Below are 71,917 nucleotides of genomic sequence, written 5' to 3' on the forward strand. Positions count from 1 at the left end.
AGTTTCAGAGGGCTAGTCCATTATCATCAAGGAAGGAACATGGCAGCTTCCAGGCAGGCATAGTGCAGGAGGAGCTGAGAGTTCTGCATCTTGATCTGATTGCAGCCAGGAGAAAACTGACTCTTGCACCCCGTGTGTAGCTTCAAACCCATCCCCACAATGACATACTTCCTCCAATAAGGCCACGCCTCTTAACAGTACCAATCACTATGGGCCAAGCATATTCAAATCACCACTCCAGGGCAGGAGTGTCAGTAGTGGTGGTCATTGGTGAAATGGCTTCAGAAGTCTTGGCCTTTAACAACCCAAAAATTATTAAAATTGTCCTTCTCCCTTAAGGATAAGATATGTGAAATTGCCTTGTGAGGTTTCCAAGCCCAAGAAGTTAAAACCAAACCAACCAACCAACCAACCAACCAACCAACCAACCAAACAAACCAAAAAAAACCCAAACTAATAACAACCAAAAAACCATTTTTTAATATAAGAAAAGGGGGGTTCATTTCCTATATTCATTTAGGAAGTATTATATTGAACAAAGTTAGAATTGCTTCCTACAAGGCCTCTGAGCCTTTTACTATACAATGAGGTTTGAAACCCCATTTAGGAATTATGGACCACAGAAGTCTCCAAACTCAGTTGAACAAAATTAATCTTTTAATGAAAACCCAAGAAGGTACTGCCAGACACTAGTCTCCCAAGGTATTATTTCAAAAATCCTTAATATTTAAGGAGTTTATCTTCTAATAGGGTACCACCAAAAGAGACAGCATTGTTTAATATTGCAAGGTTTCTGCTGTATGATGGTCTGAACCTCTACTCTCACTCCATTCATTATCAAAATCCTAATGTTCAAAGCTATGCTACGCATAATGGAACCTCAGGAGGTGATTACTGGCTAGCATGGAAACCCTAGGAATGAGATTAGTATCTTCATGAAAAACAGACAGACAGACAGATAGCTAGCCTGCTTCTGCCACCATGTGAAGATACCCAAGACTGTGAGCCATGTACAAGCCACCCTCACTAGACACCATGCCTTCTGGTACCTCCATCTGGAACTTCTCCACCTCACGAATTAAAAGAAACACAACTGTGTTGTGGGGATATTAAAAAAATTGGCACCAAACCATGCTATATCCAGCTATTCTCTGCCCCTGCGGTCTTGCCACCTCTGCCTCTAGGCTAGCCCCAGTGGTGCAGTCTTCCCAGCTCTGGTTTGCCTGCCTCAGACTCACCTGTACCTTCTCAGCCATCTACCCCTTTTAGCTAGTTGTCACAAATCCTCTTAACCCAGTAAATCAAAACTCTAGAAGCTTATAATTAATCAGTCAGATTTATATATCAATACATTCTAAATTCACAAGATGCCCACCCAATAATTTTAGATAATGATACAAGCTGCCCACCTAGATTAGACAAGTTACCCCAATTATTCTATCCTTTTATGATATTCATAGCTACCTGTGGTGATTTCAAACCACACAGAGTTTGGATGGATTGTCTTCCTCTTCCTCCACCTTCCTTCCTTCTCTCTCCTTCCCGTCCCTGTCTCTGTCTCTGAAACTCTTAGCTCTGCCTCCCTTTTCCCTGTCCAATCACAGGCTTCTTGTATTAATATTGAAATTAATTGGGGGAAAATTCTGCTACACAACTCTATTGTTTTTAGGACATTTTTGTTATGCAGCTAAACAGACTAAGACATACAAATATAGAACTCTCAAAATCGGTGGATGGAGGTGAGAAGAGGGCAAAGTTCTCCCAGATTTCCAGAATTTCTCCTTGACGTCTCTAGTCTTAATAGCAGATGGGATTGAAAGAGGCTGTAGATGACAGATTGGTTGCCAGCTCCTTACTTGAAATGATGGACAGGACTAAAGAAAGTGAGAAGTGAGGGATTTGGAACCACGATAACAAAATCCAAAGGCAGAACATGGCAGAGAGGCCTGGGGACTTGGAGATAGTGGGAGCAGGGGGACCCTAGGAAGATCCCCTTCTTACTTAAAAAGGCTTCTTGTAGTCTTTTCTTCCTTGCTTTTTGCAAGGAAGAAAAGGGGAGATATTGAAGAAACATGATCATTTCATTGAAAATGGATCCTTTCGGTAGGGTTTCTAGTTCAAGGACTTGTCTGCCAACCATGACTCCAAATCAGGGTGTGAGAAAGGGACAGCCACCTCCTTAGCATATTCAAAGGATGAGGTGTTTTTCTCATGGCCAATGTACTATCACCATAAAAAATACCACAAACAACTGCCTTTGACGTAAAACAGGGAGGTCGGGAGATTGCAGAAAAACCGGCAGCTTGGCTGGGGATTGAAAGAGCGAAGCTGATGCACAGGAAGTTGCTCTTTCCTAGGTCACTGATGGCCCATCGAACCACGCCTTGTTTCCATATCTTGTTTGCAGATGCTCCCCCTCCTCTGCTTCCTTTCTGCTGGATGAGCATGCTCCTCTATGGCATCTTAATGCTTCCATGTACTCGGACACGTCAGAGGCCAAAATAGTGAAGCAAGTAACCGTGGACCAACACTCTGAAAACAGGAACCAACCAACCTTCCCTTTCTTTGATTCGTTTCTCTCAAGTATTGTCACAGCAGTGGAGAGCTGGCTAGCACTTCTCCCATGGACATATTTCCAAGTGGTGAGTAATGAGGTTATAGTTCCATGAAAGAGTTGTACCCATGGAACAAAATGTTGGAGGTTTAGGGACTAGCTCCTGGGAACCAGAGTGGAAAAACATGAGGCACAGAACTGATCTTTGGACCTAAGGTGATGGGGTCTGCATCTGCTATCACATCAGGTCCTAGGAGGTAATGACTTAGTACCTGTAGTGCCCAAGGCCATGTACCTGCTCTGTCAATGAGCTACATCCCCGTCTTCGTTTAATGACTTAGAAACAAACAAGCAAACATGAAATAAGGATTACAAACTGTTAGAAAGCAAAGTGGACCCCAGATTTTGGAGTTGTGGGATTCTTTCTTACTCTTCAGCTTGTTCCTTCGTGTGCCTTCTCCCATTAAACTCTGAATTACAAAGTGATGGCCAGTCCATTAGGGCTGATGTGGGGGTGGGTGAGAATCATAGCTCATGTAGGGGAGTGTGAGGTTAGAAGTTGCCACCGCATCCCTTCACACAGTCCTTTGGAAAAAGAAGTGTGGCTGTGGTAATACGTTTTCACATTTCTATAATTATTTACCGTATACAAAGCAGCCTGAAGATATTAACCAACTTATTTTTGTTGTCAAACAGCCCACAAAGGAGGAATTAACGTTTCTGTTTTCAAGATTAGGAGAGCTGGCTCAGTGTACAAGCTCCCCCAAGGAATTGTCAAGGACAATTGACAGAATCAGGTTTAAATCCTGTCTTTGACTTCACAGGACTAGAGGGAGGCCCTCAAATAACAAGAAAACAATAAGGCAGAAGCAGTTGTTCAGGTGCGGGTGAGGCCAGGTAGGTGGACAGGTACAAATGAGGCTGGCGAGGTATAGGACAATAGGGAGTAGAGGAGACTGTGGCATAGGACTGGTGAGCCAATGCCTTGGTTGTGGGAATCTTTGCTGCTTGCTGAAATGCTAAACTAACCTTTTTTTGGGATAGAAGTTGAAAATATAATTAGACAGCTATTTATTAAGTGCCTAGTGTGTAACAGACACAGGGAATGAAACAGTGAATAAGATGTTGAAATATCTCTATATTTGATGTGAACTTATCCAACTCTTAAGTGTTGAGAACTAATATAAAATTTGGAAACATTGTTCAGACCAAACAAAACACATCTGTGGGTTACATTTGGCATACAGGCTGCCGCTTTGTGACTTCTGTCCAAAGGCTTCGATGGTGCAAGTGGACCAGGGAGAAAGAGTTAGCACATCAATGCATATTTGCTTAAAAAAACCTCACCAGAAGAGATCTTCTTTTTTCTTTTTGTGCATACTATATTATACACATGACATTCATAGAGCTTTCTCATTGCATTATAGATACTTAAAGAGATATTACTTATGTTCATTGGGTATGTATGTGATAGAGAGATATTACTTATGTTCATTGGGGTATGTATGTGATAGAGAGATATTACTTATGTTCATTGGGGTATGTATGTGATAGAGAGATATTACTTATGTTCATTGGGGTATGCATGTGATAGAGAGATATTACTTATGTTCATTGGGTATGTATGTGATAGAGAGATATTACTTATGTACATTGGGTATGTATGTGATAGATATATTTTTACTGATGGGTATAATTAGAAAAAGCTGACGACTACTGGGATAGTTCAACCTTGAAGTTCTTTCATTTTTGATACTGTGATACATTCTGATACAAGATGGGCATGCTCACTGATTAGAGAGCGGAAGGAGGAGAAACAGGGGCGATTGAGCCTGGGCCGATTGAGAAAACTGTGCAATAGTTTGTTTCAAATTCTGCTAATCACAATTAGTCCCACACAGATACCTAACTACAAAGGAGGCTGGGGAGATAAGCACAGTTTAGCTGTGTGACCGGGAGAAAGAGGAAATGGCTTTTGTCAGTAAGAGGCAGTCTTTGCCCCTTAGAGGAGTGAGAAGAGACAGGATTATGTGTGTTGAGAAAGAGTAACACTCCAGTGGGGTTGTCCTCTTTCTTAAGTACTTTAGAAGGACAAGGTGGCCCAGTAAGGAAGGATGCTTGCTGTCAACTGTGACGGCTCGAGTTTGATCTCTAGGACATCTATAATGGAAGGATAGAACTGATTCCTGCAGTCAGGTTATCCTCTGGTCTCCAACGTGTATGCTGTGGCTTTTATGCATGCACCTACCCATACCCATCTTCCTCACCCCCACCCCTAACACTCTCACAGAATAATCAAATGTTAACAAAGTAGAGCTCAGGAAATCTTCAGCTGCTGGAAAATAGTAGGATCTGGGCCTAAAGAGCTTTCCTGGGCCACAGGGTAGAGCTCTGGACTGAGACTCAAATGCTAGGTTCTGGTCTGGATTGTGTCTAGACCTAGTTATGTTTTTGAATATAGTTTCCTTGACCTTTATGCTCAACTCCCTATTTATAAATGCCAACCCAATGCTAACCTTGTATAGCTGACACGGTTGTTTTAAGAGCCAGGTATAACTACATCATGAACATTTTTGAGAAAAGAAAAAGATTAAAATGAGGAATGAGCTCAAACTGCAGTTAAAGAAAATTAGGTTAGGTTTTAAAGAAAAGTGAGGAAGGGAAAAATTTCACCACAGTACAACAAGAGAAAAAAATTGTTTTTTTGTAGAATGTATAAACAGCTAAGAAATCATCAAGAAAGGATTTTGAGAATAGCAAAAAGAAGCCTCAGGCACAAGGACCCTGTGCCTGAGACACAAATTTTGGTTCTACTTCTGTATGTAAATTGTTGTTTGAGTGCTGAGGGTGTAGTTCAGTGATGGAGCACTTGCCTAGCATGCGCAAGCCTTGGGTTCTATCCTCAGTATTGCAGCAAACAAATAACCAATCACATAAATACCTAGGTACTTAAACTGCTGTTTGATGGAGTGACTATTAGAATTTCAATACAAATATGCACATGTAAAGCTGCATACAACGAGAGTCTGGTTGTTAAAAGGATTAGAGCCTTTAAAACAGAAGTCAAGAAATACCTTATATCAGGGGATAGAAAACATGTCTCGAAAATCAGCAAGACTCCAACTCATCACAGGTCCAAGGGCAATAAAAATATGAACTGCAAAACACTCACTCTCTAGAAGCAAGGCCACATAGGGCTGCCAATAGGAGTATTTCTCTGGTCAGACACCCAGGCCTTCAGAGGCTGAGGCCATGATGTGAAGGGTCTGTCTACTGCTTGAGCCAGTGGAAGACCTTGGTACTTGGGCATGGCTTTGCAGTCATGAAAAATGTAAGAGCTATGGGACTCTGGAAGCTTCCACCCAGATTCCGAAGGGTCACAGTAACTGCTGGGATTCCTTGACAAGGCCATGCGTGAAGCTGTGAGGGGTAAGGCTTAAGATGCAATGGAGACCTAAGGAAGTTTGGGATCCCAGGAACATATAACATCAGCTAAGAAAACCAGCCCCAAAGACAGCCTTGTGAATTGTGACAAATGAAGCCACAGGGGCTGGGCTGTCATGTCTTTCAGAATGCACACCCCACTACTGCAAGATTGATGTTGGACAAAGAGCAGAAAGATCTATGGTTTGCCTTGTTGGGCCCTGGTCACACCTTGGTCTGGTATCTCATCTCTGAGTCTCCCCACTCTCTGGGAACACAAATGTTTGTTCTGTGCCATCCATCATATGTTGGAAGTAGATGCCATTTTTCCTACCTCCCTTTCTCTCTCCCTCTCTTCCTTCCTGTGGGTCAAATCCAGGTCCTCACATGCTAGGCAAGTTATTGAGTCATCTCTGTTCTACACACACACACACAGACACACACACACACACACACACACACACACACACACACACACACACACCACACTATCAGATTTTAGATTTTGACTTTTGAATAATGTTGGAACAGCTAAGACTCTGGGAACTTCTAGAGATGGGCTAAATGCAATTTGCACTATAAGATACCCATGAGCCTTTGGGAGTCAGAGTCAGAATACCATGCTTGAATATGAAATGTCCCCATGGGCTCATGTGTTAAAGGCTTGCCCAGCTGCTGGTGCTATTTCGGGAGGTGCTAGACACTTTGCAGGGCGAGTCCTAGCTGACGTAGTTCCCTGGAGGCATGTCCTTAGCTAGATCTCACTATGGTCCTTCTTGTCTCCTCTTCTGATTCTCAGCCACTATGAGCTGAGTATCTCATGAAACCTAACATTTTTTCATGGATATCCTGTAGTCACCTCCCCACAAGCATCAATGTCCAGTAGGCATCTCAGACAAGTGTTATAGTTTTCTTTGACTACAAGCTTTCTACTGCAGTCTTCCACATCTCAGGAATGAAGGCAGCTGCTCTAGGCATCTTTTCTTCTCCTGTTGGGTGTGTTCATGTTGGTGCATGCATATGTGGGTCAGTGTGCGTGTGGTTGTATGTGCACATGTGTGTGTGTGTGTGTGTGTGTGTGTGTGTGTGTGTGTGTGTGTGAGAGAGAGAGAGAGAGAGAGAGAGAGAGAGAGAGAGAGAGAGAGAGAGACACTCTAGGGCCAAACACAGATTTGCACACTCTCAAGACAAGTGTTTTTCTAACCAAGGAATTGCTTCAGCTCTGTAAGTCTTCTTTCTTTTCTACTTCTAGTTAGCATCCCACTGGCCCTTTCAAAATACTCCTCATCTCTCCTGCCCTTAGCCACACCTTAGCAAGTTATCACTCCTCTCATTTACCCAGGGCCAGGACTCCTAAGGGCTCTCTGGGCCCACTCTTGCTTCTTGCCATCTGTCTTAAGGTTATCATTCCTGTGATGAAACACCATGAACAAAGGAACTTCGTAGAGAAAGGGTTTATTTGGCTTATGCTTCCAAATCACTGTCCATCATTGAAGGAGGTCGGGACAGGAACTTGGAGTCAGGAGCTGATGCAGAGACCATAGAGGGGTGCTACTTACTGGCTTGCTCTTCACAGCTTGAGCCTGCTTTCTTATAGAACCCAGGACCACCAGCCCAGGGGTGGCCCCACCCACCATGAACTGAGCCCCCCCACATCAATCACTAAGAAAAAAAATGTCTTATAGGCTTGCATACAGCCCAATATTATGGAGTCATTTTCTCAATTGAGGCTCCTTCCTCTCCGATGACCCTAGCTTGGGTCAGGTTGGCATTAATCTGGCCAGCACAGTATTTGTTATTCACTAAGTGTTCAGAGTGAACTTCTTTCTTTCCTTCCTTTTACCTTCCTTATCACATTTCCTTCCTTACATTAACCTATGGGGATTCTGATTTGTAGCCACTCAGTTCATCTCCTGCTGGTCCTGTCCGCTCTTTGCCACAGGACTGTGGTTATTAGCACTGCAGCTATTTGTGCTATGTGCTCACAAGGTGAGCTTCTCTTAAGGCTATTGCTCTTGCCCTTCTGCTTGGGGGCATCACCTTCCCTGTTTTCTTCTGGTTCCTTCTTTGTCTGCATTGATCATCCACTCTCACTCCAACTTGACTTAAAACACTTCTTATTGTCTGACATAACTTTATGCCTTTACTTGGGGACTTTTATCATTCTCTGCTAAGATCTGAACTTATAAGTACATGGACTTTTCCCATTTCACTGTATTTGTTGGGGGCTATGTTCTTAATCAATAAATATTAACTCAGTGAATCAAGGTGGTGAAATTGAGCATAGGACCTCTTTGGAGACTCATCTCCCATGGTTAATAATCTCAGCAAAGGGAGAAAAGCTCCCTTTCTGGGGATTTGGGTCCGATGGCTGCGGTGATCCTAGACTATCTTATTTAGTGTTGTAGCACCAGAGTAGGACATAGACCTCTGACATCAGATGTTAGCTGTCCTTGCCTTACAACCCCAGTCAGTTTCTAGCATGGTGTGTGTGTGTGTGTGTGTCTGTGTTCCCCATTTCATCTTTATAGAGGGTGCTTAAATACCCAGGGTGTGGATCTGGCTTCTTCCCAAAGATACTTGCTCTTGCAGTTGGGGAATGAATAAGCAGATTCCCCATCTCCTGGTGACCAGATGCCAGCCTGTACACATCAATGCTGCTAGCCCTGATACACTCAGGAGGACTCATTCTCCTTTCAAAGGGGCCTCTTCCTCTACTCTGCACACAGAAGAAGCACAACAGATGCTACCTCCACTGTTTTCTATGAGATGCCTTCCTGCTTCCTCTGGACATGAGCTTTGGGTTGGATCTGCAAGGAAATGGAGACGAATGTGCCTTAAGATTCCTATCCTTTTTCCTTATTGGCCAGGGCATATTAGGTTTTGTAGGATGACTGACTGGCAGAGATAGTTCAGAGAGTGGCATTAAAATGAAAGCATCATTTTTTTTCTTACCCAGTAGCAACAATTCCGCAATCTGATTCTCACAATGATCTTGAGATAAGTACCGATTTTACAAATGAAGAAATTGACACAGGTTTCCAAATATATGTGCTTGCCTCATAAAGGCTCTTGTGAATATAGTCAGGCACAGGGGAAAATAAACAAATAATTTTTCCAAATATTTGTCCTATCTCTACCTTAGTTCATTCGAGAAAAACCTCTGCTAAACTGACTGTAAGGTAACAGGTTTAATATGGACATCCGGTTTAGAGGTATTGTTTGAACACTACTCCTGTGGAGGCATGCCAAAAGGTCATCTCAACCCAGTTGGGGGACCCAAAGAAGGACCAAACTCAGGACACTGTCAAATCCAGCTTGGTGAACCAATGAGTTTTATTGGGGTTACTTAAAGGAACAGAAATGACTCAAAGACACTCCAAGCCCACTCCAGCATGGGTGACAGCTCACAAAAGCTGAATGCACAGTCTGTAGGCAGCTCAAATTGGAGTGTGTAGCTTTCAGGCAATTGTGTGGTCTAAGCCTCCTGCATGTAGCTTGGCTGGTCTAAACTTCTAGGCAGCTTGTCTTGTCTAAAGCAGCCCTGTAACAGTCCTTACTGTTTATGTATGCCCCAGAAGAGAGGGGCAGAGAGTATCTGGTCAGTTTCAGGGACTTCCTGAAGCCTTGCGTTTAGGGAGCTTCAGGGCAGGCTGGGATGTTTCATGTCTCTTTAGAACACACCATGTTTTAATAAACTTCTGCACGAGGTAGAAGGATCTATCTTAGAGAATGTTGCCAGGCAACAGAAGTTAGTTGAATTGGAAGCTACTGGGTTAAACATATAGTTAGAAGAAACTTTGACAAAATGCTGACATTTCTTACAAATTCAAGAATGAGATACACCATGCCACCATTCCTATTTAATTGACTAAGAGACATGTTTCTTGCTTCCCTGAATATTTTTTTTTTGCGGGGGGGGGGGGGGGCTTGTCTAACGTTCCACAAATGGTCTGGAAATTGCAGAGTCAGCAAATCACTGCCATACAATGAAATCCCCTGCCTTGCCCTATACATTCTTTAGCACATACCACTTTCTGCATCTTGAATCCATCCATCCATCCAAAGTGGCTTGTATTCCAGGCACTGCATATGCTAGTTTTTCATCTTATTCATTTGCAACACAGCACTCTTCTATAGATTTTTATAAAGCAGGAAAGGTGAGTGGGCTGGGTTTTAAATCTAACTTTCCTAATTAAGATTCCCCTGTTGCTGTTCTATTCTCGGGTTTTCTTCTAGTTGACCATTCTCTTTCTAAGAAAATACCAATTCCCAACTCAAATCTTGTTTCTTTCAGTGGATTCTCCTTCATCCTTACCTGCCCTTGGCAGAGAGATCCCTCCCTCTTAAACTCTAGTCTAACATCTCCACCAAAATTTGGCACATACTTGATCTGATTACTGGTTAGTGGCAGGGTGGGAAGGGGAGAGACTTTATGGCTGAGGAAACTGGTAGACAATGTGGATCAGTTACTTGCCTACCATTACAAAGCAAGTCAGTGATGAAGCCAAAAATTTAACCTAATTTTTCTAGTCTCTGGACCATATTCTTTCTCCCATTCTGTGCTGTCTCCACCCAGATCAATTACTATTTCATAGCTGAAGGAGCCAAGGCCAATGAAGGGAAAACCACACAGAATTCTAGCAGCAGCGAGAGGGCCACCTGTAAAGGCTCACACTGGGGACATTTCCTTCTTAGCAGGCTCTGCCCCCTGGTTTGGTAAGAACCCAGACATTGCTGCCAATCTGCTCCTGCTACCTGCGTGCCATGGAAATTGCAGCTTGCAGCTCCAGCAACAGCAGGAGGTGCTTGCCTCCTCCTTGGGGAACAGCCAAGGCAGGTCAGCCTGTTAGCCTGCAGACCCAGCATCTAAAATAAACCAAGCAACAACCCCAGTGGAAACCAGGCAGCTAGCCCAAAAGAAACAGCACAGCCTCCCACCAGCCAAGGGCCATGGAGAACACACACTTGCAGGCTGTTGTTTCATCCTTGTCTTTTAGTGAGAATGAACCACAGTCACCCTGGTTCTAGAATTTTGGGCTGGCAGATACTGAGGGAGCTAAGATCCCAGAGAAACTTTGTTGTAAGCATTTAGTGTGCTATGCTAGGGACATAAATGATCATAGTTGTGTCTTTCCACAATGCCAGTATTTATTGAATAATAAATACACAAGCTACAGTATATATATATAGTATAATTGGTCACAATTTTCCTTGGTAACTGGCAGTTGGAAATAATAGATTCTTTTATTCTAATCTTAATTACTACTTTAACTCTCAGATCACATTACACCACATGCAGTGTTTTGCCCTGAGAGATTCCATTTTACAAGTAGTCTCTCACTCCATTTTGAGTGTATATGCAGGAGGGTGGCTCTGTACTTTGCTGAGCACATTAGCAATACTGTCAGAACTATGCAGAAGCCATAGACTGATAAATAACTTATTCCCATTAATTGGGACAGTAGGAACATGCAAATGTATTAAAATCATATCATAAATATGCTGAAAATTTACCGAGTTTTAGAACTTTATTTTTAATTCTCTGAGACCTTCATATAATATATTTTGATTGTATTAATCTCCCCCCAAACTCATCCAAGACCCACCATCTACCCTCTCAAATTTGTGGATTCTCTTTTTCAAACCTATCAAGTACAATTTGTATTATCCATATATTCTTGGATGTGTGGACTTCCAGTGGAATGTGTTCCACCTACCAGGGCCTACACTCTTAGAGAACTCCGACTCTCCCCATCCCAGCTATGGGTGGGACTTCATGACTACCTCCCTCTCCATCCTCGGGTTTGGTCTGGCTTCATCTTACATGGCTTTCATGCATAGTCATAACTATTGTGGGCTCATATATGCAACTATCCTGTTGTTTTTAGAGAAAATTGTTTCCTTGTAGTCTGGTTCTTAAAATCTTTCCACCCTGTAGTGGCTTGAATATGAATGGCTTCCATAGGCTCATATATTTGAATGCTTAGTCATCAGGGAGTGGAACTCTTTGAAGGGATTAGAAGTAATAAGAAGTATGGCCTTGTTGGAGAAAGTCACTTGGTGTGGTCTTTGAAGTTTCAAAAGCTCATAACAATCCCAGAGTCTCTCTCCCTGCCTATGGATCAAGTTGTTGTTCTCAGCTACTATTTCAGTGTCTGCCTGTGTGCTGCTATGCTTTCCACCATGATTATAAAGGACTAAGCCTCTGAAACTGTAAACAACCCCTCCCCCCAGTTAAATACCTTCTCTTATAAGAGCTATAGTGGTCACGTGTTTCTTCATGGCAATAGAGCAGTGACTAAGACATAGCCCACCTTCAACAATGATCTCTGCTCCTTGGGAAGTGCAGGTGTGATACAGATGGTCCAATAGGCTTGAGCACTCTGACATCTTTTGTTCTCACTTTGACCAGTAGTGTGTGGGGTTGAATGAGATGCTCCTCCCATCAGAAGTCTTGAGCACTCGAATACTTACATGGTTTCCATTTGGCAGCTGTTTGGGAAGGATTAAGGGGTGTGGCCTTGTTGAAGGAGGTATATCACTGGGGGTGGGGTGGGGTAGGCTTAAGGTTTCCAAAGACTCTTGTCATTCCCAGGACACTCTTCGTTCCCTGTTTATGTACCAGGATCTAATCTCTCTGCCCCTGCTCCAGAACCATGCCTGCTTGCCTACTGTCACACTCCCTAGGATAATGATGATAGACCTCCTGTCCCTCTGCAACTGTAAGCCCCAATTAAGCACTTCTTTCTATAAGTTCCTTTGGTCATGGCATTTTATTACAGCAATAAGAAAGCAACTAATATAATGAATCTCTATGTTAATTGCCATCTACTGCATAAAGAAGCTTCTTTAATGAGGGCTGCGAGATGCATTGATCTATGAGTATAATAAAAAGTCACTAGGAGCTGGTTTAATACTATGCCTATATATCAGAGTCATAATATTAGGTGCTTCCCTAGGGCCCATAGCTTGTCTAGCCTCCGGTTCTTGTCCTCAATAACAATACTCTGAGAACCGATGACACATACCAGACCAAGTAAAGGATAAAATCTCCTTACCTGAACCCCACAAGGAGGAGGACACCTAACAGTGGTGACAGCAGCTCCACTGGCCTGTCACCTACCAACGGTGTGCATCAGGGGACTGACAGGCAGGGAACTCAAGACTGAAGCAGAGATTCAGCTCTACTTGGTCCCACTTTAATTAGCATCTTCTTCTTGAATTGATATCCTTCTGTCTACCCATCTGTGGTGGTTTGAATGAAAACAGCCCCCATAGGGTCATAGAGAATGGCACTATTAGGAGGTGTGGCCTTGTTGGAGTAGGTGTGGCCTTACTGGACAAATGTGACATAGGGGATGAGCTTTAAGGTCTCAGATGCACCAGTCAGGCTTAGCGTATCTCTCTCTTCCTACTGTCTGCCTATATAGATATTGAATTCTTGGCTCCTTCTCAAGGACCATGTTTGCCTGTATGTTGGCATGCTTCATGCTATGATGACAATGGACTAAATCTCTGAACAACAAGCCAGTCCCAATTAAATGTGTTCTTTTATAAGAGTTGCTATGGTCATGGTGTCTCTTCATAGCAATAAGACCCTAATTAAGACTGAAGTTGATATCAGAGACTAGGGTATTGCTCTGATAAGACTGACTATGCCTTTGTTTGGAGGAATGTGGATTTTGGATTAGGAAAGTAGCTGACTACTTTAAGTGGGTCTTAATGGGTCAAACTACTAGAACATGAAGACAGTGGTGCTTTGAGCTGTGGTGATTTAAACTGAGCGTGACTTGCTCAAGATGTTTTAGAGGAGGTCATTAATATGTGGCCTAGAGATCATTTTTGTGATATTTTGGTAAAGAATATGACTGCTTTCTACCCTTGTTAAAAAAAATCCTCCTGAGGCTAAACTGAAGAGCTACGGATTAACAGCTTTGGCAAAGGAGATTTTCAGGAAGCCTGGTATTGACTGTGTTGCTTAGTTATTAGTGGTCACACCTATGCAGATCTATAATGAAAAGCAGCAAGCTAAGTAAGGAAAAATACAAAATGTACAATGTGAGGAGAAAAGAGACACCAAGAAGCATAAACAGATTAGAGAAAAGCCTGATGCTAAGTGGAATAAAGGGAGTGGTGGCCTCAGAGAAAAACCCCACCCAGCTAAACTTCCAGCTCATGTGAAGCAATTAGGGAAAATCGAAAAGGAAGCATAAGTAGGGCCAAGTGTGGTGTACACCTTTAATCCCAGCACTCAGAGGCAGAGGCTGGCAGGTATCTTTCCTTTATAAAAGTTGCCATGGTCATGGAGTCTCTTCACAGCAATAAAACCCTAAGAAGTCATCATTCCATCTGGACCTGCTCTCCATCTGCTTGCTTGTTTACTTTTTAGAACTCTGTTCTGACTTCTTCTCTACAGCCTCCATGGCCCCTCATTTCATGTTTGCAGGTTAACTTGACTCTGACTCCCAAAGAGCCCTGACCCTACAGCAGCATCTCTAGCAGATTTCATAATTTTATTCCCACAGACACTATGTATCCATATCAATGTCTGACTCTCAGGCTTTGCACTCTGTTGTAGCCCTTTTAATCCATTAAAAATACTTTGTTACCAACATATATGCACATCTATGCATCTTTATTCTATTTATCTGCCTTTTTGTCCATCTGTCATATATATATATATATATATATATATATATATATATATATATATATATATATATACACACACACATACATACATACATACATACATACATAATCTATCTTTATGTCTGGCTATCTGTCTGTCTGTCTTTGCTTTGTTATGTGGCATAAGAGTTAATCAGGGCTACTTGGCAAGTCACTGCCAACAAGACTAATTCACCTCATGGCTGCATTGTTACTCAGTGATTCTGACATTTTGGAAAGACACAACTGCGTGTATCTATGTTTCTGATATACCACAAGTGTGACAATGGCTATGTCCAATTCCTAGTACACTTGATTCCATTCCCCACTCATCATTCTGATTACACAATTGTGTAATAAGTTGAAAAGTTAAAATGAGAAGTTCTCCATAGCATTCTGAATTGACATGACTAAAGGTGTTGAATGGGGCTTTTGCTGTCTCATCAAAATTTTTCCATTAAATTAAAGTTTAGGAGGGTTCTGCTCTGTAAGAGAGATGAATATTCCTGAAGGAGTCAGTTCTGAAGAATACAGATGTTGAAAAGTCTATCTCTGAGGCCTTTGTCATGAAGGCAGCCTATGGAAGTTCCAGATGGCTGGGGTAACCAGCAGCTTCCAGGAGATGATTTCTCATAATTCTCTTTGCCAGAAACTAGACACACCAGCTGAGAGGGGAAGGATTCTTCTCTTAGGAAGATGTAAAAATGAGTCTCTTCTACAAAAGCAATAATGGATTGGTGTCCCTGCAGGGGTGATTTCCTTTCATTTCCTGTACCCTAGATGAAGTTAGGGGGCTGGGGGTGGTCAGATGTGAGTTGAGGATCTCCCTAGTTGTTTGAAAGGCTAAAAAGAAAAGCAAAGAAAGACAACTCTTTCAGTCAGATGAACTAGATGGAAGGTGTACTGGCTGGTTTTGTGTGTCAACTTGATACAAGCTGGAGTTATAACAGAGAAAGTAGCCTCCTTTGAGGAAATGCCTCTATGAGACCCAGCTGTAAGGTATTTTTTCGGTTAGTGATCAGGGGAGGGGGCAGCCCTTTGTGGGTAGTGCCATCCTTGGGCTGGTAGTCCTGGGTTCTATAAGAAAGCAAGCTGAGCAAGCCAGAGGAAGCAAGCCAGAAAGCAGCACCCTCGATGGCCTCTGCATCAGCTCCTGCCTCCAAGTTCCTATCATGTGTGAGTTTCAGTCCTGACTTCCTTTGGTGATGAACAGCAATGTGGAAGTGTAAGCTGAATACCACCCCTCCCCCCAACTTGCTTCTTGATGTTTTGTGCAGGAATAGAAACCCTGACTGAGATAGAAGGTGAGGCAGCCCTGATGCTCACAGGGAGACATCCTGTGGAAGCTCAATGCACAAGTGTGCAGATTTACTTTTCTGTCCAAGATTTTGGGGAAAGAGGCAGTTGGTAGAACGTCACTAAGAAGAATGTTAAATTCAATTCATCTTGATTTTTTTGAATTTCATTTTATATTTATTTTTTAAATCAATTATTTTTGATTAGCACAGTGACATTCTCATAAATATTCATTACATTTTGTTCTTTTTCTCTCTCCCATACCACCTTTCCCTCCCCCCCCCCTCTTTGCTGGCCCCTTTCTCCATCTCCTAAATTTACTCTTATGCTTTCACAGAATAAATATTCCATTCTCCCCTCTCATTCCCCTCTCCTCTTTGCTTTTGATCTCTCCTGCCCCTTCCAAGATCCCTTTGTCCCCTTTCTTCTTTCATGTCATACCCCTTACACCCACACATTTGAATCTATCTTTCCCATAAGAGAGAAAACATGGATTAAAATTGGAATGAAAGAGGTTGCTTATCTCAGCCAGCTGTTGGGGAAATGAGGACAATTTAACAAACTACTGCCAACAAAACCTTGCGAATTTACAGTCATTCAATAATACAGACATTGTGGAAAGACACAGATGTGTCTTGTCTGTCTATTTCACCAAGTCTGGCTTATTTTGCCTAACATAATGATCTCCAGTTCCATCCATTTTCCTGTAAATGTCAAATTCCCATCCATTTTCAGCCAAATAAAATTCTACTATGTATACACGCACCATATTTTCCTTCCATATGTATTTGTGGATGGACATCTGTGGTCCTGAGTCCTCTGCTTCCTCCCTCTCAGGGTGTCCAGACATGGCACTAGAAGGATGAAGCAGAGTCTGGAATGGATGGAGTCCTGCAGGATCCTGGTCCAGCTAGGAGTGAGTGCCAGGGGCAGGGAGAAAGCCACTGAAGATTTCAGTGTTACAGCTCTTGAAGATGAAAGCCTTCCCCAACGGTCTTTAATGAAACAGCTTTTGGAGACAATCTTAGTTTGTGTGCATACCTTTATTCACAGTGGGCTTATACATATACTGTTTATTTCATGTGAAACTGGGATGTATATGGACCTTGAAGAGTGAGAAGGAGTTTTCAGGGTGAATGAAGATCATTGGCTGGAGTTTAAAGTTCTGTGTATGAAGAGGCATTCCAGGAATCTCAAATACTTGCTGGGTGAGTTCTTATCAGGGGAGAAGAGGAAGGGGAAAAGAGGAGGTTGAATTCGTAACATAGGACTGCCAGAGGACTAGTTGACCTTCTTCAAGTAGAGGATATGGAGGTTCAGCCTTGCCAGACAAGGTCAGAGGTGGGGGAGTCCTGGCTAGGTAAAGGGAGTCCTCCATTTTGCATTGAGCTCAGAGATGCTATCAGTCATGGTAGTGTCCATGTGTTGGCTGTTGTAGGGCAACAGTCAGCACAGGTGTATAAGTGTTTTCTCTGTTGTGTGCTACCTCAGAGTCCTTTAGGTATAGGAGTGGTATGGCTAGACCATGTGCTCTGTTTTTAGTTTTCTGGGGAACCTCTATACTTAGTTCATGGATTCTACTCTACACCTCCTAGGTACATGGCGCCAAGAGAAGGGGAAAAGGATAATGGCTCTAGTTGAATGCTTATCCTGACTTAGGCATAATAGGTATCACTTTAGGTTCAGGGAAGTAAAATCATTAAGACTGATATTTTCAATAGATCTGCTGTTAGAGGCAAACACCGACTGAGAGACAGATGGCAAGTAGCTGACATGTATTTTTTTTAATTAGGTATTTTCCTCGTTTACATTTTCAATGCTATCCCAAAGGTCCCCCATACCCACCCCCCACCCCCAATCCCCTACCCACCCACTCCCCCTTTTTGGCCCTGGCGTTCCCCTGTACTGGGGCATATAAAGTTTGCAAGTCCAATGGGCCTCTCTTTGCAGTGATGGCCGACTAGGCCATCTTTTGATACATATGCAGCTAAAGACAAGAGCTCCCGGGTACTGGTTAGTTCATAATGTTGTTCCTCCTATAGGGTTGCAGATCCCTTTAGCTCCTTGGGTAATTTCTCTAGCTCCTCCATTGGGGGCCGTGTGACCCATCCAATAGCTGACTGTGATCATTCACTTCTGTGTTTGCTAGGCCCCGGCATAGTCTCACAAGAGACAGCTATATCTGGGTCCTTTCAGCAAAATCTTGCTAGTGTATGCAATGGTGACTGACATGTATTTTGTGGAATGGATTTATCCTTGAGTGCCATCTGCTTGTGGGGAGGGATGGATGTCAATTGCTATGTCTGGTTCTAAATTGTACTGTGCTGTCTGCTGCTGGAGTAAGCTGTATGTGGATGCTTCGAGAAGGCTACCGGAGACACCATGTTGTTCTAGAGTGCATGTCCCAGTGGGGATAAGATGTGGAAGACAAGGCTCCAAAGGAGGCATAAATATTCAGGGTCTGGTGATAGACTCTCTGGTGAACTCAGAAATGTTTCTTTCTCATTTTCTGATGGTTCTAAGCCTTAACAGTATCAAAATGAAGACTAAGAGTTTCTTTGGAGTTCCCTTTTTGATACTTAAAAAATGTTTTTTGTAGTCTTTCTCATTTTGAACTAATTCCTTTCTTATAGGGCGAAAAATGAGATCAGATAAACAATTTATACCAATGAAGTTGATTTATAACACTCTAAAAGGCTTCTATTGGAAAGGAAAGGAAGGTGGAGATTTTTTTAGTTGTTGGGTTAGGCCAGAAACCAGCAAACACACACACACACACACACAAGCACAAAGCAACCATTTTTGCTTTATGAGTCATATAATCTGTGTTCTTTCTTTGTAGTGCTTGAGTTTGAACCCAGATCCCAAGGCATGCTGGGCAAGGGCTCTCACCTGGAGTGACAACTCCCATGCAGTCTTAGTGGCAGGAGCTTAGTCTTGCACTACATTTTAAGAGTGGCTGCAAATGTTTCTAGTATGTGAATGGCTATGTGCCCCCCCCTAGCCTTTGTTCATGAGTGCAAAATTGAATTTCGTGTTTATTTATGATGAAATATTATTTTTCTTTGCCTAATCATTATTTTCCAAACCATTGAAAATTATGGAAAAGAGTCTTAGCTCATGGATTATAAGGGAAAAACTCAGGATTGAGGTTTTTTTTTTTTTTTTTTTCTTTTTTTTTTTCACATATTAACTCTTGTTTTCCCATCATCTCTTTCCTCAAAATGGAAGATGACTTGCTCCGTGTCTGGGAACATTGTTCTGCTTGGAGTTCCTTGCGTAGTCCCACAGTCCATCCCTTCAGTCACACCCGATTGTGCTGGGGTTGACAAGCGAGCAAGAGTACCCACTGCAGAGTAACTTGCGTTGCTCTGGCCTTGCCTGAAGAATTTGATGACAGAGTTAGGATTTAGATCCCAGTCTGCTTTCCTGAGCAAGGGTCTCTTAGTCTTGGAGGTTTGGTTTCCTGGCCTTGTTGATTTGTGCTGTCTTATCCCAGGTGACTTTGGTTGTCAGTTATGTAGGGGGTTGGAGTGGTGGGGGGTAGAGGTAGGAATGGAGTGGCATGCTTGGAGTGATTGTTCTGAGGTCATTTTAGTGTTATGAATTCCCAGCTGAGAGACCAGCCAAAAATTAAAAAAGAAAATAGCAGAGAACCCAAGACCTTAGTGCTCAGTGTATTCTGGTACCACATTCCAGTGGGATTCTGGGATGCTTGTCAACAGCCGTGGCTGCTCTTGGACTTTCCCATGGCCTATTCCGGGACAACCACACATCTGCAGATGCTCCCTCAGGACCGGGTCATGGCAAAGGCCCATTTCAACAGCAGCTACTGTTGCTCCCAAGGCCAGAGGTCAGTGCTCCTGTGGCCTCTGGCAGCAACCCCTTCCAGATACCACCCACTCCCTAGCAGGTGAATGGCAGTCCCTGAGAGTTCTTCCTCGGAGATGGGAGAAGTCCCCCCCACCCCCCACGCTCCTATCCCCCGGAGGTATGGAAGCAACAGATACAGCTTTGTGGAAGCACACTGGAACCCATGCAGGGGGTGGGAAGTTACTCCCATGATCCAAAGGGGCATTTTTTGTTGCATGCTATAGGGTAGGGCTGAAGAAATGAGCCTGGAGAGGAGAAGGCAGACAAGCAAGGAAGTCATGACTTTCATCTGATGTACAAGGGTGAAGGAGAAAGGATATTTCAGAGGAAAAATGAAACTATTCCCAAACTTACTGGCTTTTAACAGAAATCATTTTTTTTCACACTCTGGTACCTTGAGGGGTAATGTTATTCACTTTTGACTTCAATAAATACCTAAGAAAACCACGTAAAAGGAGGGCAGTTTTACTTTCATTTCAGATTTTAGAGGTGGTAGATAGTCCATGGGGTTCCTTCACTGTGGGCCCGCCCATGCATACTGAGATAAAGCAGCATCGATGAGGAGACATGGTGGAGCCAGGTGGCTCACTCTAGATAAACAGAGGGCAGACAGGCAGGCAATTAGGAAGACCGACAGATGCATAGACAGACAGAAAGTGCTTGAAGACAAGATCTATTCTTGGAAAGCATGCCCCTAGTGATTTATTTTGATCACCTGGGCTGAAACCCCTAATACAGCCCATTCAGCTACGAGTTCATCAGTGGATTAATTTACTGATGAGGCAAATGTCCCTATGATATAACAGTAACACAACAATTGGGGATTGTTTCAACATATGAGCCTCTGGGGGATGTTTCTTATCCAAACTATAATCCTTAGGCTCTTCTGGGTGCTGTTCCTCACTGGGACTCACTTGTTCCATTGTGTTTCTATAGATCTTGGGGATGCAGTCATCTGAAGGCTCAACTTGGCTTAACATTCAAGACAGTTCCTTATCCCGCATGCCTGGGCCTTGCAATGGCTATCAGTTTCCTCTCCCCCCTGTGGCTGTTCCAAATGGCTAACTCGGGTTTCCCTACAATGTAGAGGGCTCAGGAGAGTTGATCTTGTTAGGAGTCTGGATTTCTTTAGAGGAAGTGAGGAAGACATGGCTTATCCTTTTCAAGACTAAATCTAGACTGTTCTAGAGTATTTTCTGTATTAACCTGCTGATCAAACAATCCCATGGCAGCCCAGATTCTAGGCCACAGAGGTTTAGACTCATCCTTTAAGAAGGGAAGGCTGGTGCTTGCAAGAAGGGGCAGGATGAATGGTGACCACCATGGAGAGAAGCCAAGGCTGAGATAGAAAAGGACCAGGAAGACAGACAGCACTTGGTAGTCAGAGGACGAGGAAGACACCTCTCTGGTCATGTTCAGGTGGCATGGGAGACACAAAAGTGGGAGATATGTTATACCCTCATGATATATCCTGTGATATGGATGTTAAAATTTATTTTTTCAAGTGTTTTAATTATCATACATTAATTATATATAATGGTGGGGTTCCTTATGACATTTTCAAATATGTCTATAATGTACTTTTGATCATAGTCACCTCCATTACACTCTCCTGTTCTCCTCCAACTCCCCCCATCCCTTCCTCTTCTCAACTAGCCCCCTTTCTGCTTTTACACTTTGGGTTGTGTGTTGGCTCTGGTGACCAAATGAGTTTAATTAGAGTTGCCTCTAAGAGCATGAGTAAGGATGTATTTAGTAAGGTTGAGCAACTTAACAGTGGCCACACCATTGAAGACGTTTCTCCATTTCTCAGAAACCACTTACTACCTCAAGATCCTCAGGGAGACATGGGGCTTGTGAACATGAGTTGGAGACTTTTTAGGACACGCGCGCGCGCGCGCGCACACACACACACACACACACACAATGTGTTAGTCTTTCTAAAGGTTTATAACCATTAGATACCTGTCTTCTGCCTCCTCTCATTCCATCCCAGTTAGCTGTCTTAATGTTCAGGGTTCATCTATGATCTTTGGGCTCCCAAACCTTCTTTGACTCTTCTTTCCCCTTGCACTTGGCCTGATGGTCCTGTCTAAGGGCTCTTTTACTGAGTTGTGTGCTCATGTCTTTTTTTTTTCTTTTTTATTAAGTGGTCATATTTGGATCCCTGTTCTCCTAGGAGCCTTCTGTCTCCCTACCTCAATGGCTTACCATATGGATCCTTCTGCCTAGAATGTCTCTGAACTCCATCTGTCAAAATCCTTTAAAACATATCTCCGGGAACCAGAAAGATGGCTCAGTGAGTAAGTGCTCTACAAACACAAGCTTGGATCTGAGTTTGGATTCTCAGAATCCATGTAGAAGCCAGGTATATGACTGTTACACATGTGGTTGGTAATGGAGACAGGAAGATCCTCGAAGCTCATTGGCCGGTTAGTAGAGTTGAATTGATGAGCTCAGGGCTCAGTGAGAGATCCCTTCTCAAAACATGTGGGAGCAATAAGTAAAGACATTTGGTCACATCCACACAAATGCTCCTCTTCTCCTGGAGACCCAGTGCTTTGAGGATCAGCGTCTCTCTATTTGTGTCACCATTATTCCCCTTACCATTGCTTCAAGGCCTTCAGGGACAAAAGCCACAAGAAGACCTTGCTGCTTCTGCCCCACGGCTCCATGCCCTGCACACAGCAATCATTCAGTCGATGGCCTATTGAATTAAACAGTGGTTTCTCTGGGCCACCAGCCTCTGATTGTCTCTTTCCTTTCCCATGGCAAATTGCAGCATTCAGCTCCCAGCAACTCCTGGTCCAGGGCCCTGAGGTTCCTGGCAGGCCATTCCCTCAGGACCATGAGACTGCTGTTCCCAGATGGCCAGGCCTGTGCAGGCTGGAGCTGGGTCCCAAGGAGATGGAGAACTTCTGACTCCATGGACTCCCCTGGCTCCTCTTTCCAGCTGCCCCATACTTGTTTTCCTTGGCACAAGAAAGCCATCAGTCATCACATGGACCATTTATAGCTATATATCCATCTCTTATTCTTCTAATGAAAATTACAGTGATTTTGACCCAGAAAAGGAGAAAAGAAAGGAAAATAAAGGCTCTCCTATGCAAAGTAGGTATTTCATGAGGCCACTAGGGCTTCCTACAGTAGTCAACCTACCCTGGGGAGTTGATGCCAGTCTTCCTGCCCAGCAACCCTCTCCCCATATCTCTGCCTGTGCCCCAGCTCCTCAGACTTTATTAATGGGCTCCATGGGCAACCGATATTCTGAAACTCTTGCTACTAAGTCAGGAAAGGGGTGTGGCTGCTTTGCTGCTTGGCTCCAGCCGTATTCATAGTACAGGGTCATTCATCTGACACTAAAGTATCCAGTGGCCACTGTTAAACTCTGAGAATTGAGGAGCTCTGTAGTCAGGCTATACCTACAGGCCAAGCAAAGACTAGAGAATCAATGGTCCCCTAGTCCCCTGCCTCTACCAGCTAGGGTTTTTAAGCAGCTTGTAAACAGCAGCTCGTATGTTCCTCACAATCACCCTTTGAAGGAATGATGCTATTATCTCCAGTTTAGAAATGAGGAAACTGAGGCAGAGCAGGTTAGGAGGCTTCCCTGGTCACTCCAGTGTTGGCAACATGCTGGGCTTTGGGTCTTGGAGACCTGGCTTCTGTGTCTGCTGATCAATTGGCATTTCCTTTGTCCCTCATCCAGTGGAGATGTTGAAATACTAACAGAACCACCTAGCCCTTCTTATATGTCTGAGAGCACTGGAAAGGACAGAGTGTCTGAGAGCCGTGGACAAATGACTGGACGAGTCCGAACCAGTTCTCGGGACAGGTAATTCAATTTGGTTCAAATTCTGACTTTCCCACAGATTTTCGTTTCTCAGCCTAGCTTTGTGTGCCTATTTGGAAAGGCAGATTAACAAAGGGATTTACTGGGGTTTCCAAGAGCAACCTCTTTCCCTTGGCTCCAATCTCTGGCCTGGGAATTCACTAAGGAGCCAATTCACTTTCTTCTCTCCATTCATTCATCAAGTTCCGATGCTACTTCTTGTGTGTGCAGGGACACCTTATGGGCAGCAGGAGGGCGTGCGGAGCAAAAGCTTAACTAAATGGATCAGATCTCCTCTGTGCTTTGAAGCCACCCTCAGTGTTCCTGTGTCCACGGCCACTGAAATCAGTAGCCAACACTGGACATGGGAGCACATGCCTGTGATCTTAGCCCTTTCAGAGGTAGAGGCAAAGAGGATCAGAAAGCTCACTCCCAGTTACATATCCACTCTAAAGCAAGCCTGAGCCACATCTGGTTCTGTTTTAAAAAAAGAAAACAAAGCAAGGAAGGTCAGCACGATGGCTCAGCAGGTGAAGGTGGTTGCCACCAAGCCTGATGACCGGAGCTGTGGTTTCTGGGCTCTTTGGGAGGATTTTCCCTCCTCTGTCTGGAAGACTGTGTGAGGTATACTTTAGCGGTCTCACCTCTACAGAAATAGGATTTCATGTGAAAGTTCACTGGAATCAGATATCCTTACAGGGAAGCAGGTCTCAGCCCTGTTCAGGCTGGATAGAATGGCAATGTAGATTTGTGCTCCGGGCTGCATGGTACCTGGCAGAGCTGAGTAAAGATGCAGATGCTCTTTCATTCCTAGGGTCCCTCCTATATGAATACTCATAGATATCCTAGTTTTATTCTGTAGTCAATAACTGGGCTTTGGAGGCCATTTCCCAGTGTTCCCAAATCCAGGTGACAGCAGCAGCTTATCTCTTCTGGGGGTCTCTTCTAGCTGCTGGTGGCCCTTTGCTCCCACTCCAGCCTCTGCTTTGGCTGCACATGGTCATCATTTCCTTGATTATTATACTGTGTTATGTGGATAATCTTTGCCAACCCTAACCCTACAGAGCCAGAGCGAAACAGATGCTTATACAGATACAAGCAACTCAAGGTATGGAGGGTTTATTTTGGCAAATAGCTTGAAGGTAATGTGCACCATGGTCAGGAAGCCATGAGAATAGGAGTTTACTGCCACTGGTTCACATTGTGTTCACAGTTAGGAAGCGCAAAGACTTGAATGTTGACGCCTAACTTATTGTCTCATTTTTAGCCTGGGGTCTCAGCTCATAGGATAGTGCAGTCCACATTCAGGGCAGGTCTTCTCTCCTGTTACATCTTTTTGGACACAGCTTGTAAGACAAGCCCAGAGGTGTGTCTTCTAGGTGATTCTAAACTCTGTCAAGTTGACAAAATTAATGACAGGCAACAAATATTCAAATCTCACTAGCCATTTTCTTTTGCTCTTGCGCGCGTTCGACTGGCCAGGAAGAACGACGCTGCAACAGGATCCTTCTGCACACGTTTATTGGGAGAGCTTGATTGTAGAGGCGAAAAGACCCCGAGCCCAGAACTGGTGCTGCTTTTATAGGCCTAGGAGAGGCGTGTCTCACACCCGGATTGGTTATGCACTAAGCCTCATTTGCATGTTCCTCATCTGATTGGCTACTCTCTCTCAGTACCTTACAGAACCTCATTATCATACCTCATTTGCATGTCTCACATCTGATTGGTTATACTCTCAGTACCTTACAGAACCTCATTATCATGCCCGGGCCAGGCAGTGTCTTTGCAAAAAACTTTACTGCATATGTACACATTGGTTGTTTGTCCAAACTTATGCATGGTGGCCAGCAGTAGTCAGTGCCACTCTGCAACGGCACATGTGGCTTCCCACATTTTGCTGTGTTTACCTTTTACTTTTGGCTGTCCCTCCTTGTTCTCTCTAGGAGATGAGTATCCCTCTAAGGATGAGTTGGGGTATTGAAGTGAAGGCTGTGAAGAGAGTTTGGCACTTTAAGGATGGGGAGGAAGGCTTTGGGAAGATGCTAGAGATGAGTTAGGTGAGGTAGATATATCTCGGGATTTCTACTGCTCTGTAGGAAGACAGACTGAAGCTTGAAGCTTAGGGTCAAGAACGCATTCTGCTTCACTGCAGTAGTCCAGAAGCATTGCAGGAGTTTGTATTCTAAAGCCTTAGCTCCAATCCCAGCTCCCAGATTCCTGGAGCCACAGCAGTTATTCTGGAGAAAACACTGTGTTGCCTTCCAGGTGGCCAGGCCTGATCTCCTGAGGTGCCATTTCTGGACTCATTGTGCTGAGTTGACTCTGGGCCACTGAGTGATAGCCACTGAGAGCCTCTCAGAGTTCCCTGCGGAGGGATACCTAAGCATGTTTCATGTGAGTCGGAAAGCTGAGTGTGGCCATCAAAAACATGTGTCTGAAAAGCTGGGGCAATACACAGTATGAAAAAGCATTGGATCAGCCCTTTGGCTTTGAGATAAGGCTTGAGGTAGGTGGTAGGACTGAACCACTTCATCCCATGAAGAGCCCTTCTCTTTCACTGCAGGACTGAAGAGATGGAGGTGGGGAGGCAGAATCCTCAGGAAGAGCTGGGTACCTGAAGGGAGTTGGCCTATAAACTGAGGAAACTAATAGGAAAGATTTGGGAAATTGTGTCGTGAGTTTTTAGGAAGATCTTTTCCACATTCCCAGTCTCGTGACTAGATTTCCAGAGAGCAAAAAACACTTTGTAAGGGATTGGTAGAGTTGAGAGTTGTTCCCAGGTCCTCTAACCTCCAGATGGCATATAGTACTGTATTACAGTGTAAGAAATTATCTCTCAAATGAATGAATTAGAACTAATACAAACATTATTTCATAGTTTCTGAGGTCAGGAACATAGATGTATTTTGGTTGGGACCTCTGGCTCTGGCCAAGTCTCTCAAGACTCTGTAATCAAGGTGTTAGATCATGTGACATGCTCATTTGAAGTTTTGAGTGGGAAAGCCTACTTCTGATTTCACTGAACAAGCTTTTATTTATCTATTGTTTTGGTCAGAATTCTGTTCATTACAATCTACTGGACCAAGATCTCATACTTCTCACTGACTGTAGGCCAGATACCCTCTACCCCCCACCATGTGTTTGCTTCTCACATGGAAACCTACACAGCCAACTGACTTCTGTTAGTGTGAATAGGGAGAACAGTGGCAGAGGTGTGCAAGACAGGCAAAAAAGTGTCGCCATCACATTTGCTGTATCTCCCTCAATGAGGCGACCACTGTGCAGTTCCTACTCCTGAATATCAGACACAAAGTCCTCTTCGAAGATGCCCATCACCCTGATATAGCTGTCTCTTGTGAGACTACGCCGGGGCCTAGCAAACACATAAGTGGATGCTCACAGTCAGCTATTGGATGAATTACAGGGCTCCTCCCAATGGAGGAGCTGCAACCCTATAGGTGGAATAACATTATGAACTAACCAGTACCCCGGAGCTCTTGACTCTAGCTGCATATGTATCAAAAGATGGCCCAGTCAGCCATCACTGGAAAGAGAGGCCCATTGGACTTGCAAACTTTATATGCCCCAGTACAGGGGAACACCAGGGCCAAAAAGTGGGAGTGGGTGGGGAGGGTTTGGGGGACTTTTGGGATAACATTGGAAATGTAAATAAGGAAAATACCTAATAAAAAAAAGAAGGAAAATAAAAGAAGATGCCCACCATCCCAAGTTTTTTCTGATCTTATTTGTTCCTTCTAAAACAATGTAGTAGAAAAGGCAGGGACAGACACCTCTTTGGAGAAGACACTGTTACTCTCAAAAAAGGGAGAACACAGTTAGTGGAGTAAAGAACACCTTGATAACAGTTAATATTTATTCACTCCAAATAACTCCCTTCCCCCCTTTCTTTTCTGATAGTCTTGCTTTATAGCCCAGACTAGGCTCCTGGTTGCTGGGGTTATAGGCATGCATCACCACACCCAGCCAAATTTTCTTTCTTTATTGTTAGTGATATGTTTGATTATAAGAGAGACCATGAAAGGCATTTGACAGCCCCAGACAAGTTATTGACTCTCCCATACCCTCGATCTTCTCACCAGGATAACAGTATTAATTTCATGGAATTAATTAAAAGAGACGTCATATCTTTTAAAGCTACCTCTTTGATCTAGGAGGCCAATGAGCATGAACCTATTAGAAAACCAGCGAGGACCTCTTTTCTCCTGGTTGACCTTTCAGCTTTAAAGTTTGTGAGTGCAGTGGCCAAAGTGATTGGACAGGAAGACAATGAGAGGGAGAACTCTGTGGAAAAAGCAGCCAAGATTCATATTATCTTTTTCTTTTTAATTTAAGTACACTGTAACTGTCTTTAGACACACCAGAAGAGGTTGTCAGATCTCATTACGGATGGTTGTGAGCCACCATGTGGTTGCTGGGATTTGAACTCAGGACCTTCAGTAGAGCAGTCAGTGCTCTTACCCGCTGAGCCATCTTGCCAGCCCTCATATTATTTTCTAATTGTGTGATGGCCAGGATGGTCAATATAAAATATCACTGTGGCACAGAAATTAATCTTACTCTTTAGACCAGAGGTCTCAGGTTAAAAAAGGACAGCACCTCTTGCTTCCTTGAGGGCCTCCTTGGCTTGCCAGGCTCACTTCTTGCCGTATTGTCTCTGTACACACATCTCTGATTTTGTTTCAGCACAGCCTCATTTTAGTGTAACTTCTCTCAAGAGCCCATCTCTAAATACAACCACATTTTTAGGTACTAGGCTTGAGGGATTCTTAGGTGGACACAATTTAGCCTAGTGCTGATGGTATTCTAAAAACACATTGAGATCATTGAAAACCCAAGAGAAAGATCGGAACACTTTACTGCAGTGATGAGCCATTGCAAACATAGGAAGGCACTATCCCCAGACAACACCCACTGAGGCAGAGAGTAAGGGTGGTTATCTTGTGACAGGGCTTTGTTTGAGGATCTGTTCATACTGAGAGTTCTTAGGAAATTATTCCATGCTCTGTCCTCAAACCTGCTAAGCATCCGGCTAATAGGTGTGCTACAAGGGGCTCTCCATTTCTCTCTGGCTTCTCATTCTTTTTTCAGCCATGATATATATGACAGGTATTTTCAAATACCCCCTGTCTGGTTTATTTTGCTCCAACCCAGAGACATGTTAACAGGGAATATTAGTACTCCAAAGACCTTTTCCATTTATATCACTGAACGCCTCATTTGAGTACTTCCTTTGGAACAAAGAGACTCTTTGCTAAGGAGCTATTGATGCTCTCATTCTTCTACCAGATAGAAACGTCTCACAGTCCCAAAGCATTTAATATAATTATAGAAGTGATGTGTAATAAGATATACAAAAAATAAAAAGTCTTCTATGTTCCTTTTCTTGAGAGATGATCGGTGTCAATAGTGTGAAAACCAAAAAATTATGTCTATATTTGATCAACTTACCTCTCATACATACATATGTCTTAATGAAACTGCTCACTCCACATGACAGATGCTAATAAAAATTAAAGATACGTGTATTTATTGCATGTATTGTTTTGTATCTCTTTTGCCTCACCCAATAATATGACTTGACAATCTCACAGACATATGTATGTCGAAAGTGTGATGGCACATATGTGAAATCTCAGCACTCAGGAGGCTGAGGTAAGAGGTTGGTTATTTGAGGTCAGCCTGGCCTATGTGGTGAGTTCCAGGCTGGCCTATGTGGTGAGATACAAAGCAAAAGGCTGTCTCAAAACAAATGAATAACCACCCACATAGGTAATCATAACTGCTGTAAAATAATGGCATAGGAGGCATAGAAGTGACTGGACTAATCTCCTAGATGTCCTATAAAGGAGAGGTCCAAATTGGACTTACAGATGACTCATTTTTATAACAAGTAGTTCTGTGCTTTGAATTTAAACACTTCTGGTTGTAGAGGTCCATGAACCTTTCTAGAAGATATGATGTAGTCTAGAGGATTCAGTGATATAACAAAACACCAAGATGTCCAAGAGGCTTTGATGTCAAGGGGCTGGCAGATCAGGAGTCTGCTGGCCTGATCTCTCAAGATAGCATCTTGTACATTCCCCGAGCCTAGGAGGAGGTTTCTAGTTCTCTCCAGCCCTTTAAAAAGGCGAAATTCTTATGGCCCAAATCAGCCTTAATGCCATTACACTGGGGACTAAGTTCCAATAGGAAATTTGAGAGAATACATGTCCAAGCCATAACGGATCCTTCAAGTGAAATTTCTGGGTCCAAAGTTCTTAATAGTTCTTTTGGTTTGATTTCAATCCATCCAAGTTTCAGAACCTGTGGATTGACAGTTTGGTTTGTTCAGTCCCATTCACGTTCCAAGTGTCAAGTCTTAAAAAAAAATTTGTTACATGTGTGCATGTGTGCTTGTGTGTGCCATCATGTGTGCTCGGAAGACAACCTTTCACCATGGAAGTCTCAGGGACTGAACTCAGTTGTCAGGCTTGGCAACAAGCACCGTCATGAGCTCATCTACCACTGTCTACTTTCTGATTAGCGTTCTGAGTGTGAATTAGGTATAACACAAATGACATTTTCACCCTACTGCTTCTTGGACACTATTGGCTGGCTGCTTGCTTTTTTTCCGCTTCCATTAGTGGAATGTCTATTTTCCTCAGACCTCTACCCCAGCCCTTCAGTTTTACTCTATGAAACCCATCCACTTTGCTCCAACACCCTTCAGCTGATCAACATTAGAGTTGCAAGGTGACTTAGTTTATAATTGAGAAGGGATAAAGACACCCTTAAATATTCAGTTATGGTGGCGAACATTTGCCCCACTGACAGGATACCTAACAATGGACCCCTAGCAACATGAAGCTTCCATTGAGAATGTCCACTTTCCAGTGTTACAGCTGTGTGAAAGAGCATTCTAGCACACTACTAGAATAAGGGAGATCTGGCCCATCCAGTGGGGCTAAAGGGAGGGTGGTTGTCTGGCAAAGGGTGCTTCTCTACCTCCACTGTCTACCGAGTTTGTCAGAGATCCAGTGTGCTCTGTCCATGTTCTCCTCCACCCTACAACACACTGGGCCCTAAAGACTGGAGTAAAAAGGCTGTGAAGTTCTTTTTCCCCCAGGGGAGTTTAACACAGTGTCCCTTGTCAAGAGCATTCCCCCATTTATTCAGTGTATTTCAAGTAAAACACCACACTAGCTCTTCTGAGGTTAATTCCAGACTCTAACCTCATACTTGAAACATCTGAGAGGGGTGTGGGAAGCAGGGAGGATATTTTCCCAACCTGAGAGGACCTGTGCTCTCTAGGACCATGAGACAGAAACCTGTAGTTTTAAATTAATGTGTTAGAAATAGACCTTTGTTGTTGAACTGTGGTGGGCATTTAAATAGGTGATGGTGAAATAATGGTCTCTTTAGCATCCAATGAAAACTGTAGAAGTCAAATGAGTTTGCTACTACTCCCAATTTGTTCAGTAGGGTAGAATGTGGTCCATGCTACATAGGGAGGTAGAGGAAAGGATGGGCCCTGGGTTTTCCTCTGAGGACTCTGATGTTTTGAGTATCTGCCTATGAGCCACTCATTAAAAATGGGACTCAATTAATTACAAGCTGAAAATAGAGACATTTCTGATTTTCCAAGTCTTTGCCCACACCTGTCCCCCTCTTATGGGTGCCTCTACCCACCTGCCCTTGCAACATAGGCTGGGCACCACGCCAGGTTTTAGACGAAATTCAGACCAGCCCACCACTCTTCCCAAGCCAGAGGCCTCCTCCTCCTCTCTTTCGAGACACAAAGGCCTTCTGTGACTCAAGCAGGCCATGGTGCCCATCGCTTGGTGGTTGAATTGCCCAACTTGCTGGATAGTGAATGATGTGGTTTCCCTTCAGTCCCTGAGGCAAGCTTCTAGCTAGACTTACACACTATTTTATCCCATTATAGACCTGTGTGGAGATTTTAGGGTTCATCTGGTTCCTTTTGATGCTCTGGGTAGGTGTGAGTTGCTTTGTGCATGGTTCTGACTCGGTAGAACAGGTGACAAAGCTTGGAGAAGTTGAGCAACTTGTTCACAAGTGGTTGGGAACAGTAGCCTAGTGCTGAAGCTTAGTACTTGAATCAGCTGGTCCAGGTCTCTCTCCCTGGGGAGAAATAGCATCTTCTGCTGCTCTGTATGGCCACTGTCTAGGCATTACAATCATGGAATTTCTTATCCATTAGCACAGGCAGGCATGGTGGTGTTGGGAGAAGTAGATCAGGACAGGACTGGAAGTGAATGACTGGTCTCACACCAAGCTCCAGTGACATACAGGCCACACCTAATTCTTTCCAAACAACTTTAGGAGCCAAAGAATCCAAGTGTAGACATTACATTCCAAAAGAGAAAAGGGAAAGGGGCATAGTGAGGAAACACTGGACCAGGATAAACCATTCATAGCTGTGTTTTAGGATGGGCTGCTTCCATTCACAGTCTGGCTCTCCTCTACTTGTATTGAGCTGGGCTCAAACAGCAAAGCCATCCTGATACGTAGCCTGAGACCCTTTACACAATGGCTCAGTCTATTTCCAGGAGAACTGGAGATCCAACCTATGTCTCCTAAGGAGGGCCTTTCCCTTGGACATGCCAACCAATATGCAAAGGAACTGTTCTTTCTGATCAATACTGCATTCAGAATCAGGGCTTCTCCGGGTACTTACCTTCCCGTGACTTCTGACCAAAGGCATGTCCTCTAAGCAAACGGATGAGTGTTCCGAGCCTGCAGACTTTTAGTTAGGTTTGGGGTATAAAAGTTAGACATTTTAGCTCACAAGGCATTCCACCAGTCTCCCAAGCAGACTCAGACCACCTGCTTTCGGAGGACCACATTCATGGTAGGCAGAGTTGGAACATACCGCAAGATGAACCAGAGAGAGGGTCACATAAAAGCTTACTTCCAACCCAAGTTCAGAAACCCAAATATTTTCTAAACAAAATAAAATCAAAGAACATTTGTTTTTCACAATTTTATTTGTTTTCAAAATGTTATTGAGATGTTGGGGAGAAACAGCCAACATATACATTCCGAATTTCGTCACGACTGGCATTTACCCACTCTGATAGGATCTTTGGCTTTTGGTCTAACTTCAGATCTCTTTGGCAGTCCCCCTCTGATGTCCTCATGCTCCTGCCCCGTGTTGTTTGAAGACCACCAGGGCAGAGCTCATTGCCGCATCACAAGTGGGATCGGTAATTGCGACTTGCTGTGGGGAGGGACAGATTTACAACAAGGACACCCATTAGTACCCAGCCGTCAGAATCCTTGTCCCTAAGAATTCAAACGCTTGCCAGGCAGTGTTGGCGCATGCCCTTAATCCCAGCACTTGGGAGGCAGAGGCAGGCGGATTTCTGAGTTCGAGGCCAACCTGGTCTACAGAGCGAGTTCCAGGACACTCAGGGGTACAGAGAGACCTCGACTCGAAAAAACCAAAACAAAAAACAAAACCAAAACAAAAAAACCAAAAAACAAAAAAATGAGCCGCTAGAACTCTGGCATCTCAGGCTGGGATGCTGTTTACTACTGAGGTCTGGCTCCATGAAGGTGTCTGGAAGAGCAAGTCCTAGTGTTTGACTGTTCCCCTGCTTGCTCACCCGGCACTTACCATCATCGCCCCGTTTCCTACTTTTCAGGACGCTCTTCCGGTATTTTCTCTTGCTTCCACCTCTCTTGACGCCCTTGTGAGGAGCTCGGTTCTTGCCTCTCCTCATGCCATGAGTCTTTAGCTTGCGGCTGGTCGACATGGTACTTTCTGCCGAAATGAGGGGCTTTGCAAGGCCGGCAGGGCCGGGAGTCCATGTATTTAAGGCCTTAGCCATTGTGAGCACAAAGGGGTGTGGCTTAGCAGCCGGGTGCAGCTCTCTTGTGACATCACTAACCTTTGCTACACCTTGCTGGTACCTAAGTATTAAGGAAGCAGCCTCTTCAATGCAGGTTTGGTCCCCTTTTTAGGTTAAAGAAGGCTTTTCAGACAGGTACTAAACATCTAACTTCCTCCACTCCTGTGGCTTGGCCTGGAAAGTGCTTTAGCCGTGGTCATTAAAGTATGTTTCTTGCCTGTAGGGAACTTGAAAGTCACTGAGTGTGGATATTCATATGTGTGCGAGTGTAAGTCTCAACAGTACCCTCAGGAAGCAAATGTATTTCCATAAGCACTTGAGTCTAGGAGAGATGATTCAAAAATAGGAAGTTTCCTTCCCAGTCTTGACACTTCTGATACCAGAGACAGGGTTAAGTTTTGGTTTTGTCTCATGTGTTTTGGGGATCTTTATTGATATTCCTGGTTTCCGCTGCTACAAACCAGTAGAGCTAGAACCCCAGCAGATGTGACAGATATCTCCAAAGGTTGCCACCTGTCATTTTGGGAGCCTGGAATGCAAAATCTGTTTAAAGTTTAGGTCACAAAAATTTACTGCTTACATAGGATATGTCTATCATGTTTGGGCACTAGGGAAATGGTCTAAAGATATAGTCTAAAGACAGAAATCCTGTGTGTGCAGCCAAAGTAGGTGGAGCTTTGGGACTCTTATGGAAGGGTTGGGGGAAAGATTGTGGACCCTGAAGGAAATAGGAAGACCAACAGTCAACTAACCCTAGGGATCTCAGAGACTGAACCACCAACCAGAACGCAAACATGTAAGACTTAGTTTCACCCCACCCCCACGCAGATGTAGCAGATGTGCAGCTTGGTCTTCATGAGGACCCCAAACAAGTGGAGTAGGGGATATTCCAAAAGCTGTTGCCTATCTGCGGGATATGAGCTGCCTTGTCAGAGGACAAGGGGAGGGAACAAGGACTTTTAGAGGGGGTGTTCAGGTGGAGGGGTAGTGAGCAGGATGTAGTTAATAAAAAAAAAATAAAGTGAAAAAAAAGTTTCGTGTGTGCATGGACCCTTTAGCCTAGTGAATGAAATCCATTAGACCAGTGGTCAGGCATCTGTACAGGGAGTCCTGTTGATGCTGCTGAGTGGGTGATTAAGAGACACCTCTATACCAAAGCAGTGGTTCAGGAGCAAGTATTTTATAGGGGCTTAGCTGTGGAAGCACAAGGGATGTGTTGGTTCAGGTAGAGAGCAAGACAAGGACATAATCTTGGAGATGGATGTAGGAGATGAGAACGGACAGTGTCAGGGAGTGGCCTGTTTCTGTGTAATGCAGCTGTACGATGCTTGAGTTGCTAGGATCAGGTTGGGCTTTTGAATATGGGTTTGAAGTGCCTTTGTGACTTCTAGATAGAGAAACGGAGCAATGATTATGGTGTATATGAGTCAGCAAGTCTTGTCATTCCACATTTTGGATTTTATAACTCATATTGAGTTCATTAAAATAAATTTCAACAGACACTGAAAGTTCTTTCTCTCTCTCCCCACCATTATCCTTATTGAAGAACTGAACAAACATGGGGGAGGCTCTTAGCCAAAGCTGGTGGAGAAGAAAAGAGGACGTGGCTCAACTCCCCATCTCATATTTCTCGTACTTATAGGTAATGATGTTTTGGGTGCCAGATTCCCTCCATGGCATAGTAGCTTTTCCCTGGTAACTTCAGGTCATCATGACACCCTCTTTTTCATTCTTAAAACTTCCTGGTATAATTGAAGATGGTTTGGCAACTGCTTTTCTCCCACCCAGCATCACACAAAGCATCCCTTCCATACCAGCCAAAAGGACTCCTTAAGAATTGGTTCACTGATTCCTGGGTGACTCTCATTCCCATAGAGGGTAAAGCTATCTTAAAGCAGTGTTCCACCTTGCCCTGTTGTATCTCAAACTCCTCTGTTCATTTCAGTCACTTTTTTCCCTTTACAAACAGGCCCACAAGAACACAAATCCCCAAGAAACACAGGACTTGGCTTGCCTCTTAGAGCTTGCTGGTAAATGATTCTGCCACAGAATGGGGTTTCAATGAGCCTTTGTTTCCACATTTGTTAAAAGAATAGAATTTAATTTTCTTAAGTCATCCTATTTCTCCCATTTTTTTTGTCCTACAATTCTAAGGAAGATTTCCCCCACTTTCCACACACTCATTGCCCTTTGACATTTATTCAAAGTCTACTATCCTGTAACACTGCCCTTCAGATTGAGCCAACGAGTTACGTGAAAGCCCATTTTGTGTCTGGATTGCTGTGTGGTGCCGGCATGGTGTTAAGTTGGTCTCAACAGAAGACATCTCATCTTGGTTCTGGGACTGGTTGGATTTCTCAGGACCCTGTCTCTTGTTTGCAAGTAAGCAGGCTGCGTTAGGTGATTAGGTGGCCTCCAAGAAGAGTTGGCAGTCGTTGTGGTCCTCTTGTAATTATGAACATTTTCCTACAGTGTTCTCTCCCAACTGTGGAATCTTTCCTCTACACCTTGGCTTATCCAATGGGACTCAGGTTTTGTTTCTTTTTAAGTTTCTGATGAACAAAAGGATGTAGTTTCTAGTAGTAGTTGGTAGCGGAAGGGGTGGGGAGATGGCTTTTGTTGAAAAGGAATGTGGATCCTTTTCTTGGAATAATTGTTGGATAGACCTTCTCTCTTGAACTGGTCAGATGAGGAGACAATGTAATGTCATATCTCCTATCAGGACAGCCATGGTCCCACTTGGGACTAGATACTTCAAAGTATTATGGACAGTTCACTCACCAGAATGAGAAGGATATGGTGAGGACAGATCTACATTCTGATTCTTGCTCACCTCTGTATTTCAGCAGAACTGGACCTTTGGTCTAAGAGACTGTTATTTCTTGGATGATCTGAGATAGGATGCTATTTCTTGTTTCCAACTCTCACCCCCATAGAACCTGTTCTGCTTAAAGTGAGTTGAGATGGCAGGGGAAAGGCAAATGGATTTCAGAGATGGTGAAGAGCAAAGAGGAAGGTCCTAGTTTCAATTCTACTTCCACCATCCCTCTGAGAAACCTGAGGGGCAGAGAGCCATTTATGGAGAAGCACAGTCACAGGCTAGGCAAGGGTTGTGCTGGGGGTCTGAGGGTTGACTCTTATCTCATACCTCCTGGGTTGGACAGAGCAGGGTTGAGCATCGATCCCCGTGGAGTTGTTCTTTGCCCCAGTGAGGCAGCTTAGTAGGAGACCAGTGAACTCAGCCTTGACCCTTTAGCAGGTTCCAAGACGACCCCCACCCCACTGAGAACCATCTGTTAGCTTAGTTTGCTCATGGTCTTTTTACTCTGGCTTCTGATGCTTAATTTTGATGTGGAAACAAATGCAGAGTGGACTCTTGCCTGAGTTGCTTCAAGTAAAGCAACAGAGGAGAAGCCTGGTCGATCTATTTCTTCCACACCTCAGCTTGCCCCATGGGACTCAGCTTTTGTGCCTTTTATTTCTGGGAGATGGAAGGAAATGGATAGCTTCTGAGAGTTATTGGAGAGGGGTGGGGGTGGGGCAAGAAAGAAGGAGGGCGAGGGAAAGAGATTAATTTCCCTCTGAACTGTAGTTCAGGGCTTTAAGGCCCATTCTTTCACTGGCCCTGTTCTTAGAAAGGACAAGTTCAGTTTTACTGTTGTGACAGTCATATCTCCAGTTGGATTCTCTCTGACCTGTAAACTCCACGGATTTTCCTGAGGCCTCCAAAAGGCATCTTCACAGGGATGGGTCTATCCAGCAAGTTAGGACTTGGAGTTCATTAAGAGGGAGAATGGAAAAGTTTCAGGCAGTCCTTACACATGGGTGGTGGCTAAGTTTGAGTTCCTCTCTGAAATCTAAGTCTCTCCAGATGTTGACTTCAGCTGGGGAGAGGGGGACCTTCTATTCTGCTCACATGTACGCCCTGTCTTGTGTACTGTTGCTGATGTTTTTGTTCAAACAGGCCATGGCCATTGGGGAGAGGCTAGGGAAGGTGAAAACAGATGGTCAGCGCCTTCTGAGCCCAGACCATATCCAGTATCGTTGGTAGGGAATCAAGAGAGACCAGAGACCCAGGACAGAGAGTGGTTTTCTGAGAGAAGAGGAGGGCTTTCACTCAGCTCACTTCTATCATGAAATGTTGGAAATATTTTGGAACACTTTGGTTCTAAACATGCTGTGGGCCACCCTCCCCTTCTTTTTTTCCTGCTTGGCTCCTCTACCATCTTTTCTACAGAATTCCCGGTGTCTTTTCACAAACAATTACTAACCCAAACATTAACAGTTAAAAGGTAGGGACTCTGTATCTATGGGAGACCTTTTGCAAGTCCTTGTCCTGTTTATTTTGGGGTCTTCTTTGTCTAAAGGAATATACCTAGGCAGTGGAAGAGAAAGGGCCGACCGACTCTTGCTGATCTCAAGGCTGAGAGCTGCCCCTGGCTCCACGGTAGCTTTTCTATTTGGTTGGAAAAAATGTCCAGCCTTGACTTTCCACTCTGCCTTTTCTTTCACACTTGTGTTAGGATCATAGCGGAAGAAACACAAAAGGAGAGTGCTGGGGCAGGTGGTCTCTCTGGTAGAGGCAGGCTATAAATCTGTAGGTCCTTGAGGGGAATAAAAGTCTGATTTATTTGGACTTCATTTTGCTTTCCCAGAAGCCATCACTAATAATAACCTGCATGGTAGGGTTATATACACAAAGCAAAGCCAAATTTCATGCTTCAGAAGGTCCCAGATAACACTGACCACTTTTCTGCCCCCACTAACCTTAGCCTGCATCTAAAGAACGTGTCAGTTGTCAGAATTCCATGACCATGTAGTTTAGTTCGAGGCTTCACATTAGTGTTGGAAAGGTATGTTTTAAGTTTCATATGTGCGTTAAATCACCTACTCTCATGTGGACCAGAGGAGTGAATGCTTTAATCCGTTTATCTACTGGAACAGGGACGTTTGAGTTGGAGCGTTTCTAGAGAACATAGCAAATAAGCCCAGGATGTAGGTAATTTAGGCAAAGTCACAAATTATAACCAAAGTCAGACACTGTGCCTAGAATTCCTCATCCCCTGTTCAGGCTTCTTGCCATAGGCCATGATGCACAGTTGAAATGTCTTTTATTTGATCTACCTTCTCATTCCCCATGGATTCCTTTAGCTCCTTTATTCTCTTTATGTTCCAAGAGCAATGTGCTGGGTTTCTTGCCTTCTAGAAGTCCTTCCACCATCCAAGGGACATCATTTACTTTGAGAATACCCCTGAAATATTTGCCACTAAGAAGGGAAAAGATTCAGAGGTTCCTCCATGCTCAGACCAGTGCTTTCATAATTGATGACACAGAGCATTGTGACCACCAGGCTGGGGCTGGGGCGTCAGGCAGAGGAGGTAGTAGCCAAACAGCAAGGATGTCTTCTAAGAAGTATCCTCAAGGGACCAAAAATTATGTCTTTATTACCACTACTACTGTATTATTATTATTATTATTATTACTATTATCATGAATGCTATAACCATTCTGACCAGTCTTGGTTCAAGAGAGTATCAGAACTCAGTTTTGCTCTAAGGGAGACAGAGTATCAGTTTGCTTGTGGCTATAGAAAGATGGAGCTGATTTACATTTCCAATGCTATACCAAAAGTCCCCCATACCCACCCACCCCCACTCCCCTACCCACCCACTCCCCCTTTTTGGCCCTGGCGTTACCCTGTACTGGGGCATATAAAGTTTGCGTGTCCAATGGGCCTCTCTTTCCAGTGATGGCCGACTAGGCCATCTTTTGATACATATGCAGCTAGAGTCAAGAGCTCCGGGATACTGGTTAGTTCATTATGATATATATATATCTCCTTGGGTACTTTCTCTAGCTCCTCCATTGGGGGCCCTGTGATCCATCCATTAGCTGACTGTGAGCATCCACTTCTGTGTTTGCTAGGCCCCGGCATAGTCTCACAATAGACAGCTACATCTGGGTCCTTTCGATAAAATCTTGCTAGTGTATGCAATGGTGTCAGCGTTTGGATGCTGATTATGGGGTGGATCCCTGGATATGGCAGTCTCTACATGGACCATCCTTTCATCTCAGCTCCAAACTTTGTCTCTGTAACTCCTTCCCAGGGTGTTTTGTTCCCACTTCTAAGGAGGGGCATAGTGTCCACACTTCAGTCTTCATTTTTCTTGAGTTTCATGTGTTTAGGAAATTGTATCTTACATCTTGGGTATCCTAGGTTTTGGGCTAATATCCACTTATCAGTGAGTACATATTGTGTGAGTTCCTTTGTGAATGTGTTACCTCACTCAGGATGATGCCCTCCAGGTCATCAAAAAAAAAAAAAAAAAAAAAAGAAAGATGGAGCTGACACCATCACCACCAATGTTCTGATAGAATTCTCATATGTGACAATCTCAAAAGCAGAGATGTGGAACGCTTGCATTTTACCCCTGCCCCTCATGTCCCTGTGTTGGGAAAGCAGAAGTAACTTGCCTAGAAAAAGTTTAGGTTTTTAGGTAAGGACCGGAACCACACCCAGTTGTATTTGAACGCTGCACTAGCTAGATTTTATTGTCAAGAAGCTCTTGATACAGGGCAGCCTTATTCTCATCAGAGGAAATGTGAAGGGTAAAGCTACAGGATGGCCTGGCTTCTGGTGGCGATTCTGTCACAAGCAGAAATGTGTTTCCTCCAGAGACCACTCTTCTGTGATAGGGACATTTTCTTCATGCTGGAAAACTGAGCTTAAAACAGTTTCCTGGTTAAAGTAGGAGACTGTAAAAGAGCTCTTCAGGTGAGCGCGCAGGTGCTCTTGGCCTTCTAGTTGTCACTCCCTGTACCATCTGCTCCAGGAAGTCACTGCTTCTCAAAATCAACTGTATTTATTCAGGGTATAAGACAAATCTACTGGCATCTTGTTAAAAGATGATTGAGTGGCACCAGCAGCATGAACCTAGGGCCCCTCTGCATCCTGGACTTTCTGTGATGCGTACACCCCTGGCTTATGGCACCTGCCCATCTCCCTGCTCAGCCCAGGCACTTTGTAGACAGGTATGTATGTAATGTAAACACCACTCTTTCTCTTTCCTCCTGCCCCATGAACTTCTTTTCTTCCTTTGTTGCTCTTCCTGGGGGTTAAAACCATGAATGACAAGAGAAGTGCAAAGGTTCTGCTTTAGTCTTGCTTTGAAAAGGAATCCCAGTCAAGGCTCTCAAGGTTGGAGATTTCTCTCTTAGGCCCTCACTGTCAACTTGACCCTGATGATTGACACCATCAATCTTCAGCTTTGACCTCGGGCCCTTTCTTGGACTCTCTCCTTTTCTTCCTTGCAGTTATTAAGTCTGCGGCTGTGGTGCCCACCTTTATATGAACATAACCGGTAGCCCGGTTAGAGAATCTGTGTTACCTTCAAATACATTATTATGGAGGCTGCTTAAGTTTTTCTTTTCTTTTAATGTTGCCCATAAAGCTTCCTGTAAATGGGCTAATTGTATACTGGTTGCTTGAAGAAGTTCAGGAAACATTCCCAGCCGATGTAGTTCATATTCTCATTTCCTTTTCTACCTTTTCCTGCTATCTTCAGCGTCCCTCTCTAGCCAGGTTATCTATTCTCTCCTTCAAGCAACCTCCACTTCTATCGTCAAATTGATATTTAACACATGAAGAGTCAATAAGTGAATGTGCTCGTGGAAAATTCTGATTCTTAACACTTATTAAATAGCTATTATATATTCCAAAGTCCAAGGACTCCATGCTTTATAACTTCATCACCACATGAAATCTCATAAGGCTTCTTTTTTTTTAAAAAAAAGTTTTTTAAAGATTTATTTTATGCATATGAGTACACTGTCGCTATCTTCAGACACACCAGAAGAGGGCATCGGATCCATTATATATGGATGGTTGTGAGCCACTATGTGGTTGCTGGGAATTGAACTCAGGACCTTTGGAAGAGCGGTTAGTTCTAACCACTGAGCCATCTCTCCAGCCCCTAAAAGGCCTGTTTTGGTCACATTTCATATTTACTAGATTCTGTACTGATTATTTGTTTATATGACTTCTTAGATATTAAACTTGAGGTTGAAGTTGTATCTCTGTGATGTTCTTGGGAGAAGAAGCAGGGGTAGTTGACTTTTAATAAAGGTACTGGCTTGGAGATTTAACTACCATGTTGTTGGAGAGGGACTGAAAGAGAGGGGAGACATTCTGGAAGAACATAGGACTACATTTATTACCTTGCTATATTACAGTGTGGCCATTGGTTATATCAGTGTCAAAAGTTCTCAAATTGTACCTTGGAAATATTGAAGCTGGTATGTCGATTATACCTTAGGAGAGACATTTTAAGAATTCAATATTTTTTCAAGTTCCTGATCAAGAACTTTCTAGAATCATGCTTATCTAAAATGCCAGACTTGTGCTTGAAAGGCCCACCGGGGGTTTTACTTGGTTGCAATCATTCATATAAAGTTCCTATGTGAACACTGATGAGAGGACTCAAAAGTATTTGCTTGACTTTAGTGAAATATCCCCCTTCTTCCCCAGTCACCCAAGCAAGCTCTCACGCTGGCTCTCAGCCTTTGTGACAATGTGTCTTCAGTCATCAGGCCCTCTCTAGGAGAGTCCGTGTCACAGACTCTTATAAAGGGAGGATGGCTGGACTGATGTGGACTGATGGACTTGGGGTGAGGGAGAGGGATGACGGGGAGAACAGCCAGAGGATATTATTTCAACCAGAACCTCACTGCTGACCAGAGTTTGGAACCTTGAGAAGATGGCGAAAGCCTGTACGTGTTGGTGTCCAACATGTTACATGAAGGGTTTCCCACAGAGACACAAAGCAAAGAAAACACCTAAGAGAAGGAACAAAAGGTACGATGATGCTTTCTGATTACAAAGGGGACTCTCAAAACAGAGTAATTACCATCTTAGCCTTGGCTAATTTTCTAAAATAGGACACTTTTATCTAAAGTAGGCATGTCCAAACTCTGCATGATAGCTCTGAATGTGCCCAAACACATTTGTTGACAAATGCATCAGAATGTCAAAAGGTTAGACATCCTCACAAGCTTAGAGCATAAAGTATAACTCATCATCACGGCTTCCAAAAGTCCACCTTAGCTGATTTTTCTATGTGCTTCTCTACTTCCCCAAACTACACAGAGAACCAGATGTCTGTGTTCACTGTCGTTGTGCTGTAAAGTCTCTCTCTGCTCTTGTCCACTCAGTAGGAGACACTGTCACTGGCCTTACCTCTGAAGGTGGGCACTCAGATACTTTGAGCCCTTGCCTTGGATGGCGTTTTCAGGTAACAGAGTTAGTAAGGTCCCTTTGAAGAACGTTCCAGTGTCCCTGACAGCTCCTCCTTTGTCTCCTCAGTGAGGCACACATGCTTTGGCTGAAGAAGCTTCTAGACACCATGAAGTACCAAGTCACATTTGTTCCCATTGTTGACTCAAAGAACGATGGGTCCCGATGCAAGCCTAAGGCCACCGTAATCATCGTCGAGCTTGCTTCTCCACCCCAGGGTCTCTAAATAAAACCTCTTCTTTCTCGGAAAAAAAATGTTTCTGAGTGTAATTATTTAGCTAAGAAGTAATCTGTGGTCCCTGGAGTATCCCAGACCCCCCTTTTTAATGTAATAAGATAGTGGGGTGTGGTAGGTTGAGAGAGAAGTGAGTCAGAGGAAATATGTCACTTTTTTTCCTGTTTGGAAGATTACTAATGAAATTCACGGTTGGGCTTTGGTTTGGAATAAGTTGAGATGCTCTCTGGCTCTGAAAAGGACTTAGTTTGATAACCTCTCTAAACACTGCCAGATACTGGGTAGTATGCTGCTGGTGGAGGTGGTGTGAAACTGAGTTCCATCCGCTTACACTTCTAGAGTCATCTGTTGGCAGCAACAGAGAAGTATATTTTTCTAAGAAGCCATGTCATTCCAACCCCAGTGCAGTATAAGTATAAGCGCAAAGGTACAGCTATCCTACAACAGTATATGCCTGTTCAGAACACCTTTAAAGGGCAACATTCCCAAATGTCTTAGTGTGCCCAGCACAAATGCATGTTGGGACAATTTGGGGATCAAATATAGACATTTGGTATTCTTTGTATAATTGAATCTTGTGTAATTTACATAAAGGTACCAGATCTACCCCAGGTCCTTCCTAATAAATTGCAGATGTTCTGCCAAACACAGTACCTTTTTCTGGAGGCCATCAATGTGGTGTTGAAAAACCAGCAAGGAGGTTCAGGGAGGTAGTACAGTGTGTAATGTGCTTGGTACGTAAGCATGAGGATAAGAGTTCAGGTCCCTAGGACTCGGGTAAGAGGATGAGTGGCTGTGGTGACCCAATTGTAATCCAACACATGAGAGGGAGAGACAAGGAATTTCCAGACCAAGCTGCCTTGAGTATCAGCTGTGGGTGTCAGTGATAAGATAGATACCTGACATCAACCTTGGACCTCGGTACATTCACATACTATGCCTCACCATAGATATACATATATGTAACTCTCCTCTCAAACCAGCAAGGCCAAAGCTAATCTGTAAGTGTGAGGTCTCAGAACTGGCTTTTCAAAACTCTTGCTCAGACCATGAAAGGTATAGAGGCTGGAAAAGGCTGGAAAGGAGCTGCCCCTTGGGGGCGGGGGTCAGCTGACTTAGGTGGATAGCAGAGTCTTGGCTCGTTTTCTAGGTAGTGATGGACTTCCTGGGCTTCTCTGATGAGCGCTTTTGTTCTTTGGTTATCATATTTGGTCTCAGCATGAGGTTGAGGGGAAATGGTGCTGTATTGTTTGAAGATTTTATGATAGAGTCCCTGGGCCCAATAGCAGAGAGTCTTGAAGTGCAGTGTGTTGGAATAGCACTACAGGAAACTAGTTAGTCTTGTGATAGTACTAGTGATATTTGGTGATCCTCCCTGCTTTCTGCGGCTGTTGGCCGCTGACCCATGAAAACAAAAGGAACAGAGTGAACAAACAGGGTTTCAGACAGCCTGTGAGTATGAACAGAAATGTCAACACTCCAGGATCAGCTTCGGGGAGACAGATCGTTATGTGGGCCGAATCAAGGGTTATATAGCTTTAGGGAAATGGGTGGGAATATCCAAGGTAGGCAAAGGCCATTGGCTGAAGGCTAAGGTATTGAGATGCCTCATTAGCAAGGGGAGGCATCCCAGGAATCTTATGTGTTTGAGAAACAGGTTTCTTAGAAAGGAAGCACCAAGGCTACATGGCATTCCACAGGTAGAGAGGGCTTGGGGTTTCAAGCTCCCCAAACAAGGTCAGAGAAGGCAAAAGCCCTGCTGATAAAGGGACCCCCCCCCCATTTTGTACTGAGCTCAGAAGCCTATCCAGGCAATGGTAGACTTTGAAATTAATTATCAGGGCCCAACAATATTTGATGGGCACATTTCATGGTAGGTAATGGTAGCTCTATGCACACTGACTGAGAGAGAAGAGAGAGAGAGAGAGAGAGAGAGAGAGAGAGAGAGAGAGAGAGAGAGAGAGAAGAGCGCAATGCTAGAAGCAAATAGCCTTCCCTGCTATTTTGTGACTATACTTGCAGTTTTGTTGACTTTCCAGGGTTTCTTTCCTGCTGAGTAACGCTATTGTGTACAGCACTGGGCCAGGTCATATTTGTTCACAACCTCTAATGGAATGCAACAGGGCTGGGAGCGATAGCTGCACAGAAGAGTACTTGTCTAGCTTGTGCATGAAGGTGGGGCTTTTACTCAGCACCACGAAACAAACACACAAGTAAATGCAAAACAGTAAAAGAAGATCCAATAGGTGCCCAAGTGAATCCCAACTTTGGGATCCATGAGTTTGAATCCAGTGTGTAAAGGTATCCAAAAAAATTTATTGCTCAAAAATCCTGGAGGAAGCAACCAATTATGACCCAGGTTTTCTGTGAGTTATAGGAAATAACAGACATTTGAAAGGTAAAGAGCCAGGTAGCATAGTTTTAGTCTTTGCAGGTGAGACCAGCTATAGTAAATTAATAACCAGGCCTGTGATTCATTGTTACAGAACTGTAACAATGTCTGTAGGCTGGATTTGGGCCTGTGGGCTGGTAGTGAGGCAAGCTTTTCTCTGGAACTAGAACTAATCATGTTTTATGTATCTTATCTCCAAGCCAGCAGCATCCTTTACACACAATATGATTGTCACATATGAACTCCCAGACACTGTGACAGCACAAGACAGGACCGGCAGAGGTTCACACCAAACTCTTAGCACTAAGAAGAGGTGGGCTTAAAAATCCACACCTAGCCAAGAAACTAGTTATCTATGACTACCAGGAAAGGAAAAATTGGTTTCCTCCAATGGAAGGTCATTGAATATATTAACCACCATCCAGGCCTGGCTCCATCCCCCCCCAATGGGCTCCTTGGTTTCTCTCTCTCTCTCTCTCTCTCTCTCTCTCTCTCTCTCTCTCTCTCTGTGTGTGTGTGTGTGTGTGATTGCTCTCTTTTGATATTATTTGTTTTGTTTTTGAGAAGGAGCACAAATACGAATTTAGGTGAGTAGTGGGATAGGGATAATGGAGATGGAAGATGGAGGAGGGAAAAGATATGACCAACAGTTGACGAGAAAGGAGGCAGAAGATGCTCTTCAGCTGTGTCCCCATTCTTGAACCTCTGGCTCCTCAGACACTGGGTTTGTTGTTCTCCATAATCTTATGTCATTTTTTTGCTTCATTCTCTCAAGAGGTCCATGAACTGTTGTAGTGACATGTTCTTGTCTCTTTGAAGATCCTATTTTTGGATTTCTTTATACAGAGGGGTCCTGCTACTTTTTTAAAAAGTGGGATGGTAGTTTTATTATTATTATTAATAGAGTCATTTGTGTGGGAGTGAAGAAGGTTGGAGGGAAGTCGGGCTTAGGGCATAGGATCCACTGGTGCAAACGAGATATTTCTCAGGCAATGAAAAGAAGAACACAGCCAATAGACCGTTTATAGGGTGAAGACTTGTATGATGCAATGCTGGCCAAGACATTGCAGTCACATGATCCTGTGTATCACATCATGCCAAACGATGCAGCCAGCCCCGAATTAAACACTAGGAGCTCATGAATTTGAGTCCCTCATGTCTATTTAGAATTTACCCCCTAAAATTTTCCTTTGTTTTTTTTTTCTTTTCAATATTTCAGAATTGCGCATTTCAATGGGCTTTCAATTGTAACAGACAATTGTGACAGACAGTTTTATTGCTGTAACATTCCTAGCTGATGGCTTAGAGGACAAATGTATCTTCCCTGTTCTACTATGTGGGCCAATACAGGGCAAGCAAAAATCATTTAAGCCAGTTGTCACCACAAAAAAGTTAGGTGGGTTTTTATGTGAAATTTACATTTTTTTTTTTACTTCATATTGGCTTTAAAAAGTTGCAATGTCTGTCAAGACTGGATCCTCCCTCCCTGTAGCCCTTGTTTCTACACATCCTTGCTCAGAATACTTACACAGCCTTCCTGAACTCTAAAGGACTTTGTAAAATTCTGTTCTAAATCCTGATGGTGGGTACCATTGTCTTTGCTTGTCCACATCCAATAACTGGCTAGAGGCGACTTTGAGGTTCTGGGTGATATAGAGGAATGTGAGAACCCAGCAGGGCATACAAGAGCGACCATCTTCCCTTAGAACTTGTTTTCAGACTTCCAGACCTTGTGAGACCACTTTGTTTTGAGCACAGTTTGAGGAGCCATAAAGGAAATTCTAGGAGTTTAACCAAGGAGAAGAGACCCCTGTCAGAATGGGTGTGGCCTCGGCTCCTGAGACTGGTAACAGAGTGTAGCCCTCCTGCCCCTTACACTGCTGTATGCAATGCTGTAGTCTCGAAGACCAATCCATTTCAAAGTAGCTGGGACAGCAAGAGAATTGAGTAGGACAGAGGAGATGCTGTACATGGGTTCTGGCCTTGTGGGGGTCGTTCCAGGATTGTGGGTCCCTGGAGGACAGGAATCAGGGCTGAACTCCCTGGGCGCCCTATTGTTTGGCAGTATAGTGACAGTGATATGGTTCGATTCTGACAGAATAACTCACTCAATCAGATTGTGTGTATTCCAGTGTATCTCCCTCTTGCTCTGAGGAGAGAACCACAATTTCCTTTTGTGTTTTCTTGCTTGGACCCAGGGATGGAATTGAAGCTCTTTCTACCTGACTACCTGAGTCTGTGATGCCTAATAGCTGTGTCTAAGGGGACATTATGTTTGGGGAATGAGTTAATTTTATCTCACCTCCAGTAGAGTTTAAGGTAAGGGTGTGAATTCAGGCTTCTTAAGGAGAAGTGCATTGTAGGAAGGAAGGGAGGGAGGGAGGGAGGGAGGGAGGGAGGGGTGTGTGGGACAGAAAAGGGAGAGAACAAGAATATGTTCCCAAGCTGGTCACTGGTATGGACGAAACGGGCTCAATCCAGCTGGCTTCCCTGTGAGTAGTACTGTACAATGTGCTGCTCACTTACCCATGATTCCTCCTGTTCTGAAAAGCTTCACCAGGGAGCGTCAGTTGCCTCCTTCCTGCTACCCTGCACATTTGAAGGGCAAGATTCTTTGACTTTTGCTGTTACTTTGTTCTCTCTCTGTTCCTCTCTCTCTCTCTCTCTCTCTCTCTCTCTCTCTGTCTCTCTCTGTCTCTCTCTCTCTCTCTGTATCTCTCTGTCTCTCTCTCTGTCTCTGTCTCTTCATACTGTTAAACACCCTATGGTTTGGATTTACATAATCTATTAATCAACACTTGATGTATAATGTATTTCCAATGATTTTTTATTTATTTATTTTTTTGGTTAAAATACACTCAGAGACTTCTACCTTAATCTATTATTGTTATTAAAAAACAAAACAAAACAAAAAAAAACCAAAAGAACCCAAACAAACCTAGCATATTAGAGCTGACTGTTGAAGTGGAATGACTAGGTCAGAGGGAATCCACCCTCTCTCCTCCAGCATCTTCCAACTAAATTGCTTCACATAAAGTTTTTATTGACCTGCAGTCCCATTAGCATTGTGGGAAACCATTAAAGGTGAACTCTGGCAATGATCTAAGAGTGAGTGACTAAGACAGGTTGTCAGATTTATTGCTCTGAGGGTTTTTAACACAGTAGAGGCACCTTAGTGTAGTGTCTTCCTTAACTAGGAGGGGATCCGAGGCATTCATTTTTGACCTCCTGTCTTCTTTGAATTCTACGAATAGCATATAACCATCAGTATAGATTTGTGCATACACGCAAAGCATGCTCCACTGGCCCTTTTTGCTCTTCATGGTTTTGTTTATTCATAGTCAATCATGGGATATACACTGGCTGGTTTTGTATGCCAACTTGACACAAGCTGGAGTTATCACAGAGAAAGGAGCCTCCCTTGAGAAAATGCCTCCATGAGATCCAGCTGTAAGGCATTTTCTCAACTAGTGATCAAGGGTGGGAGGACCCATTGCAGGTGGTGCCATCCCTGGGCTGGTGGGCTTGGGTTCTATAAGAAAGCAAGCTGAGCAAGCCAGGGGAAGCAAGCCAGTATGCAGCATCTCTTCATGTCTTCTGCATCAGCTCCTGCCTCCAGGTTCCTATCTTGTGTGAGTTCCAGTCCTGACTTCCTTTGGTGATGAACAGCAATATGAAAGTGTAAGCTGAATAAACCCTTTCCTCCCCAACTTGCTTCTTGTCATGATGTTTTATTCAGGAATAGAAAGTAAGACACAGTATGAACACATTAAGTGGACCTTTAGAAGTAAACAGTCCTTGAGTATTAAATTGCGCACTTCTCTGAGTATTGCACACTCACTCCCATCTTTTTGTTCCCTCCAATTGAGACACAAGGCATCCCTCTATCAACTGTATCTGCACTGTACACACCACTAGCTTCCCTTTCAGAAACTTAACTGCCCTATGGTATTGCAGTGTTGTGTTGAACCCTTATGGTCAGGAAGGGTAAGGGTAGGGATGGTAGCAATTTAGTTGTACCAAAGAGAATCTATGAATGCAAAGGGGAAAGCTCTCAGCATTACAGAGGGCTTGGCTATGAGTGATTTCAGACACTCAGGGTCTTGGAATGAACTTCCCACAAATAAGGAGGATTATTATAGGAGGTGTTTTTAAAAGAGTCTCATTTGGGAGTTATTTAACTGAGCTTTCAAAGGTTCTGAGTTTACCCTCGCATCATTACCCCTTTATCTTCTGTGTATTTATGTAATAATTGGGGTGTTAGGTATTCCGTATTCCAAATGCTCATGATTATGTGGGAAAATATAACCCAAATAAATACTGGACCCTTGGAATTTCAAGTTATGTTACTAAATGCTTTGGAGAAATTCTGACAAAGAGAAAGCTTAAGCTAGCTATTGATAAATTGAGTTTGAATGGCCCTGACTTTTCCTTTGTTCCTTCTTTCCCAGGGATCAAATAAATGTTCTGAGAAAGAGATTAAATATAGATCACGCAAAGGAGGGAGATATAAAGGCCAGGAGAATCCAAACTTCACTTAAGGCTTGGTAGTGATCATACACCACATTGTTCTTTTTTTCTAATCTGTATGTATGCATGTGACCGAGGAGACACATGTGTTGAGGTCAGAGGACCAACTCAGGCATCCTTCCTCGACTCTCATCCTATTTGAGACACGATCTCTTTCTTGTTCAGTGTCATCTAGGCTGTGAGCATCCTGGCATTCTCCCATGTCTGCTCCCTATTTCACTATGTGCCACAACTGTAGAGCATGCAGGTCTCGGGGACTTGGATGCAGGTCTGCATGCTTTTGCGAGTGATGAGTACTTTACTTAGTGACTCACCTTCCCAGCCCACACACCACATCTCTTGCTTAGAACTTGGGTGTAAGCTTCAATGCACACAGACCTGAATTTTCCAGGGCCTTGTCGGTCTTTCTTGCTTTGACAGAAAGCTTGTTGATTCTGACCCCCTGCCTCAGGAACCAATCATCATCACAAGCAAGAATAGAAACTAAGAACTGTAAACCTTAAGATAAACCCAGACATACATGCTTCCACCAAGGCCTCCTGCTTAGGATGCTCAAATGTCTTATCTTCATGGTTGAATCAGGTGAGCCTCTGCTTTCTGGCCTGGCTGGTCCCCACACAGTCTAAGATTGGCCATTCCTCAAAAACCCCAGCAGGGGCTATTGGCTACCCAGTTCAGACATCAGCACATTCCATGGGAGAGTATGGATAGAGTCATAGATTTCCATACGATACAGACAGCAGGATTTTTAGAGTTGGGATGGGGTTTGAAGAATTATGGTGGCTAGCAGAATATGGAATTTAAAAGTGTATCTATGGTACTTGTGCTCTGTTGCTTCCCAAAAGTGCTCTTAATAAAATGACCAAAAGTTAATTTAGAATCAAATATGCCTTGAATCCAGAATCCAAAGTGGCTTTGACAGTGTTCACCGTGTCCCATCCAGCTTGACTTTGGTCCTCCTCCTCTTCCTCTTCCTCCTCCTTCTCTCTTCTTCTAAATATCTATCTATCTATCTATCTATCTATCTATCTATCTATCTATCTATCAATTTATTTATTTAATGTCTATGGATATGCTTTCCCATAGACATACACACCAGAAGAGAACATCAGATCCCATTACAGATGGTTGTGAGCCATCATGTGGTTGCTGGGATTTGAACTCGAAGAGCAGCCAGTGCTCTTAACCACTGAGCCATCTCTCCAGCCCTTGTCTTACTCCTTAACGTGTATCATGTGCATTCTGTACTGCACATGCCATCATGTTACATGTTACTGCTATCTGACACACATCAACTCTGACCGGAGACATTGACTGTTATGAATTGCAATGTTTTTACTTTACACATAGTTTTTTGGCCTTTGAAATATAATGGCCTAATTATTGAAGACAGAGTTTTAAATATTTTCCCACTAACAGTTTCATTTTTCATAATGGATCAAATTAGTACATATCTGGGTTAGATTGTGTTAGGATATTTTGTTTTAAAAGTTGCTGACCTACCCCATAAAAATTATGAAGTGAATTCTGGCTGGGGATTTAGATAGAATTTTCAATGAATTCTGAAATGGTCCTAAACGTACTTCTGCTATTCTGTAATATATATTTATGTGAGGTGACACTCTTGGCATTGACAATTATAAAATGAAGTTATCAACCAACTTTGAAAAATGTTGAAGATGTCCTGACTCCAATAATATCAAATATTCATCACAGATTTAATTACTTAAAAATAAGTATACTTTTTAGAAAGCAAACTCACTTTCTTCTTCAATAAGTGGCAAAATTGTATGCACAACAAAGATTTGTTTTATTCTTTATGAGTTATTATCAGCAAATGTTTGATTTATACATGTCTTTACTTACAATAATAATAATTATTTTTCGTGTATGTGTGTGTATGATGTTTGAGTGAGTGTGGGTGCATCTGCATTCCTATGTGGGGTGGGAGAACAACTTTTGGGAGTCAGTTCTTTCCTTCCACTGTGGGTTCTGGAGACTAAACTTAGGTATAAAGTCTGGCAACAAACATCTTTACCCACTGAGCCATCTCTCTAATCCCTATATACATATTTTATATGCCGTGGGGTCATGCAAATACTCCTTGGATGAAATGGGCCAAGTGGAAAAATGTCAAGAAAGTCTGTGTTGCAATAGCTGGAGCGATTCCTATCTCTCCAGAATAAGAAAATTAAGGGTCCCTAAACTGCCAGACCTGACAGGCCTTCACTTATTCACACAGAAGTGGGCTCAAGTCTGCTAGAGGCAGCTTTCTTAAGAGTTCACCATATTGAGAAAAGCACACAAGCCCAACATTTGAAGAGCCCCCGCCGAAGGGATATGGGGGTTTCTGCATAGAGCTGTGGTGGGGCTGTTATGAATAAAGACCAAGAGGCTTCAGGAGCCAGATGGCCAATCCAGGCAGTAGATGTTTTATAGGCTCATGGCAGGGCAACATCCATAAAATCAAGGACAAATCAGAAAGTTTCTTACAGGAAGAGCAGTGCATGAAGCCCAGTGGGAGAACACTTGACTACTTTGCATAAAGCCCTAGTTTTGATCCAGGTAAAACACACTTGTATACACACACACACACACACACACACACACACACACAAACACACACACATACACACACACATACACCCCACAAAAGTTTCTTCTAGAAAGTACAGATAGACAGATGGACAGGGATCTTAGACTAGAAAACTTGTCATAGGAAAGATGTTGACAAACTCACAAGACTGCTCTAAAGAGACAGACATATATATAAAGTTGCCCTGCTTAGGTTTTTTTTAGTTAGTTTGTTTGTTTTTGGTAGCTCTGTCTGTCCTGGAACTCACTCTGTAATTCAAGCTGGCCTCGAACTCAGAAACCCACCTGCCTCTGCTGGAATTAAAGGTGTGTGCACCTCCATCACCCAGCTATAGTGTCCGGCTGTGGGTCTCTCTGTGGCAGGGTTTCTCATTGAACCTGGAGCTGACTCCTGTCTCTGCCTCCACAGAATTGAGACCACAGGTGCACACTACCGCACATGGCTGTTTTCCCGGGTCCAGAGGATTTGGATTCAGGTCCTTCTGTTTATGGGAGACAAGCACTTTACCTGCTGAATCATCTTCCTCATCCACATACAGCTTATCTTTAATATTAGTTCGATGCAACCAAGAATTGCCTGGAAGAGTAACCTCAGTTGAATTGCCTACATCAGGTTGGCCTGTGGACATTCTCGATTGCTATTTATATAGGAGGGCCCAGCCTACTACGGGCGACAAGACTGTAGGCAGGTGGGCCTATGCTGTATAAGAAAGGCTATGTGAAGAAATCAATAAGCAACTTTTCCCCATGGTTTCTGCCTCTGTTCCTGTTTGAGCTCCTGTCCTGGGGCTTCCCTCAATGACGGTGTGTGACCTGGAGGTTTTAAATGATTTTCCAGGCTCTTCTCAACTGCAGATTGTTGGTTTGGAGTGTGTGGTCCTGGTGGCCCCACTTCACACCATCAAGAAGCATTTGTCCTGCTTCAAGGAGCCCGTTGGTGCAGTGTCTGGAGCTGTCTTGTCATGTTGTGTGACTTGGTGTTTTCAAAGTAATGTGTGCAGCTCCCATTCAGGTATAGACAAAGTGGTCCTCACCTTCCTGGTCGGTGAATGAAGGAACTGATGGAAAGAGATAAATAAGATGTGTGGGTGTGGGTGGGGCATATTCCTCTGTCAGGGAGCACACGGAGACTTGGAGAGATGAGACAAACATGTTCCTGTCTAACTAAAGAACCAAGGAATTGTTGTTACAACTCTAAACACTGCTCTGAGTGGATGGGTTCAGGTCTAGGTCCTCCATTTATCCTCTGATGGGTTAGTTATTGGAAAATGAACCACAAAGGGAGTAGAAATACAAGGGGCAAGACATGCTAAAGGGGAGGGGGCAAGAAAGGGTCCAAGGGGAGGGGGCAAGAAAGGGTCCGAGGAGATGGGAGAGTCTGAAGAAGGAAAACCTGATTCAAAAGGAAGGGGAAGAAAATATCTTCCCTGTATCCTGGGGCCATGAGTAGATGGCAGTGGTCTGGTGGGGGGCTCATCTATCTTACAGGCTTTCTAGGAGCTGACTGAGTCTGGAAACAGACTTTGGGGGCAAGTGGAGCTTTGCTGAAAGGCATCTGCTTGCCTCTGAGTACAAGAATACTGCCAGCTGGGGAGAAAAGTGCTCTGAGGCCTTCTGCCCTGAGAAGCCTGGCCTACTAGCCCGACTTGACCTAGGAGTAAAGTTCATCTCTTTTCCACAGTCTACCTCACTTCTCCCTCCCTGCTGTGCACCCCACCCCCTCAGATTCTCAGAACTCAGCCTCATTGGATTCCCGGAAATGGCTGGTGCAACTTGGTAACCAAATCCTCCGAATCCCTTTGTATATCTTTCTGCTTCTCTGCCCTCTCCACTGGTGTCCTTAGGGTTGTGTCTGGTTACAGAGTAGAGACCTGCCAAGCCAGGCTGACCCCTGTGGATGGTATTCAGCAAAATTCTAGGCTTGGATTCTCACAAGTGAGGGCCACTCTTCCCTCTCCCTGACCTGACTTTCTTGGAGGAGCTTGGTAGGCCTGGTCTTCCCCTTGCAGAGGCTTCTCCTTATACCCAGAGGTCTCCTCCTGACCAGGGGTCTCCACCTACCCAGGCTTCTCCACAAATTGAGGGATTCCAGGTCCTGGAAAGTGCATTTTCATTGTCCCCAGAGAAGTCTTTGATTTCTAACCCAGGCTGTAGGCTGTGGTTTCCTGTCCTGTATCTCCTTTGTCTAGAGCCTTCCTCTTCTCCGTGGGGAATTGTTATTATTTGTTGACTACATCTCATTAGATCAGAGAAGGGAATGGATGACATTAGAGTCTTTCTGGTAAAGAAATATAGCTTGGTTTGGTGGCAAAGGCTTATAAACAGGGAAGTCTAGGCATAATGGTTACTCAGGGGGCTGAGACAGGAGGATCACACGTTTGAAGCCAGCCAGGGTAACCCTGTACCAAAAAGAAAAATAAAAAGAGGCCCTAGAAGGTACTCAGTCGATAATGTATGTGCTTCACAGACACGAGGACCTGGTTTTGATCTCCAGCACCCACAAAAGAAGCCAGGCATGGTAGTATGTGTTCATAACATCAGCACTGGGGAGCTAGAGACAGGAAGATGTCAGCCAGTCTAGCCTAGTTGCTGAGCTCCCAGCCAGTAAGAGGCCTTGTCTCACAGGAGGTAGGTAGCATAGCATTCCTGAGGATGACACCCAACATTGTCCTCTGGGCTCCCCATACATGTGTATACATGTAGGTACTCACCTTCACACACATGTACACATACCTGCACACACACAAACGTGCATGCCCATGCACAATCCCATGGATTAAAAAAGTGTGTAGAGCTATAACCCAGTGACAGGATGCTTGCTATGCATGTGAGAGGCTTAGAATTAAAAACTGATCAGACACCTCAGTCCACACAACTAGGATGCTGCTTAGATCGTACATCCAAGAAACAGTCAAAGAGAGGGCCACAAAGAAGGGAAAAGTGAGGGAAGTTGACGAGGAGTGAAGTCTTTGTCTGGGTGCTTAGGGCTTCTGATGGGAGTACGTCGAAGGTTTGGGAGTAGGCTGTGTTTGCTAGCAAAGAAGGCTGGCATGTCTTTGGCTCTCACAAAATATTTGGACTCTGTAGTGGGCAGGCAATTGCTGAACAACAACAAAATCACACCGCTCAACTTCCTTACAGTACAACTGAGGGAAATGTAGTTGCCAGGAGGTCTCACGTCTCTGAGCTGTTCCACCCTAGACTGTGGGGGAGAGAAATGGCTGCCACTCCCCGGGTAGAGTCTGTCTCCTCAGTGGGGAGAAGGACCTGAGGAACAGCTTAGAGACTGGCTGTGTATTGACAGATGTGCTCAGTGTGGACAGAGACCGTGACAGCAGGTCCTCTTGTGCCTGGGCCAGCAGCATGTACTTCACCGAGAAAGAAACCGGTCAGACTTGCAGATCTTTCACCTCTCTCTGACTCAGTAAAGGATGCACAGCACAACCAGGGTCCAGCTAGGGCTGGTGGAACACAACTTTAGTTTGTGGGTACAGCACACAGGAGGCCCAGTGTCCCATCTTGACACTTACAAAGAGGCTCTTGAGAGAATTCTATTCTTCCCAGCTCCCACAAACAGCAGTGTATCTTATGTCTCCCTTTCACTGGCCATATCCGTCACACCCCTAACCCCTGGCTGTGATGCTGCAGTCTTATCTGTTGTACCCAGATAAAAAGTGACTTGACCTAATCAGTCTGACTGGACAGCCTGGCTCCAGGGAGGGTTGCTGATGGTGCCCCAGCCAGAAATGGAGCCTCATGTAGAGCTGGGCCCTTTATCTACCCGTGGGGCCAATCATTACCACACTTCTCCAGAAACTGCTGGTACATAGTTGGGCTCGCTCTCTTTAATCAGCCATGAACAACTGAATTCCCAAGAAAGATGAAGGGTGACTGTGTAGGGTTTCTGTGAAAACCACAGTGGCAAAGTCATCTGTCAGGGTCATGCTATATCATGGGTGGCTGCTAGAGGAAATTTGAATAGAAAAAATATATCTTTGCATCTGTTAGTGGCATTGTGAGCTGTGTGTGAGCCATCACAGCATGGCAGGTTGCCTGCCAGAGATGAGGATTCTTGCTGTCTTTTGGATACTACTTGCTTGTTATTATAAAGTGTGTGTAGGTAAAGGGGCAGGGCAGGGTTCCTCATTGCAGAAGCAGAAACAGGCTGAGAATATTTCAGAGCACTTGTTGATTTTTCTCCTGGCCTTTGCTTAAGTCCTTGGCAGGAGCTGAGACCCAAAGCTCTGTCCTGGTATTGTGGCAGGAACCAGGGCTCATGCCCAGGAATGCTGCCTACCAGGGAGGTCGACTTATGTCCCTCCCAGGCTCAGCCTGTGTGGCATGAAGGATCAGTTAAAGGGATTTGTAAGCCTCGGGAAAATGGTCAAGGCTGGATCAAAATTAGTCAAGTCTGCCGTGAAGGAAACTAAGGAGGACACACACACACACACACACACACACACTCACACACACACACACACACACACACACACACACACACACACGAGGGGAGGGAGAGAAAGGGAGGGAGAAGGGGGGAGAGTTTGCGGTCACAGGCAGGAGCAGAGAGAAGAGAATGACATAATCTTATTGCCTACTCAACCTTTTCTTTATCCAGGACTCCAAGCCCAGGAAAAGGTGGAAGGAATAGGTCTTCCAACCTCACTCGACATAGTCAAGATACCCCCTTCCCACCCAGACTCTAGATTGATTCTAGATTGTGTCAAATTGACAAATACAACTAACTGCCACAAGGACTGTCATTAGCTCATGCGCTTTGGGGGTAGCAGCCCTGGGGTAAGAGGGTGTCTGGGCTGGGACAGGGGATGATGGGAATTATCCGAAAACTCATCTAGACAGGGAGGAAGCTGACACAAGGCTTGTCTAGACACCTCTGTTCTGCTCCTCTCCTGACCATGACTCCTTTTCTCTGCCTGTAGTTTTTTCGTCCATCTGCCTGCCTGCTCTAGAACTGAGGGGGGAGTGCATCTTTAACTGTCAGAGTCACAGTAAAGACAGTTGTCTATTATTTGTTAACGAGAAGGGGTTAGGAGATAGCTATCTCTCTGGAGAGGCCAGAGCTCCCCCATGGTGATTTAAATGTGCTTTTCTTGTAAAGTATTAGATGACTCTCCCTCTGCAGAGCCTCAGTGTAGAGGAGAAGGTGTCCCATAGCAGATATAGGAAGAGGACGAGAGTCTCTTCCCTTCAAGCTGCTCATCATCTTTCTCATTGACTCCTTTCGGGACCCTAGAGGCCACCTGTGAAAAATGACATCAAATCATTTGGGGAAACGTGATTATTTCTTAATTTCTTAATTATCTCTATGATTATTAAGCAGTGCATGTATCACACTGTGAGCTCTTGAGAGCCTCTAGTCCAGGAGTCTGCCAAGAACAAATGGCAGAGGGCTTGTGTGCTCAGTAGGCTTGATCATTCATGGCTTCATAGTCCAGGAGTGGTTTGTGTTCTTAGAAAGACTGAGGTAACCAGGTAACCAGTAGGGCTGGCTGGTTCTCTCTCTCTCTCTCTCTCTCTCTCTCTCTCTCTCTCTCTCTCTCTCTCTCTCTCTCTCAAGTCCGAGGCTTCAGGGGGATTTGGAAGGAGCAAAGAAGCAACAGCTCAGTCCACAAGAGGACTTACTTTCTAGGTTAGGCTCTCTTTCTTTTAATAGTCCCTATTCGGGCCTCCAGAATGGAGACTTTGGAGGAATGTTTACACAGCTGATGCCATAGAACTTGAGGCCCTCTGGGTCTTCACCTGGGACCCCCACCCAGCTTTTCTTCTAGCAAACATGTTTGGCAAGTATTGCCACCCTATTGGTGAGTCCTCCCAGATCCTGAGGGAAGTGACAGGAATGAAACACTGGCTGTTCCTTGTTTAGCCTGCCTCACCTGTCTTTGTCAATCACATCCTTAGGAGCTTCCTTACATTGAAGAGAAGTCTCTACTAGGAGGGACACTTGTTTGCTGTTTATCAAATCTCTTCTGTTGTAATATTTATTATACTGTCCACATGACTAGGGACCTTCTTTATCTTAGAACACTGCTTTCCATCCCAGTGCTAGACTAGCCAGCCTTCTGCCCTGCCTTTGCTTGTGTTCCTGCCAGGGAGGCCCTCGCTGACCTCTACCCTCCCTACTCCCTGGCTGCCTCTTCTCTCTAGTCTCTAACTCACTGTGCTGTGGGGTGTTCTTGGCCACCCATCACTTGTCACCATCAATCCTTGGACACTCTCCGTCTGGACACCTGTTCCTACTTGATCAGATCCTGCCTGCTTGGCTATCTTCTCAGGGTGAATTAAGGAGAGGAGGCTCCATCCAGGGAGTGCTGGGATGACTGACTGCCCAGGCTGTGATGCGAATGAGGCTGTGAAGATAGACAGGAACAGGCCCTGCCCTTGGGGACCCTCTACTCATTTGGGGGAGTAGGGAAGTAGCTCGTTGGAATACTAAAGTCACCTGTTCTGTTCCAGAAGTTCCCATTAGCTTGGACCTGCTAAATTGGCTGGGGGTTTGCAGACCAGTTGATATGACTAAACAGCTGTTGGTCAAATCATGGTGAGCCACAGTCCCAGATTCCCTACCAATACACATCTGGCAAAAATTCCCAAACTGTGGGAAGCAGTTGGCTCCATAGAGGTTATGATGAAGTCTGTCACCTATCTTACCTCATTTGTATTTTATGAACTGTCATACATTTTACACCATACAGCTTGTATCAGGAAAATTTATTTTATGTATACTTTTTATTTTTTCTTTCTGGAGAACTGATTGTTACCCACTATTCTCTTGTTCCCTATCCTGTTCTGGATGATTTTTGAGTTCAAGTGCTGTATTTGAAGAGAACCAGGTGCTGTATGTTCAAAGGGAGACTGGTCTTCTGGGTCCTGTCAGACTAAAAAGTTCATTCCGTTTGTTGAGTCAAGTTTCAGAAATGAAATTAGAGGATAATACTGGGAGGCTCACAGACACAGTCACAACCATAGAAGCACATGAGAACTAGATCTGGATCCCTGGCGTAAGCCACACGAGCAAACTAGCATCCTCCATGTTCTTTCTCCTCCAGCATACCTAGTTCTCTGTCTTGATTCTCAGGGTTTCAGAGACACTCTTGGCTTCCCTCCGTGGTTTTCTGAAGAGAGATAGGGAGGAAAGGGCAGAGGGGCTTGCATAGATAATGCGAGTGTTGCCTCCCAGGGCATTCTGGGGCAGTGGCGCTGCCTAGCTGGGCTCCTGACCTTTCAGACACCCTTTGGTCATGCTCTGATACATGCAACCAAATAAATAATTTCTCATCAGAAAAGGGTGATTCCAAGTCCAGTGAAACCAAAGCTGGTTTGGAGGGACAAAGGGAAGCCACTTCAGAGAGAGCCAGAAGAACAGGCCTTAGAGCAGACTGGAGCCTGAGGCATGTCCCCATGGCAACCATCAATGCCACCTCCAAAAGCCCCTCCCATCTCCTTTTCTCTAACTATCCTTTGGAGCCATTGATTCAAGGATCTGAATGTATCTAAGAACATTCAGCCACCTAGTTCTTGATAGGTTCCTAGACCTGTAGTGACCAGTGTCAATACACAACTACTGGAGGTAGGAATGATCTGCTAGGTCACATACAGAGGAGCCTGAGAGGCCTGATATGGATTTTCTGTTATAAGCTGGAGGCTTGAGAAAGCCACTGGTTTTCCATATCTAAAGCTGGGCAGATGGCTCAGTGGGCACTTGCTGCACAAGTGTGAGGACCCGAGTTTGCATCCCCAGTATTTACAAAAGAGTTGAGCATGATGGCAGGTACTTATATCCACAGTGCTAGGAGGCATGGGCAGGAGAGTCCCAGTGGTGTGTTGGCCAACCAGCCAGGCTAGCTGAAATAGTCAGCTATGGGGTCAGTGTGAGATCATGTTTCAAAATAAAATAATAGTGAGGTAGAAGATCAACTGAGGATGACATCCCAATGTTAACCTCTGGCTTCTATATTTGATATGTACACACACACACATACACACACACTCACACACACACATATCTATCTATCTATCTATCTATCTATCTATCTATCTATCTATCATTATACACAGTCTAAACCTTTCACTATGATTACAGACACATTCCCTCTCACAAACTAGAGACCTATAACCCAAAGTAACTTGCTGTTGCTCACGTAAGACTCTTGCTCTTTTTCTCCTCACTTCTGGATTCAGGAAATACCAAAACCTCATTTCCTCTTAACCTGGGTCGGCCACTGGTATTGGTAATGGGATGATAGCAGATGGCTGCTAGGCCAGCTGTGCAGGCAAGGCTCATAGAACACCTCAGACAAGGTAATAGGCAGTGATGCTCAACCTTCCTAATTCTGTGACCCTTTAATACAGTTCCTCATGTTGTGGTGCCCCCCACCCCTTAAAAGTATTTTCATTGCTACTTCATAACTTTAATTTTGCTACTGTTATGAATTCTAATGCAAAATCTGTGTTTTCCAATAGTCTTAGGTAACCCCTGTACAAGGCTTGAGAACCACAGGTAGAGCTTAGATCTGGAGTCTGGAGACAAGAGAGGTAACCAGAGTAGCCTTAGAGGGCCAAGTTGGGCACGAGGTGCCCATCATCCTTTTACTGATGTATGGAATCCAGGCCACTGCTCTCAGCCAGGAGCCACAGGAAACAAACCTTTCCTACTTACTACGCTCATTCTCACCAGCCTGCTGGGTGTGGATCATGGCCAAAGAAAGGCCAGGAGCCAGCAGGTGAATGGTGCCCCCGACAGATGCTTACATCACCCAGCTGGCATTAGGGTTGACTCACAGGACAGGGTCTCATATCACTGCTGCCTCCCATGACCCCCTTGGCAGTTTCCCTTCTGAGTATAGACTGGGCCAAGCTCGGCGGCGCTTACATAATGGAACATGGTAGCGCCTGGTGTGTAGGGGGCGGCAAAATCCAAAAATAAACACTATTGACTGATAACATACAAACTGGAGGTTGGGTGGAAAATGAGAAGGCGTGGTGATGACAGATGTGGCTACTGCCACTGAGGGACAAGGAAGAGGCAGAGGTCGCTCGCTGCCTTTTCTTCCTGTAACCATTACTTTGTCCGTGGCGACTCTCTCTCATCTCTTTCCATATTTGACAGCAACACCACCAGAGGGGCATAGCACCCTGTGTAGTGTTCAAATCATATTTCTACTGAACTAGGAATCATCTGAGAGCTTGGAAGGGGACTGTCCTCGTCCCCTTACATGCTCAGACACTATGATCTATAGGCTTAAGCTGAGTCTCATCTTGTAAGAGGAAGAGGCAGTTTTGGAACCAAATTTTGGAATATCAAAACAAGAACTATTTTGATGTATCTTAGATACCTGTGCTTCACTACCCAAACACCAATGCTTAGCTTAACACAGTGTAAGTCTGAGAAGACAAACCATGATAATTTTTTTAAGGAAAAATCATTGTGGATAACCAGAAAGGATTCATTTTTGAGTGGTTAGGTATGGTGGGTTTTAGCATAGGATAACTTACCAAATAAAAATATGAATGCTGAACTCAATTTGAATTTCAAAACCAGCATTGAACTGTTTTATAGTATAAGGCCATCTTGAATACAGACCAAGGCATAGCTTATACAAATAGATCTTGAATTTAAGTGGAAGTGAGTGTCCTGTGTTTTGTCTGGCAGTGTTATTTTCATGGCCTTACATCACAGCCTGTGACCATTATCTTAATTACTCTTAAAGCTATCTCTATTAGATCATCAGTTTCACCGACCAAGGAATATGCTCTAGAAATCAACGTTGAGAGTCAATCTTCAGGGTGGATTCAAATTTCATTGTAACCAGGGAGACGGTGGAACTGGTTGACTCCTTGGATTGTCCCAGCTTGCTCTGTAGCTCTTGAGCACTTTGCTATGCTTGGGTTTCATTTGGTTTTTGTCTCCTGCCTTTCTCTGTGTATTCCCCCCTACCCTTTGTGTTTCCATTGGTTTAACTTCCACCACCCTGATTCAGGTTCCCTGAGTTTTCCCTCAGCTGTGTTGAGTCTATGGATGAGTCAGCCTCTGGTTTTCAATGGCAAGGACTAGGTTCTCAGAGATGAAAAAGAGATTGTCACCAGGAAGTCACAAGATTCTCCTGTGGTAGGATGGGCCGTCCTCAGATAGAAGGTCCCAGGATAGAGATCTCTAGTTGTAGCTTAAAGAAGTCTGAGGGGAGGAAGGGAGCAAGCTAAGACCCAGGCTCTTTTTAGCCAATTAATGTCTTTACCTGTGATTCTGATGGGAAAGGGGTTTACCCACCCTTACTCAGTGGCATCAAAGCAGATCCCACCTGGACACAAGCAAAGCTTTGAGTCCCATGGTTGATAAACAGGGGATCCCAGATGTTGGAAAGAGAAAGTCAAGTTTGAAAACCTTTTACCCTTAGACAGGAAATTGTATCCTCTAATGATATAGAAGGTTGGCTATACTGGCTGAATCCTTTGAACATTGTTCTGTCAAGATCCCAGTGCAGGTTCAGGTGAAGAATATGTGATATTGATCCTGTATTGTAAAGAGCACAAACATCAGGTCTTTAGTGAGCACCTACCAGAGCTAAGGCTCCGAGGCTGCAATTCTGGAGGCTTCTTTATTAAATAGGAAGTAGTTCCTGAATTATGCATATTCTACTCCAGAACTACTCTGTGGTACTTCTCCAGGCTTTTGCATTAATTAATACCATTTCTCTGTCACTTGGGTTTGAATTGAGCTGAAATGTTTTTTTTTTTTTCAAAAGTTGGTAATTTCTTGTTTTTTTTTTTTTTTTTTCTTACCCACCAACTAGCCCCAGCTAGGATCTGGAACTGACTGCTTCCCTTCAGTGCTATATGGCTCTTGCTTGGTAAAGCCAGATATTCTGCAAAGTTTATGTAACAGAGGAATGAAGAAAAGCAGCCATCCTTTAGCTGCCACAGAATAAACGTATGACCCAAAGAGAACTCTAGAATTCTTTTCAAGCCTTCTGCTTTTTTTGTTCAGCTTCGTGTTCAACAATCTTTGAAGTGTTTTACAAAAATAGGAGACAGCGTGGCCTGGGGCTGGGAGCCTTTCGAGTGCCACATCTGTGATTCTCCTTTCACAGTATCCAGGACAGCAGAGCTAAGCGTGCTTTCCTGGCTGATTGATTAATGAAGCCTTAAGCCCGGGGAGGCTGTGGTCCAGGGGCATATTCTTCTGTGATCAGCACTTCTCTCTCCTCTCCCTACTCCGGTTGCCTGTGGCAGAAGAGCAGTGAGTTCCTGGAAACCTTGAAGGACAAAGAACAGGGATTGGCAAAATAATGGCTGCACTGGTGTCTACTTACATGACGGAGAAAGCAGTGACTTTATGTTGAAGCAAACAAAATTTCACTGCATTGCATCCTGAAGCATAGCTCTTGCAGGAAACAAGTATAATTTTAGACACCCAAACAAGTCATAAAACCAAGCAGGGGCTCTCGGATCTGTTCAGTCTCTCTGGAGTGCCTGCTTGAGTTCTTGGAATGGCCTTTTGAAGCTTTTAGGTCAAAGGTTTGGGGCTCCAGGTGCTGGGGTCACCATAAGATTTGACCTTAGGAATTGTAAACTAGCAGACCTGTTTTTTGTCCTGGAGGGGGGAGAGAGAGAGAGAAAGAGAGAGGGAGGGGGGGGGAAGGGAGAGGAAGAAAGGATATGGAAATGAGACAGAATGTTCTAGAAGAAGGAAGAGGAGGAGGAGGAGGAAGAGGGACAAAAACCAGTTAATTACTTGGTTTAATCAGCTGTTTATTCTTTCATGATTTTTTTTTAACCTCTAACAAAAGGCTAGATATATTACAGTGTCTGTTGCTATGGCTGGATGAATGAGATAGACTCTGATCTTGTAGGGTGGAGCCTTAATAGCAAAACAGGTACTGATGGTGGAGCTGGTTTAGGAGCTGGGGAGTGGGGAGAAATGAAATGACATGATGACATGTACTGAGTGATGCTGAGTCAGAGGCATCCAGTAGTCAACGTGTTAACTATGCCAACTCTGTCCTCAGAGCTCCAGGCCCAAACCCAAATGGGATATCTCATCTCCCCCCCCCCCCCCCCCGTGTGTGTGTGTGTGTGTGTGTGTGTGTTCATGGATTCACATCTGTATGCAGGTGTTCCAGAGGATAATCTAGGGTGTCACCCTCAGGAACACCACCTTTTTTGAGATAAGGTCACTTTTTAGACGGGAACTCACCAGTTAGGTTAGACTGGCTGGCCCACAGGCCCCAGAGTACTTCTTGTCTCTGTCTCCCCAGCTCTGGGATTACAAGCATATACCACCATGTCTGATTTTTCCTTTGTATGTGGGTTCTAGGGACCAAAGACAGGTCATGCTTATTAAGTACTTTTAGCTCTCACGTTGACATTTTAGATTTAGTGTGTCCCTAGAGCACACCTGATAGATAGTTACCATTCTCTGAGCATGGCACCATCCTGTGCCCAAAGCTCAGAGCTCAGACACCTCCAGGCTCCTCCCCCTATCTCTCTGCCCATTTCCCAATTTGCCCAGTGTTTGAAGTCTCATGATTTCACCTCAAAAGTCTCGAACCTTCACCTTCTTGCTTCCTGCTTTTGAGACCTAGCTCACGATGTCATCATTTCCCACCTGGCCTCCTGCAACAGGCTATCTTTCTTCAGTAGCATATCTAGCTCTCAGGAAGATGGCTCCATTTTTTCAGGAACTCGCAGGTCCTCTAGCTTCTGCCTTCTCTTGGCATTTACTCAGCTTGAAACACAGATGTTTTCCTGCCCATCCTATTTGCTGTTTTCCTACCTCTGCAGATGCTACTCATTTGAAGCAAAGGGCTACATGGCCAATCCAGTAGAGGAACATATTTGCTTCCCATATGAACTATGGAAATGGTGGCTGAGGCAGTAGTTAGACTCTCTTCTGAGAGCTGTGTGAACGGGATGGAGTGTCCTCTCAATGGTTGGACTTTACAGAGATCGATGCAGAAAGGAGTGATAAGCTCCCAGCATACTTCAGTCTCTGTGTTTCAGGGCATTCAGTATGGCAGGCCTGTGAGGCCCATGAGGTTGCCTTTGTCTCCATATCATTCCTTATGCTAAGACCTGTCAGCGTTGCCTTAATAAAAGAGACCTGACAAAAGAGAGTTTAAGTGGGAAGGAAGGCTTTAACAAGAGAGGTGTAAACAAGGGAGAGACGCATATCCAAGTCAAAGATGCCCCAGAAAGTTAGCTGGGGGCTCTGTGCTTTGGAGCCAATGAAAGGCTTCCTGACTAGTTCCTCTCCCAAGGCATCCTTCTTCTGAAGGGCATTTACTAGGATGCAAAGAAAGCCACCAGGAAGTCAGTGACAGGAACTACTCTCATTCCCAATCACATGCTTGTGCCTTACCTGCACTTCCAGGAGGCAGACCTTATGTAGAGTTTGGTAAGGTAGTTTCTTGGTCTTGAAAACTGGCAAATTGTTGAGCGTGTTGATGCACACATGCCATAGAACCTGAGGTCAGAGACCAAATACCAAAGCTGGGGTTCAGTGAGATAAAGACCCCAGTAAGAGGGGAGGTGGTCTCAGAAGGCATGACCGGAGACAAGCATTTCCAAACGCATTGTTACTTTGAGAGTTTGGAATCTGGCCAAAGTTAGAAATTCAACAGTTCCATTTTACAGATGGGAAGGAGGCGGAGCAGAGGGTGATTTGCTCAAAGCAAGTATCAGTCTGTCTCAGAGGTGTTAATAGGAGTCAAGGGCTTACCCTAGCCTTCACCACTGTACTCTGGCATCACTGGTATTTGATGCACAATTCTATAGAATGACAGTATGAGAGAGACAGGGAAGAATTCTGAACTTTTTTTTGGAGACAGTGTCTTCTTGAATTCATTAACTCAATGGTTCTCAACCTTCCCAATGTTGTGGTCCTTTAATACAGTTCCTTACGTGTGGTAAACCCCCCATCCATAAAATTATTTCCGTTGGTACTTCATAACTGTAATTTTGCTATTGTTATGAATCATGATGCAAATGTCTGATATTCAAGGTATCTGCTATGCGACCCATGTGAAGGGTAGTTTGACTCCAAAGTGGTCACGACCTTTGGGTTCAGAACTGCTACACTAAACAGAGGAAGACCGTGAGCACCCCATTCTTTTGCGTCCACCTTCCAAGTGCTAGAATTATAGGTGTACACCATCAAACCCAGCTAGGAAGTTTAGTTTTCAGCATTGTGGAATAGTAATCTATTAATAGAAGTTGTCGAAAAATTATAAGATTTTTTTCAAATGCCATGTAACACACTTTTATTGTAAGTGTATTTTGTTCTCTAATACCTACCATGCATTACTTCATTAAAGTCTTACACTTAGGTGGGTTTGCCTTGCGGCGAGGAAAACAGATCTACTTCAATAATGAATGCTCTACCTGTAGTCAACTGGGCCAACTTTAGTGACAATGCTTACATACTTTTCTGTAGTTTTCAGTTGACTGGAAAAGTCAATAAGACTGTCACCAGTATTCTACTGACTTCCGTCCTGGTGTGATTTATATTGCCCTGAAAAGTGTGTAACCAAAAGCAGCTAGCCAAGCTTATCATTGAAGGAATCTGAAGCAGAAACTCAAGTTAGGAACCTGGAGGCAGAAACTGAAGCATAGTTAAGGGCGGGATGCTGCTTTTTGGCTTGCTCTGCATGGCTTTGCTCAGCTTGCGTTTTTATACAACTCAGGACTACCTGACCTAGGGGTAGTGCCACCCACAGTGGGCTGGGATGTCCCAAATCAATCATTAATCAGGAAAATGCCCCCAAAGACATGCCTATAGGCAAATATGATGGAGACATTTTCTTAATTGAGGATCCCTCTTCCCAGATAACTTTAGTTTGTGTTACATTGATAGAAAACAAAACAAAATAAACCAAAACCAAAACCAATCAACCAATCAAAACTAATCTGTGTGTCTCCTTTGGTCATATCTCAGGTAGAATATATGATTACCTTTCACCCACACTTTAAGAGAGACACATGCTCCTATTTAATAGACTGAGAAAATAAGAAACAAAGAGAGACTAGTGGGCCATCAGGGAAGTGCAGGAACCTCAGAATTTGTGATGTACCATAGTCTTCCATTTCAAGGTCTACACACTTATTTGTATGAATTTATTACCATTTTAATGAGATTAGAGTCAAATGTTGTCAAAAAATGTATGTTGGAAACACTGAGACATGTTCTTTGTATTTTGAAGTGATGAGGTCACAAGAGAATGTAGAGCGGATGTTAGAAAGACAATGGAGGTGCAAAGAGAGTAGAAGCCATCTGGCAGTGTATTGAGGAATGGATTAGAAGTCTGGAAACAGTTCACCTAGCCTTTCTGATTCATCCTAAACCTGTACTTCTTTTTCCTTTTGGTGTAATAACTTATTTTTCTCTGGGACTTACTTTTGCAGGTCCGTTGCTTCTGGTACTTGAAGAGCCTTTAGGCCTGAGTTGCATCTTTTCTCTCCTTACTGGTTGGTCTTGAGTTCCTGTCTGTTTAGGATGGCTTCAGGTTCATGATCCGGTTTTGTTTCTGAAATACCTGCCTCTCTTCACGCACAGGAATGGCAGATGCTGGAGATGATCTGGCTCCCTGCCAAGTTTCCTTCAGAGATTCCTTCCAAAAAATTCCTTTCAGTAGCCATAAAACTGAAAAGTTACAAAACAAAACAAAAAAGTAAGCAGACGGCTCCCTGGGCCGATGCTGAGAAATATTCCATGTGGTGCCATCATAAGTTTTAAATGGAAGTGTGATCTTGCTCTTCTAGCTCTGTAAGTTTCAATTTTTAGATAAGTTTGTTTAACTTACATTCCAAATTAGAATAATGTTTTCCTGTATTGGTCTATTTTGAGCCACTGTGGCAGGGAGTGGGTAATTTATAAAATGCGAAAATGTATTGGCTCACTATTAGCTCACAGTTATGGAGGCTGGGAGATCTGATGCCCAGGTACCCAAATCTAGAGAGGGACGTTGAGGACGTAATCTGACAAGACGCACCGCATGTTAGTTTCACATTGTAACTACTGTGAACGTGCTTCAGTAAACACTGCTGTACAGCCATGCTGTGTTGAGTTGGTATGGCGGGATCACACGGAAGACCTATTGTTAAGTTTTTTTTTCTTTTCTTCTTCTGTTTTGAAATTGTGAAAGAACAAATTTAATTCATAATATATAAAAAAAAATACCAACAAGCACAAGAAATCTTCCTCAGCCCCAAAGGCAAGGGTGGCTTGCAGACTAATGTAGAGGCACATGAAAGGCATTGAGTCTAGCTGGTACAGATTCCTGGTAACAATTTTAGCTTCAAAAGGAGTACGAAGACTCGAATAATCTCTACAATAAAGGGTATCATTTTTAAAAACTTTTAATTGACTCCTTATGAATTTCATATTAAGTTTCCCCTCCCCCATCAACCTGTCCCCTCATATCCACCATTCACCCTTGCAGCATCCCACCCCCAAAATAACACACACACACACACACACACACACACACACACACACACACACACTCATACACACTCACACACAGCATAGAAATCATCCTGTTGTGGAAGCTACAGTGTCACAGTGTGCCCCATAGTATGTCTCTCTGTCCACACACCTTCACTTGCAAATGCTTATTGCAATGAGTCATTGGTCTGGTTCCAGATCTCTGGCTTGTGACACCATCAGTATTGAATCTTTACCAGGATTCCTACTGGTCGTCCCATCGCTGCCCAGTGTCATGGAGATCCTGCAGCTTTGGATCAACAGGACTGGCTCTTTCACATGTCCCAACCATTCACAGAGGATATCGATTTTGCGATGCGCCAAGTCAGAGCCCTGGATTTGGGCCTCAGTGGCAACCAGTTCACCATCCTGCTGGCAATCCCTTATCTGCACTACCAGGGCAAGCTCTCTAGCACTGCTCCAGCTAGACCACCCAATGCCCTCATTGGCAGGAGACAGAGTCAATTAATTCTCCCACACTCAAGGCTTCCGCGGTGGGCCAGCTCCACTGTGCAGCCTGAGGTGCAGGGCCCAGGTGAGAGGTGAGAGATGGGGCATCCTCCCCAGCTAGGGAGGGGCGGGGCCAGATATGTACAGCCACTAGATATCCGAGTGTTTCTGGCAGCTGTCCACAAAGGGCTTCTCCATGTCCTCTAGTGGTAAAATGAGCCATGGTTATCGACACTGACCCCTGCTGCTGTGTAGCTAAGGACCCAGACATGACCCTCAGGGGCAGCTTCGGTTACGTCCTCACCATGGCCCCGTGTGGTGCGCTGGCCACGCAAAATAGGCTACTCCTCCAGTTCCATGTCTCTTCATGATTTACAAGCTGTTCCACTCCTCTCCCATCTGATCCCACATACTAGCACATTGCGGCGGTTCCTGCTGCAGGTTGGCCTTGTAGCTGGTGGGCCCCTGGGTGGCATCCTCCATCTGTACTGCACGACAAGTCAACAAGTGGGTGACCATGGCCCATGTGCCCAAGGGAAGGTCTGTGGGTGGCATGGCAGTCCGCGGGTCTCTGTTGGTCTTCCTCCTCCCTCGATGTGCTGTGTGGTGGTAAGTGTTGATGTTTAGTTTGTTCTTTTCTTCTTGTGAGGATGGGAACGTTTATTTTATACGCCAGACTGCAAACCAGAAGCCTATACTGTCTCTTCTCTTCTTCTAAACGTTTGAAGGTTTTCTTTTGTATCATAACATTGTCTTTCACAAGCCCCTGGGGCAAGCACGCACGCACGTGCTCGCGCTCGCGCGCACGCGCACACACACAAAGATGCTCAGATCACACCCCATATCAATTAACCCAGAATCTTGGGGAAAGCATTTTTATGTTGTAGAATCTTCCTTGGAATTATAGTGCCTGTCCAGAGTTGAAAACCTCTCTTCTTCCATATTTAATGCTAGAATGCTCCCTTCTTTCCAATACTAGAGGTAGACTAGGATGCAATACTACCTATAATTCCATAGGAAACAGACAGGGCAGGCTAGACCCACCACTCCTGCTCTTAGCCTGAAGCCACAACTCAGGCAAGCAGCATGAAGGCAGAGCTGTAAGGCCGTTGCATGATCCTGGCCTAGTGTTTAGGACCTGTGGGATATTCCCCACTGAGCATGCACTGGGTCCAGGGTTGCTTCTAGGAAATAGAATATGTCAGATACAATGTGATCTGAATTAGTTGATTTTGAGGACAATGGATCTACACGATCCCCAGTCATATAAGAGGGCTATGCTTCCAGAGAAAATATCCAACTCTGAAGGACCAAGAACCAATTAGAAGACCCAGAGAGGGTTTACCCTCTCCTGGCCTTTTGATACTACATGAAAGAAAATATCTTACTTATAGCTTCTGAGACCCTGAACAGAGGCCTCAGCTAATCTGTGAGATACAAATATGTACTATTTAAAAGTCAGCTTTATTTTTGTCTGCAATTGGTCGTTTAGTGATGGAAAAACCAACACAGATATTTTGGCATAATGGAAAACTAGCTTTGTAGCTAGATATATTTGGGCTTTTTTTTTCCTCTCTGTTAATACATGCGCCACTACTGATTAATTATTTAGGGTCACTAGACTTCAGTTTTCTCATAAATAGAACAGAAAAAAAAATTCTTACCTTGCTTGATTGGCAAGGGCTTGCGAGACATGGAGATGTGTGTACATGTTCCATGCCTGAAGCTCTCAGGGCTCAGAGCTGTTATCCTTATAGTCTCTAGGATGCTAGAGAAGATACAGCTTCCCCCCTCCCCGTGAAGAGGGAAGTCATGCAGAGAGAGCACTCCCGACGGCCTTGTATTACATTCCAGCTTGTTTTCAGCAGGCCCATTAAAAGATGGGCTTCGTAATGGCCAATGTGAATTTCTCCTGCTCACAGGCAAGGTTCTTCAGTTCATGTTCACCTTCTATGCAAATTCACAGCTGACACGGATTTAGAGCCTTAGGTATTAGAATAATAACTGCAAAGCAATTTATAGCACAGGGATCGTCTCCCATGAATATCCTCCAGTTTGGTCCTCCCCACCTGCTGTGAAAAGGCCCTGTTTCCTCAGCTTTATGAGCAGAGAAATGGAAGCTCACAGAGTATAGCTTATCCAAAGTTACAAAGCCATGGAGAGGCATAAATGAGAATTGATTTAAGGCCCACATCACCGGTCTGCCTTGCTTTCTCTGTATCATGCTCTCTGGCTTTCTGATCCTTTTCTTCCCTGAGCTAACCAGCTCACTTGGTTCTACGTCTCTGGGGGCAGGGTGTGTGTGTGCCTAACTTTACATCTGTCAAACTAGAGAGCTAGTTAAAACTATTACCAGCTCATAAAATTGTCCATGTCGCCCAGACCATGTCTTAGTTTGGAT

General features: G+C 44.1%; 1 protein-coding gene and 2 long non-coding RNA genes across 4 annotated transcripts; 2 read left to right on the forward strand and 1 right to left on the reverse strand.

Annotated features, from left to right (window-relative positions):
* Positions 1-2,411: 2,411 nt before the first annotated feature.
* On the forward strand, positions 2,412-23,592 carry Gm31137. The gene is made up of 3 exons (XR_373508.3): positions 2,412-2,642; positions 21,999-22,122; positions 23,526-23,592. It is a non-coding gene; the product is annotated as a predicted gene, 31137 (long non-coding RNA).
* Positions 23,593-32,637: 9,045 nt separating this feature from the next.
* Tnp1 (transition protein 1) lies at positions 32,638-33,463 on the reverse strand. The gene is made up of 2 exons (NM_009407.2): positions 33,289-33,463; positions 32,638-32,889 (listed from the first exon to the last, which is right to left on the reverse strand). The coding sequence occupies exons 1-2, from the start codon at positions 33,425-33,427 to the stop codon at positions 32,861-32,863; spliced, it is 168 nt and encodes a 55-aa protein (NP_033433.1). The 5' UTR covers positions 33,428-33,463; the 3' UTR covers positions 32,638-32,860.
* A 136-nt stretch (positions 33,464-33,599) lies between these two features.
* Positions 33,600-43,072, forward strand: 1700027A15Rik (RIKEN cDNA 1700027A15 gene). 2 transcript variants are annotated; one of them, NR_038001.1, is made up of 3 exons: positions 33,600-33,658; positions 35,070-35,165; positions 42,886-43,072. It is a non-coding gene; the product is annotated as an RIKEN cDNA 1700027A15 gene (long non-coding RNA). The 2 variants fall into 2 exon arrangements; NR_038002.1 differs by lacking the exons at positions 33,600-33,658; positions 35,070-35,165 and adding an exon at positions 42,150-42,378.
* The last annotated feature ends 28,845 nt before the right edge of the window (positions 43,073-71,917 follow it).

The sequence above is a fragment of the Mus musculus genome, chromosome 1, assembly GCF_000001635.26.
Source record: "Mus musculus strain C57BL/6J chromosome 1, GRCm38.p6 C57BL/6J".
NCBI lineage: Eukaryota > Metazoa > Chordata > Mammalia > Rodentia > Muridae > Mus > Mus musculus.

What these genes read in the sequence shown, in the direction of transcription:
- Tnp1 (NM_009407.2), bottom strand. Translation starts at nt 33,427, where the DNA reads ATGTCGACCAGCCGCAAGCTAAAGACTCATGGCATGAGGAGAGGCAAG. An exon ending in TAGGAAACGGGGCGATGATG is followed by an intron (nt 32,890 to 33,288) that starts GTAAGTGCCGGG and finishes CCCTCCCCACAG; the next exon opens with CAAGTCGCAATTACCGATCC.